Here is a 63,779-nt window from a genome sequence, read left to right as displayed (position 1 = left end):
TGTTTATACTCAGCAAAGACTACCACCAAACTCAAATTACACAACCACAAGGAACCACTCTATCTAGTAATAAAAGAAACGGAGAATCACCTTTCCCGGCAGGAAAAAAGCAGGCAGTCATACCAATATGATCATCCTGACACTTATTAGACACACCGGCACAGGTACCACTACCAAAAGCCGCCGTTGGCTGACCTGCAGGGACTTGATTAGTACCTAAATTCCCTTTAACAGCAGCACCAGACCTTGGTGATGGGGCTACCTGAATAAAAAATACATTCTTTAAAATTCCAACAATCAACAAAGAAAGAGCACATAACAAAAACATAGGCAATTTTACAATATCAAGAAAAAATCAACCTATAACCCTCCACCCAACTAACTGATTAAACTAAAAATAATCTGCGAATATATAACATATGGATAATCCATGTATAATCTGTGTATTATCAGCGTAAAATCTATGAAATTTGCCCGACTATTTGTGTGAAGATCCCAGACCTGATTATCTAAACGCTGTAAAGGGTGTACAGAGTTTGCATTAGATTGCTCCAAACAAACTGAAATCAACACAACCAATCTCCAAAACACCATATTGTACTCAAAAACCCCAGAATTCATAAACAAACCCTTTTGATTTGGGTATCCAAAAATACCAAAAAAGATACCAACTTTCGATGATTTAAAGAGAAAGAGACAAAACCCAGAAAAGGGTTGACGGAGAAAAAGAGTGCAAAGAAGATGACCCCGTCAACTACAACGACTGAAGATACAAAATTCTTCAAACCCAATCAAAATTATTCTTCAGAGAGTAAGAACAAAAATCAAAATTAAGGGTTTATTGAAGATTTTTGTATATGTAGATGAATCTATTAGTCGTCGTCTTCTTCTTCTTCTCTCACATTTCACTCGTCAAGTACTTTACATAGTAAAAAAAAAGCGTGACTTTTCCATGGATTTCAACGTCACACTCATTTCATATGGAAAGTCTTCCCCTGACTTTTCACGCACACCATGCCTCTTCTCCTACGCCATCACCATATGAGCTTTTCCTCACTTCTTCACTCACGTCAGTTGCGGAGATAGAATTTTTACAACAAATTAGAATATAAAGTGATATATAATATATGTAGGACACAAAATAGTAATGAATGTTTCTATTTTAAATTAAATTAAATGGTATATTTATGTATTATATCTTTATTATATATACATAAAAAAAAAAACTAACCTTATATATAGAGAATAATTTTTCAACTTATACAAAGTCAATTCGTAACTAATAAATGTGGACTATTGATGTTATGTTATTAGATTAACGGCTGATGAACAAATCAAAATTTTATAATTAACAATTTATCGATGAAAAAATATATTATTAAATTTTCATATCGAATAAACGGTTAATCTATTAAGAATTAATATTAATGTAGCATAAAGATTTTGGTCTGTTCTTATTGGGTAAGAGATCTCATGAAATATTTTATGGAGAAAAAGACATAAATTAACTGAAGTAATGATGTGACTATTTTTGTTGTGATTTTAATTAAAGAAAGAGAATAATATAACAACAATTTGTGATTGAATGACAAAAGAGACCGTTTTCATATAAGCAAAATGAAATGGAGAAGTTTAGTTTAAATTTACTTTGGTCGTGAGATACATTAAGTATGGAAAAATTCTTTTATATTTAGTTGATACACTGTCCGATAGTTATCTCATAATCGTAATTCATATCAGACAAACAAATATCTTATAATTAGTTGGCTAGCACATTTAAAAGTAGATATCCAATAAGTTAACATTTAAGCATAATTATCCATTCAATCTGTCCGATAAGTAGCCCTAATTGTTACACATGATTTTGATAATTTTGGTTCGAAAGAGAAATATCAAACCCCGAATAGGACAACAAAGATCTCACGTCTCGGCCTTTCTTTTGAAGTTAGCTTTAATTATCTCTATCCTAATTTAGTAATTTACGTGAGTATTTTAGATATTTCTATAGTTATAAATTATTTTATTAAATAAAATTTTTGAGTTAAAGTTGTTACCAAGTATAGAAAGATAACATTTTCTTTAATAAAAAAGAAAAATGTATCACATTAATTAAGACAAAAAAAATAAAATTCTTAGAGTTTAGCTTCTACCTATTTAAACCAAAGATTGTTCAAATTTACCTAGCTTTACCAAAAGGTCTAAAATTTGTCAAATTTACTTTTCTACAACTAATAGTCAAATTTACCACATCAAAATTTGTCAAAATTAGTTTGTTTACAACTAATAGTCAAATTTACCTAGGTCTAAATTTATCAAAATATAATTTACTACAACTATTTTTCAAATTTACGAATGGTCTGGTTGACAAAAATTTAACAAATTTAGATTCACCCCTAAATTTCTTTTCTTCTCATTGCTTATTTATGATTATAATTTTTACGTATTATTTCATTGAATTCATATTATATATTCTTAAATCTTAATATTTTTAATTGATTTGGCTGGAAAAGTTAAAAGAATATTATTATTGGATCTTTTTGTTAATTTTTGAAGGTTTAAGTTGGATTTAACCATTGAAAATTGATGGGATTGATATTAGAATTATGTATCAAATTTGAAATAAAAACGTATTGGTGAAATGTTTTACACCATAATTTATATTGATTAAAATTTCATAGTCAATTCTGATAATTTGTTAGGATTTGTTGTTATGATTTTGGTGTGACAAGGCAAATTTTGCCATTAATTAATTGTCAGAATTTGTGGTCATAATAAGTTTTTATTGTCAATTTAAAATAGTTATTTTCTTAATGCAGTGAATAATAATATTAATATAGATACTTATTATGCAACGAATAATAATAAATATATTGTTATATGAATTGCTTAATTTAGAAATATTTTATCTTTAGATACTTTTTATTGGAACAAAAAAAATAATCATATTTGTAAGATCAAACAAGTCAAATTACTTATAATTTTTTTTGCATTAATGATGAACATATAAAAAAAAAGTTCAAAAAAACAAAAACAAAAAAGACAATTGTAATATTTATAAATCACAAACAAGTTAGTGTTAATGAAAATGAAATTTGAGGACGCTTTTCTGAAAATACTCCTTTAAAAGTTTAAAAAATTCTTTTTCGAAATAGTAAGTAAATAAATTAATGTCTGAATACGTAATTGTATAGTTTTTTGCCCTTCAATTCACATTATTGTCTTAGTTCTTTTATTTATGTAGCTCTTGTATAGATCTTTTCATGTTAGTTACTAATGTTTCTATTTTACGAGCATTATGAAAGTTACATTATGTCTTGCCAAACCAAAATATTGGAGAAATCATATATTTGTTACATGAGCATTTTCTTATCGGCTAAATTAAAAATCGAACCGTTAAGTAGGGATGTGCACCATTTGGATTAAACCAACAAATCAAATCAAACCAAATTGAATCGAATTCTATTTTGAATTGATTTTTTTGGTTTGATTTTGGATTAATAATTTACTTTGTTTGGTTTGATTTTGGATTTAGAAAAATGAAAACCGAAAAACCAAAAAATTTGAATAGTATATATATATATAATTAAGTTGGAGTTAACTGTTTTTGTCTTTTTTAGTTATTGTCTTTCATTATGATTTAGTTTATTTTTTATGTTTGAGCATCTAGAATTGATATATACTTTTAAGTATTGTGTTTTACGTTTTACGTTTTACTTGTGATTTATATTAGAAAGTATATTTAAGAGATTCAATTTTATATATATATATATATATATATTATTTTTATTTTCAAATTGCAAATATAACTTTGATTATGTTTCTAATTATTGACATAATCGAATAATCGAACCGAAAAAAATCAAACTGAAAAGAGAAAAATCAAATCAAACTAGATTTATTTTGATTTGGATTGAGTTACACTTTTTCAAAACCAAAAACCGAAAAACCTAAACCGAATAGTACAAAACCAAATCGAAAAACCGAATGTACACATCCCTACCGTTAAAGACCAAAAATCGATAAAAAATATTTTATTGGTTTAGCATAGCCCACCTTATTCCTTTAAATGTTAGCTGCCAAATCTAGTTGGTAACTCTTTTTTATTGGCCGAGAAATCTGTCCGTGGCGTAGTGATCAATGAAGTGATTGAAAACCCTGAGTTCCTAGATTCAAAACNATGTTTCTAATTATTGACATAATCGAATAACCGAACCGAAAAAAAATCAAACTGAAAAGAGAAAAATCAAATCAAACTAGATTTATTTTGGTTTGGATTGAATTACACTTTTTCAAAATCAAAAACTGAAAAACCTAAACCGAATAGTACAAAACCAAATCGAAAAACCGAATGTACATCCCCACCGTTAAAGACCAAAAATCGATAAAAAATATTTTATTGGTTTAGCATAGCCCACCTTATTCCTTTAAATGTTAGCTGCCAAATCTAGTTGGTAACTCTTTTTTATTGGCCGAGAAATCTGTCCGTGGCGTAGTGATCAATGAAGTGATTGAAAACCCTGAGTTCCTAGATTCAAAACTTAGCAAAAACAAAAACACTAGGTGATTTTTTTCATATGTCCTAACCTTGGTGTACAAAGTTACCTAGTATCTGTTGCTGGTGGGAGGTGACAGACATCCCGTAGAATTAGTTGAGGTGCATAAAACTGGCTCGAGCACCACAATCATAAATTTTTATTAATTCTCAGAAGTTCGAACTCGAGTAAAAAATCTCAATCATTCTACCACAATCCACGTTGTCACCACGTAACTTTTCTCTTACACGTGGCAAAAAATAGTGTTCCAATCATTGTCGTGTGCGGAGACAACGTTACCAACTTTCTATTTCTACTACTACATTAACTACTTAAATACGACGTCGTTTTAACCTTCTTCCTAAAACCCCTAACCCTTAACCATTTTTCCCTAAAAAAACAAATTTCATTTTGTTCCTTCAATCACCAAAAATGATGTTTTTCTTCAATTCAATTCTTCAAATTTTCAGAAATTAGCGTCTCTCTGGTTCAGTTTTTAGGGTTTTTTTTCTTCATTCAGCATCGCCCATGGCTTCTGAAGAAATGGGACTTGTTTCAGCTCGAAGGGTGGAAAATGGGCTCAATCCACAGCTAGTTTTTCATGAAAGCAGTTTCAGCTGCGGCGCACCACCACCACCACAACCTCCGGGTCGGGTCGGGTCTGTTACAGGTGATCCAGGTCCAAAAACTACAAGGGAGCTTACCGGATTCATAGACAAGTATGATAATCATCAACATCATTACTTTCTTAATCAACATCAACCACAAGCTGATGATTTTCGCCGTCAAATGTTCGGTGACGACCGTGGTGATGGTGATTGGACTAGGAAGAGCCATGGCGATGGCGATGGCGATGGTGATGGATCGGAGGATGACGATATGGATGAGGATGAGGATGATGAGGATAATGATGATGAGAATGAAGTGGAGGGGATTGTTACAGTTGAAAATAGTAATCATCATCAGAATAATAGTAGTGATAAAGTTAATAGTAATAGTAGTAGTAAAGTAGTTGGCAGTGATAAAACGAAAAGTGTTTCTACATTTGGTAAGTTTTTGACGATTTTATTGTTTTTCTTGTTTTGGAATTGAGATATTGTTTTTGATTGATTGATTTGTTGAATAAGGTGTGAAGGAAGGGAATGTTGGGCCGTCGGGAAATGAAGGTGGTCTCGATGTGAGAAATGCTGTGACAATTGCTAGTGTTGATGGGGATATGTATTATAATCAGTATTTGCAGGGACCGGAAGGGTCAAATGCAGGGCAGAAGGAAATGGGGTTTGAGAATGGGTGTGGATTTAGTGGAAGAAAGGAAGCTCATTTTTCAAATGAATCAGGAGAGTCTTTGAGAACTATTCTTTCTGATCCAATTACGTAAGTTCCTTGTTTTATAATCTGTTTTGTTTGTTCGCTTGTTCTTCTGGTTTAGCTGCTTGACATGTTAGATTGTAAGTAATGCATAGATTGTGTTTTAGCCCCTAGTCTGTCTTAAAAGACTTAAGTTATTACTGAAAGTTGTTTGCTTTCCCTGAGGTTCTAGTTTTGACTGCTGGAACAAAGAAAATTGCAAGGTGAAGTGACAAACTGGGTAATTGTGCAAAATAGCAGTTTATATGATAGAGGTTCCTTTTAGGTGAATGTATCAAGCTGCAGTAATGTGGAAGCAATTATAAGCAAATCATGTATGACAGCATGTTGTTTTGGGTTAGCAAGCATGATCTTGCATTAGAATAGAAGAGTATAGGTGATTTCTCTACACTTGCTCTAGATTCTGAGTTATACTGTGGTGTGCTATGCCACTTCTTTTCTAGTTCTAGGAACAAGGGAGAAAAGAAAAGGGCATTTATGGGATGAAATGACTTTGTGAATTTTACCTAGATTACCTTTATAAGTTTTTTCCTGAATTTGGGATGGTTGGCATTATACCAATCCACAAAAAAAGAAAAAAAAATAGAAACTGGACTAAAAGGTGTGGTCTAGCGGTCAATGAAGTGGGTCCAAACCTCGGAGACCAGGGTTCAAATCGTAATAAAGACAAAAAAACACTAGGTGATTTCTTTCCATCTGTTTAAGTCAACGTTACCTTATTCATGTGTTGGTGGGAGGTTGTAGGTACCGGTTGAATAGTGGAGTCAGGAGTGGGCACATGCTGACCAGGATACAAATCTTTATAAAAAAAAGACGAAACTGACAAATAGATTTAACATTTCTCCCTCGTTTTATTTTATGCAAACCTGTTTGACTGAGCATGGAGTTTAAGAAACAAAGATATTTGGGACTTGAGGTCTTAAACAAGCTATGGCATTTCTGTGGCTATAAAGTCATGACATTAGGTAAAATAGAAAGTTTAAAGTTAAATCTTCTAACTATTGAAAGGTATTGATATTTTCGGAGCTTACTAAAAAGGAAAATGTGTTGCATACAATAGAACAAAGGAAGTATGTTGTTAGTTTCTACAAGTTTTCATTAAACGAATCTTCCAAATGACCATTGGTCAAAAATATGTGTGCTTCTTGGAAAGCGGCTGATGTATGCTTTTACTTCTTCATTCTTCTAATGGCTGCATAATTTTTTTAAATTTTAAAAAAATATCTAATCTGAGATACCAAGTGTAATGCTTATAGTAGAGGTCAGAATGTTATTATGATTATTTGCTTGTGTAGTTTCTTTCTATACATTATTTGCTGGTGTTGACTCATGCATTATTTTATTCATCTCAACTTATTATCATGTTCTCTTGTAGTCTCTTTCAATTTATTTCCCGTTGTTGATTCATGTATTATTTTAGCTATCTTGTTGCTTGCGGCACACTTGACATCATGCTGCCATTTTTAGGGGAGAGCTTATGGATGATGCGATGATATTGCCTTGTGGACATTCCTTTGGTAGTGGTGGGGTGCAGAACATAATTAGAATGGTATGTCCTCTGGAAGCAGTTTGTTACCAACTTTTGTTGATGCATCTAAACTTCTTGTTAGCTCTTTCGTTTGAGTATTTTGATATTCAATGCCTGCCTAATCAACAAATTCTGTTTCAAGATGTATGAGATTGAGAGACCGACTACTTCATTGGCATAATATGAGAATATGTTCCTGAATTCGGGTTCTGGCTGTGGTTATTATGCTCTTTGATTTAAGCAAGCTTCTTTGGAAAAGCTACTCTCTGCTTTCAGTTTAGGGGAACTGCATTGCATTTGATTACATAGCGATAACCAAAAAAATGTTAATATTTTCATTTGTTGTAGAGATGCAAATATCAAAATCAAATGCAAGTGCGTTTAATTTTAGATTTGACATGGATAGGACCTACTGTTTTGAAACCATACCACCTGCAAAAGCTGTACCCTAATATTGCATGCTTAATCTATCAAATCTTCCGTTTCTCCTGTCAAATAAAAATAGTTACAGTAATCCTCTGTTTGCACTGTCATTTAATGTTTCTGCATAATGAAGTCTTAAGTGTTTATCTTTTTACCTTAGTAGGTACAGTTATTTAATGAAGTCTAAGTGTTTATCTTTTTACCTTAGTAGGTACAGTTACCCTAATATTGCATGCTTAATCTATCAAATCTTCCATTTCTCCTGTCAAATAAAATAGTTACAGTAATCCTCCGTTTGCACTGTCATTTAATGTTTCTGCATAATGAAGTCTAAGTGTTTATCTTTTTACCTTAGTAGGTATAGTTATGACATACTTGATATTTAATGAATGTGTACTTTCACATAAATGCACGAGACCAAAAGTTTGCATTATTTTCTTCTCCCATTTAAGTTGGCAACTAGGTCTTCGAAAGATAATATAAATTTGCACCGACTTTAGTCTGTGTACCTCTGGACTATAGTTCTAAAGTAAGTGTCTTATTAGCCTTTATGGTGTATTTTCAGAAAGTTTGCTATATCTGTTCACAAGCGGTGTCCGAAGACTCTGTGTTACCTAATTTATGTAAGTATACATTCTGTACTTTTGGTAGCTTGAGTATACCATTTCCTCTGATTCTCCTAATACTTGATAATGCTGTCCAGTGAAAGCCAGTACATTTTCAAATGTCTGCTGCTGTATAAGAGATGTTGCTTTGGGGTTTCATAATTCAATTAAAACCAAAATACCGAATCAAACAAAAGGTTTTGGTCTTTTCTTTTTGGTAATTCAGTAATTCGGTTCATTTTATCCAAAAATGACCGAACATATAGAAATACTGAATCTTTATGATTATTGTATAAAATAATTTAATTGTTTATTAGTAGTTGAATTTATATATGTATATATATTATTTGTAAGACCTTATAATTCTATGAATACTTATATATAATAATTCAATTATGCAGTTATTTTATTTCAAAATTATGTTATTTTAGTGGCTCAATTTGAGAAGGTCCAAGTCCAATCAACCCAAAACCGAACCGAAGACAAAAAAATCAAACAAAACTGATTCATTTCGGTTTCAATTCTCTTAAAAAAACAAAAAATCTAACTGAGCTGACCAATGAACACCCCTGTATAGTGCCATTCTCTTAATTTCATTTTCATTCTATGGGTTGCAAGTGTTGCAAGAAAACATTAATTAGATGACTACTTACCAGTTTAATAGGTTATAATGATTTCTTGTGCTGAAAACCTGCTCATTCTTGTAGCTTTGTGCCAGGGATCCTTGAGGATTCCAGGAAGATGAACTCTAATACAGAATTATGATACAAGCACATGTATGGACTATTTTCAAAAGATAACCAATGGGTTTTAGTAGATAAATGAATCGTTAAAACCTATGTGGAAGCACCTTGTCATCTTAAACTCCTAAAACTTGGGGAGACTTCTCTGGTGGTGGCATGGACTCACTATCCAGGAAACATCACCATGGTTTTCACTGGCCCCTATCTAAGAATAATGGTGTAACATGTCCAGATCACAGTACATATAAATGAACTATTGTCAAAACTAGTAAAAATTATTCATTGCCTCGATAACTTTTTCCTCCCTCTTAACTATGTACACGACTTGACCTTTTGCATAAGTTCAAACAATGTTAGGAACCTTTGGCACCATTATGTACCTTGAAACCCAAAGCATCCTCACAAGTCTTCATGCCTGTATCTTGAGACCTAGTTTGTGGAAATCATCTGCTACTGCACGACACTGTTGAGTACACGGCTTGAAGGTTCAGAGCAGGGACTCATTTCATGACCCTCTTTAGGACAACACTTTTACCTTCTTGTGATTTAGACTGGTTTCCTATTTTAGCCTATTATTCTATGTTGATTCCTCTGGCCTTCTATTTCCCACTTCTGTAGACATCTCATCCTAGCAAGCAATTGCAGCTTGCAAGTTGCAATAAATTGACTTGCCGTTCAGACGTCCTTAAGAATCAGTGGATTATTTCACATGCTTCTTAGGTGTTCTTATGAGTGTAAAACATCTCATCACATACCATTCTCAAAAAAAGAAGAAAAAAGAATGGAAACATCTCATGTTTCCACTTTTGGAATATGCACCAAGTCTTCTTTCTCAACAATAGTATAGAAGAGAAATTACTCCTTTATCATGCTTACTCTCACACTACTTTCGCACATTAAGCTGCTTTGTCTATTTCTGAACCACCATTTCTCCAGTGTACATTCTATGTCATCTTTATCATTTTCACTTCTTCAGATGAAGGAAACTCTTCGCTGTTGATTTCCAAACTAGAAGCAGCAAGGTTAAATTCTCATAGCAGACTGAGGATATCTAATTAACAACCCGCATGTTCTTTCACCTGTAGCTACAAATTTTACCCTTTGTTAAGAGCTAGAAGGGCTTCCAAAACTCATTGCATTACTTTGTCAAAAAGTAAATTAACATTAAATCAACTGGATAAATTTCTTCTCTGATCCTCAGGGCTTTGTTCTAGTGATAAGAGCACAACGTCTGATGTGTGGGTTAGATGCACATCATGGGTTTGAGCTCTAATTTTATGATCCTAGTTTTACTCTCTTTTTGAACTTCTAGTCAAACATGTCTGTACTCGAAATAGCATAGATTGATTTTTATGTGCTTCATTGGTCCTTTCTGCATTTTAAAGGTTTTAAATGAGGCTAAGAGTAAGTTTATACAGTCCTACTTATTGTAGGTTTTTCTGATGAATCTATTTGCCTTTCCATATATGTGTAGCTCTTCGATCTGCAATTCAAGCATTCCGCCGAGAAGAGGAGTCACAGCTTAATCGCTCTTTAAAAAGAAGAAAGGAGAGATATGATCAGGTTTGCCACTTCCATATTTCTAAACTATATCACTACCTGAAATGAGGTGGAAAGAATGTTGAACGTTGTTTAATTTAGACTAAAAAGAAAAAGAAAAAGTGTGGAGTATCTATTCTCGTACTCAAAAGATTGACGTTACTCTAAAATTATTTATGGTCTTAGTATCATATCTCTATGCAGGATAGAGGGACCTTTGGTGATTCAGCACTTCCGGATCATCTAAGAGGAAGAGGAGTTCAGTTTCCATTCGCTGTGACAGACAGGGTTATAATAAAGGTTCTTCCAGTTATTTCTGAATTTTAATTACATTTCCTAATTGGTTTTGAATGGGCTATCTAATGAAATTATTAATTAAATAGGGCAACAAAAGGACACCTGAGCGTTTTGTGGGTCGTGAGGCTGTTGTTACAACTCAGTGCTTGAATGGATGGTACATCTCTTACTTTGCAATATTTGCTTTCTTGAATTTCATTACATCTTTTTGACTTTTTAAAGCAATTCAGAGTGATTTTGAAAAATGTCCACTAAAATATCCTTTGTGCTTATGCTCTCAACATCTGAATTCTAAATATCTGTTAAGCCTAAAAGGTTAAAATCTTGATAAATCTAGACTTATTTTGGTTCACTGGAAAAAGTGCAGCACATGATGTATGGGTTATGCACAATTCACAACTTTGAACTTTTCCATGGACAGAAGCCTAGTACTTAAGTGGAGGAGGGCAGAGAGGTGGGCCGGTTATCCGTTGTGTTTTGAACCGTGCGCACCTGGACATCAGGAATTTCTCATCTATAAAAGAAATCTAGACTTATCTAGCAGAGACATCCATTTGGGAAGTTGGAGAGTCTATCTGTGTCAAGCACTCCCTCAGTCACAAAATAACGTAAATCCATCTCAAAATACAAAACTTTGCTCCTTTCAGCACTTCACGTTAAATATAAACTATTACTTGACCACCTTTTCACATTTTATACCATTATTCTTAACTCCTCTGCCAGATTACATATAATTATATACTCAAGCATTTTACAGTTCAATCTCTTGTAGATAAATTATTTTGGGATGGAGGGAGTATGAATTAAACATTTATGCGAAGCACTGGTCACCACAGAAAGTTTAATTAGTATGTTCGTGAGAATGAATGGAGAATTTTATGGGAGGGAAAGTAACAGAGGCAGGAAGAAGTAATTTCCTCGTGTTTGGATAGTTGAGGGAGATGAGAGGGAATACTTTATCATCTAAAGTGGGCAGGAAGCAGAGAGTAAAGAGGGAGTGTATGCATCCTCATAATTGGTGAAAAGGAGGAAGTAAATGTCTTTACGTCCCTTCTAGTTTTGCCAATGGTAGGAGCAAAAGATAACCAATGTTCCTACTATCCTTTGCACTTCATTTACTTCCTTTATCCAAACATTGCGCAGAACTCCTGAAATTTGGTGTTATCTGTAAGCCTCTTTTGTTTTTTATTTGTTTTCTATACATAAATGTCTTGATTCCCCTTTCACATGAAACACACGCCTGCTCTATCATATTGAGACTTGGATACAGTCCTCTTTAATAACTTGCGTAGTCCAAAACATAAAATGAAGTGTCGTATAGAGTAAGTCTCTTTGCCCTGCCCAAGTAATAGTGAAAGGTGGTCATTCTTTGTCTATATTAAACAAAAATCATATTCAAAATATTTTACAACTCTATTCTAGATTTTCTCCTTCTCTACCGGAAAACTTTGGAGCATAGCCTTTTCTGTGGGGAATGTTGAGACTTTAGCCAAGTAAAAATTCCGTGATGACTGTACATGACTCATGTACAGTTTAGGGGAAAGATTTGATCCATATGAAGATTCTGAGTTCATGCACATTACTCAGATAAGTGGTATGCTCTATGAATTTTAAAATACTTTAACACAAGTTAAACATGCAATGCTTAACATATTTTATTGTATTTCATATCCCTGACCTTGAAAATCCATCTCAAAAACTCGCTTACCTTGAAAATGCTTACTTTGTGTTAGTAGTTTATTAAAAAGATTTCTTCAGCTCAAGTTTGGAAATGTTAATCTCAAGTTAGTTGTATTTTGCCAAACCCTTCAAATTTTGACTCAGATTTTTGAACACATTGTCTTCATTGAACCTTGTCAAGAGGCTTCTGAGTTTTGCCTATTGAGCACACTGCTGAATAGCTTATTCAACTCTTTCCTTCTCTCCTTTTTTCTTTGTGGAATATATCTCGATTTGCATCTATATAGTTAATGCCGTAATTTGCTTCTTCTCATCTTGCAGTATTTGATAAAATTCTTCGACTAGCCAAGTAATGACTCTTTATTTGAATGTACAACTTGTGCAGGTATGTTGTAAAGACATTAGATAATGCTGAGAGTGTAAAGTTGCAATACCGCTCCCTAGCCAAGGTTTCAGATAATTTATCAATCCAGCCAATATCAAGTAAGACGGCAGCCAATTGGCTGTAGAGTTCCATTCAACAGAATGATTATGTCTCTCTCGTCCTAACTTATTGCACATACACCATGTTTGATACATATAGTCTAACTAGAACAAGCATTGTGTTTTTTCAGCTGTAATCTAGATCTTGTATCCATTCAACGTAATTCTCAGGCTTAGGTGTTGTATATTGTATAGGTTGTCTTGTAGCACTACAGCGTTGAGATGAGATCCCGAGATATGAACTATACAGAGCCACACTTGATTAAAATAAATGAATTATACAGATTCATTTCTGCTGGACTTTGTATCAACTGGTATCTATTCAGACATACAAAGATGATAAAAATATCTTATCTGCATTACCTTCTGAAGCTCATAATGCTGGGTTCTGCGCATATGATGTGTCAAATGTGCATGTGCATCTAGCCAGGCACACAAAGGTTTGGCCTATCGGTCAATGAAGTTCGTGAAAAATATTATAGATTAGGGTTCAAATTCCAATCGAGGGCAAGATGATTTCTTCCCATATGTTTGATGGACAAAGTTATCAGGTTCTTGTATTGATGAAAGACCAGAAGGTAATAGGTACCTCGTAGATCTTGGACCCTAACTCATTGAGACGTAATTGTTATTGTTGTTGAGACATAAGTGCAATTGACATTAAGTAAAATTGTCACGACCCAAAATCAGAAGTCATCATGGCACCTATGTCTCAACCGATAGGTAGGCCAACCTAATTTCTTTACCAAATGAAAAGTAAGCGACAGTAAATATCAATCTGAGATAAAGAAATAAAAAACATTAAAACCATAACAATATGAATTTTATCACAACCAACAACTTTTAAATTGTTTCAAAGCACTTTCCCTAAAATTCTTAACTCTTACTAAACAAAAATGTGTACAAAATAAATCCATTCCTCTACCAGCTCTAACTCTGCTAGTCTTCAATAAATAACAAGCAGGTCCAGTTTGATCAATTCCTTTCCCCTGTACCATCACACCCCAAGATTTCGTCAACACTTCATCTGCATCTTCTTGTAATATATTGTGATTTTCATTATTTTCTTCATCTCGAAGTTCTTCAACAAAAATCAATCCATCTGGGGTTCTTGTTTTTCCACTTTCCCATTCATTTTTCATCATTGGCCAATTCTCAAACAGAGCTCTCTCTGTTTTGATCCAAAGTGGTGATGATCGTCGCGGTTCTCTATCATCATCATCCTCATCCTCATTCGCGTAAATGTGGACAAGTAATGGTGCTTGTTTCAAATTCTTAACAATGTCAACCATAGACGCATTCATCCAATCATCAAGATTTCTCGATAATATTATTTTTTCCTTTTTTCTATCATCATTTTTCGCGACCCTGTCTAAGGGTCGCGAATTTGATAGAGACAGAGATGAAGCAGAAACAACACCAACATGCTTCATTTGTATCATGGATACTGTTGATCTTCTCTGTATCGTTTCAATTTTATTCAATGTACCTAGAGACACACTCGAATTTATGTGTAACGATGCCATTTTTTTTTTTGGGGAAAATCGTTACTCGTACCGGGGAATTAAATTAAGAATTATTTAATTCCCCGGAATGATTTGATATATTTTTTTTTTGGGTTGTTAGAGGGAATTGAGGAGTGAAATTTGAATAGAAATATTGAGAAATGTGACACGAGCATGGAATAGGTTGAGGGACAAAAGGCACATGTCTTATGTATGACATGTAACATTTGAGACCAATCATATTTTTTGGGGTGCTGAGGTGTGGCACCAATGATATTATGACACGTTTAAGAGCGATAGGCCTTGAAAAAAGAGATTGAGTTTCTCTAGAGCGGATAGAGCAAAGACCAAGATACATATATCACAAAATTTGAGTTGAGACTATGGTTTTTCATGTATATATCTAAGAATGAATTATTTAGGTCTAATATATGGATAAGTACTCTTCATTTAGATGCTCGAACTATGATTTGATTTGTTTCAAATTGAGCATCTGAATACATGATAAATTGTTTTCATTATTAGATGCTTTTGGTTCGATTTTTTTGAATATTATCTGTGTGTTCTCAATTGTCTATTAGTTAATTAAGTCAACATTATTAAACGTGATCTGTATCAACTTTAATTGAAATATGACTGAAGTTTTACGATTTATTAAGATTAATATATATAATTAAATGAGATGATATATTTTAAGCAGTGACATTTGAGAATGTGGCACGAGCATGGAGTGGATAGTTTGAGGAAAGGCACACGTCTTACGTATGACATGTAACACTAAAGACCAATAATATTTCTCTATTTAATAGTAATATCAAAATCTATAAATTTATGTTCTAGTTCTGCTTTCACTATGATCAATGTTATAACAAATGCGTATTTTAACTCTCTCTTTTTTTGTTTTTTCATCTGGTGTGCGATCAATTCGGATTTGCATTGGGTAGGGCCTTATTCGTAGGGTAACACTTAGATTGTTGATTTTTTCATACGCATGACTTGAACTCGAAACCTCTAATTAAGAGAAGAACAACCTCATTCACTGTACTTTGATAGTGTGTAATTTTAACCTTATAGAAGTAAAAATAGCAAGCATGTTACTAGGACAGACATCCTAGCTAGGCCCAAAATTATGGGAAAATTGTATGAAATAACAAACTATTAATTCAAATTAAATGTTATAGCCATATTTTATTTTATTTGTAATTCGCAACAAATATCTCATTTTTTGCCATCTGATTCGATATACAATTAGCCATTTTCGGTATACAATTAGCTATTTTATACATTTATGTATAAAATGTATAAAATGCGTTTGTATTTGTATAAAGCGAGAGAAAAGTGTATATACAAATACAAATACATATATTTTCGTCATATACACTTATAATTATATAAATACAGATCTTATTATATAAATTACAATGTATAAATGAATTTATACAAAACTGAACAATTTGTATAAAATTAGATGTATCTAGCGAATTATACAAATCAAAAGCTTCATAGCAAATATAAAATTTGCTATGGAGCATAATTATGCAAACTATAGCTATAACAGACAAATATAATTTTTATATTTGCTGTAGGTGAAAATTGCTCAATTCTCTAATTGGATAATTTTGCCAATATCTAGTGAGTTCCAACCAAATTCTTGTGAAAATTTGATGAAATGTTTGACTATTTTGACTGGTTAGTAAATATTTTTAAAGTACTTATATTATATACTATATAATATAATAAATAAAATAATGTAAAAGGTGTTCAATGAGACAACATGGCCTAAATTTGGTTGGTAAANACATACAAATATAACTTTTATATTTGCTATATGTGAAAATTGCTCAATTCTCTAATTGGATAATTTTGCCAATATCCAGTGAGTTCCAACCAAATTCTTGTGAAAATTTGATGAAATGTTTGACTATTTTGACTGGTTAGTAAATATTTTTAAAGTACTTATATTATATACTATATAATATAATAAATAAAATAATGTAAAAGGTGTTCAATGAGACAACATGGCCTAAATTTGGTTGGTAAAAGGCGTGGTGGTTATGCAATAACAGACGAATAGTAAAATTTGTTCTCTTTCTCTTTGAACTAAGTAATGGAGTAATAAATACATATATTACTAGTAGGGGTGTGTACATATCGAATTTTAAAATTATTGATTTTATATCTTAATTTTAGAATTTCGCAAAATATAATTTGAATTCTATTAAAAAAAAACGTTCAGATTAGATCAATTTTTCAAAGTTTGATTTCAAATTAATTGTTATGAATAATTCAATTTTTCAGTTTTGAACATATAACTAAATAAAGTTCAAGATGGTAAAATCATGGCATAACATATAACAATACCGACAATGACAACAATGATTTTTTTTTTTTTTTTAAAAAAAGAGTCATCTTGAAATTAACAAAGTCAAACATATATGGCTTATAGGCGAAAGGAGAAAGCATCATGTCTAAGTTAATACCAATAGAAAAAAAAAATACTTTTAACTGATTCTGTTTGAGCCTCAAATGAACTTGAATTTAGTACTTAGTATTGAATATATGGTTTTTTTTTTGTTATTTTTCACTTGGAGCACGCATTGAAGCTTCAGTTAAATCCGAATTGCGCATGTAGGCCCATTCAAGAGTTCCTAACAAAATTTTCTTCATAATCAGAGTTGAATTCGAGATCTCTAGATAAGAATGAAATCGTTTTATCACTACACCACAACCCACGTTAATAACCTATGATTAATGTCTAGTAAGTAGAGTATATCTGCCTTATTAATTAGATTAGGCATATAGATAATGCGTTTATGTCTAAATGATAGAAAAGAAAAAAAATAGATTCGGTGTGACAGAATGATAAGTACTTTTTTTTATTTTTAATTAAAAAATTTCGTATTTAAATTCTAAGCCGTCCGTATATCATGTTCATATTTATTATTCTTATCCCACCAACAAAACGACGTATTTTTTTTACAAAATTGACACCTTACTTTCCAAATACTCGTGTCAAGCCTACCTTTTTTAAAGAAAAAAATGTCTACTCATACCTAACAGCTCCCAATTGCTGGAAGGTAGATTGAGTGGTAGCTAAAAATTCTACAATTAATTTTATTTTCATTTATATATATAATATAAATTTATATATATTCCACATAAACTTAAACAAACAACAAACTTACTTTCAATCATTTTTTTTAAGTCCACTTTCAAACTCTCTAAGTTTTCTCAATCAAGTTCAAGAGTAAGCTAATTTTTTTTTCTTGAATTTTTATTTTATTTCTTTTGTATTTATTTTAATTGCTTATTTTTTAAATGTAAAAAGAGATTCTTGATTAATTTCTTATCCAAAATGTTTTTTTTTTGTGTAGTGGTAAAGAATGAAGTGATGGTGGATGAAATTCCTTTTCCTTCTCAATTCATGGTGAATAATAAGCCTTTACCTTTGATGGGCCATGGTAAAAAAAAAAAACTTTTTACCACTTCTTCTTGATTTTTATCTCTTCATATCTATATGCTGGGTTATAGTAAAATAAATATCGGTGTATAGAGACGTATTTAGAATTTTAACTTTATGTGTTTTGAATCTAATAAAAACAATTTATTAAATATTGGAAATATTATTCTAGTAAGACAGATTTAAAATTAGAAGTTTATGATTTTTTCGATAGTTTCAAGTTACTATACGAATTACGATAATAGTTTGGTTCACGTTCAAATATACATGTATTCGCTATATTGGATGATAATTCATAAATATTAAGCAAATTTCTTAAAATAAATATAAAAGTTTAGGCTGTTTAGCCAAAGTTACTGAATTTTATCCTAGTTGATGAATGATTAAAATATCATATAATTTTTTTAAAATTTTTTTCCCTTTGGGGTGGTTAGTTGAAGATGATTCTATAAAACCCAAAATTATCTAGAGGATCTATCTTTATGTAAATATTACTAAATTTTCAACATATTAAATTTTTGAAAAGTCAATTCGGATTTAATTTATGTATGCTGACAATAACAAAACGTTTAACTCCAAATTGTTTTTTTTTCCAGGAATAACAGACATAGAGATACATTTTCTCCAAATTAAATTCACAGCAATTGGAGTTTACTTGGATCCAGAAATTGTGACTCATTTGCAACAATGGAAGGGAAAAACAGGGGAAGAACTAACTGAAAATGATGAATTCTTTGAGGCTATTGTTAATGGTAACTAAAATCTTCACTAATGACTACCTACACCGCTCTGACTTTCCAAAAATTGTCATATTCATGTCAGATCTTCTAAATATGCATTACTTTCAAAGGATCTGACACGAATCATCAATACTTTTGAAGAGTCTGAACAACATAGATGATTAGGCATTCTTGTTTCTATAAAGTTGTTTACTTCAAATGTAGATAATAGTCCAAAACACGTTTTTGCCAGCTTTCTATCTGAACTATATGTTGGGTTATGAAGGTGAATAGGGCGTCATGTGGAAGCTTACAATTGCAAATCATATGGTAGATAAATCAGATGACAAATAAAGTTATACTAAAACATAATATTATTAATATGGTATGACCAATCGGCCTACATATGAAAAACTAATAAAAAGAAAATATTAAAACTGTTGAGGGAAAATCTCCCCATAAACTAAACTCTTTATTGACTACATTGTGGATGTTCTTGTTATTTTTGTGTTAGAAGTAACAAACCTATATTTATAGAGTTCTAAAACCTTTTCTTACTAGAAAATGACTAGCTACTCCAAAACCTTTTCCTAAAAGAAAAGAATAAACCAAATATGAAAGAATATTATATTTTCCTTTCAGAAAAAATTAAAGCATTTATGGTAATACTTTGACTTTACTTTTAGGAAAAAATAAACTTCAAATAAGGTAAGAAAATCGGAACAAAACCCTAACACTATAAAGTGTACACTTTTCATACATGAATTATCACTAACTATTTATCAAAACATACTTCAACTATCAGTTGTTTTCTTTTCATACCTGAACGATGGTGATGTTTCATGTTGAAAAAGTGAACAACTGATAGTTCTGATAGAAAACTCAGACAAACGTGATACTTCAGTTTTTTCTTAAGAAAAGAGACTATTCATCTAGCTTCAATGTTATACATTTGCAGCTCCAGTTGACAAGTTCTTGAGAATAGTAGTGATTAAAGAGATCAAAGGTTCACAGTATGGTGTGCAGCTAGAGAGTGCCATACGCGATCGCTTAGCAGAAGTCGATAAATATGAAGAAGATGAGGAAGAAGCACTCGAAAAAATCGTTGAATTTTTCCAGTCTAAGTATTTCAAGAAAGATTCAGTAATAACATATTATTTCCCAGCTACCTCTGGGAGTGCAAAGGTAGGTACTAACACTTCTTTTCGCGAAAGATTTTGAAGTTATGATCATCGAGTCATTTTCTGATGTTTGGTTACGATGTTTTGAACAGATATCGTGCACGATAGAAGGTAAGGAAGACTTGGAAATTGAAGTTGAAAATGCAAATGTTGTAGAGATGATGAAGAAATGGTACTTAGGTGGAGCTAGGGGAGTGTCACCTACAACTATTTCATCTTTGGCTAACAACATTTGTGTTGAATTGTCTAAATAAAAGACATAATGTTTGTGTTTGTTGTTTTGATTTTTGTTGTTTTGGTCATGTTGGCTATTGTATTTGGCCTATGGAGATCTTTTGTTTCAAAATTTGTGTTTGAAATTAATAAATTAGAAGTTCATTTTAGCTTGTTTGCAATATCTTTTATCGTGTTTTCCTTTTTAGTCTCTAGAAATTGTTTAAGGCAAGGGGGTGTGTGTGTGTTGGTAATAACTTGGTATTCTTAGGGCTAGTTTAGACATGATTTCAAATCATGTTTTGAAAACAGTTTTCGGAAACAACTTTTCTATCTCCATGAGGTAGTGGTAATGTTCGCATATATTCTACCCTCTCCAAACTTCACTTGTGAGATTTTACTCGGTATGTTGTTGTTGTTGTTTTGAAATCGGTGATTTGAATTTGAAATTTTGTTTGAACATACAATTTGAATTTCTTCAGTTGTATTTTTTTCTAAAAAACATAAAACCTTACAAGTTGTGAAAACTATCAGAATTTTCTCAATTCTAATACTTATCTTATCAAATGAGTAAACTGTGGTTCATAAACAAGATACTGAAATATTCTAAGACGCTGCATTGATTAGTCGCATATCTCCATGTTCCTTTTATAAATAAACGGTTTGCGATTACAAATTTTCAAATGCACATCACTTTATAAAAGATTGTCAACAATAGTTTTAACTAGTTGTACTTTAATATAATCTTTTTAAATGGTACATACAACCTCTTCATCCATGCATGTGCCTTTTTTTTCTTTTTCTTTTTTTACCTAATTTAAATGTTGAGTCTTCTTTTACTAAATATAAATTTATGAATCAAATTTTACATTTAAAAAAAAAATAAATTACAATTTGAAATTTCAAATCCTACTTTTTGAAGGATTTAGTATTTGAAATTATCATCTCAAATCACTTCTCTAAATATTATTTTTATCTTAATTTCAAATCGCATGCCCAAACACCTACTAAATTTGTCCATTTTAAGTTGCAATTAGGACATTTTTTAAAGAATTGTTTGATAGGACATGTGGCATAATTTCACAATCATAAATCTTGACATAAGATTTGTGAAGCCAAACAAATCACATTATTAGGTATTATGGGCACACACATGAAGCATTGATAAATCATAAATATATTTTAATTATGTGATCTTATACAAAATAATTATATACCATGTGTGAGGGATATTTGAGAGATATGTATATATGATCATATATGCCAACTAAAATTAATAATTAATATGATATCAAATATAAAGATCTTGCATGTGTACAGAACATTTGAAAGATGCATAGTATCTAAAATTAATTAAAGAAAAAAAACTTTGACAAGTTTTTGCACATAAATCTCAGTTTCTTTAGGTAAAAACGACAAAGTTGAAATTATATATGTCAGGAGAAAATAATATTTTGCAGTGTAATTAACACGATAAAGTTTTTGAATTTAAGTTAATACTTAAATAGTATATTAATATAGTAAAAATGTTATAATCGAGAGGCTATGAATAGATTAGACCATTCACTCGAATGAGTAATAATACTCGTAATGATTAACTTTATAAAGATTCTATTGAATTTCAATCATTCATAAAACTGGTAAGCATAATTTCCAAACTTAAGAAGTCAACTGAATGAGTACTAATACTCATAATGATTAACTTTATAAAGATTATATTGAATTCCAACCGCTCATAGAACTAGTCAACATAATTTCCAGTTGATCAAGAAGTTGGGAACGTTCCCTCGGCCTCTGACTTGCCTCTAGTTACTGAAAGTGAATTCATTTTCAATTATCATATATATAATTCCAAAATCAAAACAATTCAAATGATCGCCGTGATAATTATTTTTAGTCGAAAGGAATTTTTTTCTTCTACTCTTACCCTCTCCTCCTGTCGTATATCCGCTCAACTCTTATATTTAAATCTTTTCATTTATTGGACATGAATGAACCCGAACAGACTTTCGGCCCTATGGGTAACCAATTAAAAATATTTACACTACCTGCTCTTTGAACTCGAGAGGAACGCCATGTTCTCTAAAACCTAAAATAGATACTCTTAAAAAAATACAATGTTTAATTTAAACATATAATCATGATTAGTGGATAATTAATTGGTATTTTTTTTTCTAATTAATTAATAAAAAGTTAGATATGAGTCATATGATTAGCAGTATTATTGGATCTGATTCCTTCCTACCTAACTAGCATAATTTTATCAAATGAAACAGAGAAATTATTATTTATACAAAAGGAATATAATATATGAAATTGCCATGAATAATTTTCACCTTATTCTGGAATTTTTTCCAATATAGAATTATTATAATTTTTTAAAATTTGAAAAACTACAAAATACTATTTTCACTAATTTTTATTTTAAATCACTAATAAAAATTCAAATACACTTTAAATTTGTATTCATATAATTATGTTCAAATATAATTTTGATTCTTAAATATTATTTTCAGCTTAAAAATATATTAATTTTTTTAAATTTCACAATTTTTATATCGAAACGTCCATTAAATATTTGAGAAATGCATGTGCTTTTAGGATCTTATATAATTAATATACATCAACTGGTGGTTCAATTAGAACAACTGTGCGCATGTGCATGTTTGATCGTCGTTTTATGACCATGTAAAATGTATTTTATATATAAATATTAGTAAATGATTAATAAAATTTAAATAATAAAAGGGGAAGAATCAATTAAATAAAGTAATAATAAAAGTTAAAAGACAAAAAAAATTGGTTAATTCTAGTGGTGTTCTCATTTAGAAAATTGTGCTATATTTATATGAGTTTAGGTTTTAAGTATTGATCGACGGTATAAAAAATAGAGTAAATTTTAGGTTTAGCAAACATAAAAAATTATATTAGCGCTCTATAGTTATAGTTTTGCTATTTGCGTTCGATAGCAAACATATATAGTTTGCTATGGGGCATCTCATTGTATAAATTGCAGGCAGACAACTCATTTGTATAAAAAGCGCATCGATTGTATATGTATATCAGTTGAATAATTGTATATATGTAACTATTATGTATATGAATCAATGATTGTGTTTGTATATCTGCATAAAATTTGAATTTGTATACAATTGAATCGAATTAAAACATTTGTATATCAAATCTCTCTTTCTCTCGCTTTATACAACACAAATTATACATTGTGCTTTATATAATTTGTGTTTGTATAAAGCGAGAAAGAGAGAAAGACAAAAGAGAATTGGACAGAGAAAGATTTGTATCGTATAATTATAAGTGTATAAGACGAAAGAGATATGTATTTGTGTTTGTATATACAATTTTATCTCTCTTTATACAAACACAAACACAATTTATACATTTGTGTTTGTATGAAGTGAGGGAGGCGAGGGAGAGTAGCGAGCGAGATCACGGAAGTGGCGAGCGAGATTTTTGGAGAGAGAGACGAATGACAAGGTGTTTGCTACGGATTAGAATTAAATGAAACTGTGGTTATAACATTTATTTTGAATCAATAATTTGCTAGCTATTTTATACTCACAATTTTCCCTAAAAAGTATTTGCACATTAATCAAATTATTTAAAAGTTCATTACATATAATTTAATTTGATGGTATTAGCTTATAACTTCTAAACGGTTAAATTACACTAATAATATATTAAAAAATTACTAATTCCTTTATCTTAAAATATTTGTCATAATTCGTTTGACTTTCAAATTAATCAAATTAGTTTTCGAGAAATGAAAAGTATCATATATTTTAAGACGGGAAAATATATATTATCAGTGTATATAACTTAAATTGTGCGCTTAGCTTCTCCATACCCCTCAACTATATATATTTATTAGCTAGCTGCTGCCACTTAATTAATTAGTACTACTCTCTAATCCTTTCTATATCATTAACTTAATTACTTTGAGAACTTGTTCATTATCAATAATAATGGCTGCTTATTATCCTCTTTCAACATTTTCCATTTTTTCTCTTCTTGTCATCTTCATAAGCTTGTGCTTCAATGAGAGTTTTGGTGATAATGGAGGCTGGCAAAGTGCTCATGCTACTCTTTATGGAGGGGGTGATGCATCTGGTACAATGGGTATGTCTTTTTTTCTTTTTTACTTTTTTCACGCGATGTTCGGTATCTGCATTGGAGTCTAACTATATATTTCAAATTTGCGCCGCATAAAGCTCCATTCATGGGCAAACACTCTATACCAAGAATTTTTACATATTCAGAGTTTGAACTCAAAACCTTTGATTAATGGAGGAGCAATCCATCCACACCACAACCTTTGCTTTAAACATTAATTGTCTTATTTTATGATGGATTATAATTTTTAGTCCTTCAACGAAATGCTTAGTTTCCCTAATTAATTACTACATCAACGAATTTTTTGTCTCAATTTATGTGATATTTTTTTTTTTGTCAATTTCAACAAAAAAAATGACACAATTTTATGTTTAGTAATGCTGGATTATACATATTTTCATTCTTTCTTAAAGCTTTTGCTAAGTCAAATAACATCACATAAATTGAAACGGATGATGAAGTATTTATTATGCAACAAAGATTGTGAGTGGAGCGGTAAATACACCTCATGTTTGAATCCTTAAAATGGAATCACTTTTGATAGGAAGTGGTATACCTCCAAAGTAGATCTTTTTTTTTAAATCTCTCAACCAAACTAATTAGACGAGAGGGGTTGCTCGGATGGTAAGCACCCCTCACTTCCAACCCGAAGGTTGCGAGTTCGAGTCACCAAGGGAGCAAAAGGGTGGGAGCTCCTAGGGAGGGTAAAAAAAAAAAGTACTCCTAATTACTAATTTGCAACAACATTATCGTAGAATGGTAATTACTTCTCCATTTCTAATTAAAGATATTGCATTCAAGTTTTAAAAATAGAGTCGTCTTTGATAAGAAGCGTGTTTTACTTATCAAGTGAGATTTCCCAATCCGAATCAGGGTCAAGTCGGACCTAAAGTATGCCGATGATCTATCAGAATTAGTCTCCCTACCTCTCAAAAAATAGAAATAACTTCTGCATACACTCCACTAGCCTCCTCCGATCCTACTTATGGAAACACTGAATATGTTATTGTTATGGTGGAGAACTAGTGACTCAATACTCTATAACGTCTTTGTAAATAGTACTAATGATTCAAAAAAAATATGCAGGGGGTGCTTGTGGTTATGGTAATTTAAACAGCCAAGGTTATGGTACAAACACTGCAGCATTAAGTACATCCTTATTCAACAATGGATTGACATGTGGTGCTTGCTACCAACTCAAATGCAACAATAATGATGCCAAATTGTGTCTTCCAGGAACAACAATTACTGTCACAGCAACAAATTTTTGTCCACCAAATCCCTCATTACCTAACAACAATGGTGGTTGGTGCAATCCTCCTTTGCAACATTTTGATTTGGCACAACCTGCCTTCTTGAAAATTGCACAATATAAGGCTGGTATTGTCCCAATATCTTTCCAAAGGTAAACTTTGTTTTCCGACATAGTTTGCATTTGACGGTATTTGACTGAGCACGATTTAACTTGAATATATCGAAAGTAATATCAGTTATGTTATTAAACTTACGGAAAAATGTTTAAAATGTGTTTAAACTATGTGAAACTAAATAAAAATGTCCTCAGTTAGTCGTTTGGTCTAAGAATATCTATATAATAACTTAATTGATGAAAATGTGTTTTTTTCCCTAATAAATATCTTATTTGTTTTCTTTTTAAAACATATTTTAGTCTGAATAATAATGTAAACTTTCATATCAAGGGAATTCCAACAAATCGTACGAGTAATGGTAAAATAAAATTAACAAGATTAAATAGTTATGGAATACAAAAATGTTATATTCTTGTTGAGATATAAACTATATATGATAGAGAAAATAACGCCATCCTATGATGAAAATTGAAGTGACAACTATTTCTCCATTCTTATGTTTTGAATAAAAATCCTAAGAATATCATTTTGGGTAGGAACTAGGAAACGCTTCTCTAATGCTTAGCATTCTGGCACGACTTTGAATTAGTTGAATTTTCAAAAGGCATCAAACACCAAATGAAAAATCAAAAGAATATCGTATAGAATAAGAAACACTCCCTCAATGCTTAGCATTCTGGAGCGACTTTGAATTTATTAAATCTCAAGAGTATCAAACAACAGATGAAAAACCAAAAAAATATCGCATATAGAATGGGAGAGAAGTAATACAAATGAAAGACACTTCTTGTTCAAGATAGTACATATAAATATCACTAACTCGAACTTGATTGAATTCATATACTATACAAGATGTATATGTTATAAGTAATTTCAATTTATTGATATGTGAATTTTTTTTTTTTCATAGGGTACCTTGCATGAAGAAGGGAGGAATAAGGTTTACAATAAATGGCCACTCTTATTATAACTTAGTTTTAGTGACTAATGTTGGTGGTGCTGGTGATGTTCATTCAGTTTCCATTAAAGGTTCTAAAAATGGATGGCAATTAATGTCAAGAAATTGGGGCCAAAATTGGCAAAGCAATGCATATCTCAATGGACAAAGTCTTTCATTTCAAGTGACAACAAGTGATGGAAGAACTATCACAAGCAACAATGCTGCCCCATCTAATTGGCAATTTGGACAAACTTTTGAAGGGGCTCAATTTTAGTTTTTCATCGTCGAAATATCGTCTACTGATCATTTTTCAGTCTCATGTAGTTTTAAATTTTACAGGTGAAACTTCATGGTAATATTATAAATCTAAAGTTTTACCTGTAGAATTCAAAACTTACGTGATCATTGTTATTTTCATTATTAGAAAAAAGTGGTTATTTGTGAATTTTATCCTATTTCACCACTTAAAAAAAGGCCATGAGAAAAAGAGAAGGCATAAAGTATAATACATACTAATAGTGTACAAAATTGTATTGCTCCTATTATAAATAAATACCAATAGTGAGTGTGGTTTAGTAACCTAAAAAATTAGAGAAATAATCTATTGTACTTCTACTAGATTACAAGTTGCATTTTAAAAAATTGTTTTGTATCGACTCTCTATGTGATTTACAAATTGTATACGTAAATTATTAATTTCGTCTTTAAATTATTGACAGTCTTAAAAATATCTTTTATTTCACCAGTTAAATTTAGATACACCTCTGATCTGCCACATGACATAACAAGTGATCTTAATCTCTTGTAGAAACATGAAATTCTTAATAAAAAGTCGAGAGAAATATTAAAATCTCCCTAAATTTGATGAAAGTTTAAAGGCATATTTCACTCATGTTGCATGAATGAGAGTGTATTTAAGTTCAGTTAATCAAGTAAATAGATGTTTTTAAGGCTGTTAATACTAGGAAAATGAGATTAATAATTCGCGGCAAGTTCATTTTACGTAAAAGAGAAAGCTCAGAGCTTGTGTTAGAACTACAAATACAAATATATCATTGCAATGCTTGTGATGAGATTGTTCAATTTCACATAGTTTAACGATATTTCGGATACGTATTTTTCTTCAAATATTTTCACACTATCGACTCCAAAGTCAAAAGTGACAATCAAGTAGACAAATGAGGCCTCCTTCTGCAACTTATCACAAACTCTGTTCAACGCTCTTACGATATCTTCCTTCCCTTAATACCCCTCGAAACTTCCAAAGCTCACACTTTCAGTCCTCCAAAAACTTCTACACACTGAACCCTACTACTGCCATTCACACTTTCATCAGGCCCATTTCCGTCATTTCTATTAGTCCTCCGCAGTTGATCGCCGGCGTTTCAACCATGGCCAGCGGCGAAGAAAATTCAGTTACGTTTCACTTAACTCCGTCGAGCTTGTTGAAGATTCAGAAAGGTGATATTACTCGCTGGTCCATAGATGGATCCTCTGACGCTATTGTAAGTATTATGTATCTCTGCCTTTATAAATGCGTTTGAATTTTAGCTGAATCATTTCTAATTGGAATTTTTCAATGTGTATTACGGTATGTTGCTGCACTTGTTTTGTATTTTGCTATTTTGCTGTCCTATTTTCTCACAGTTCTGCTGCGGATACTGTTATGAACCCATGTGTACTGTCTGATTCAAAACCAAATGAGTATCTTATTGATATTCAACCAAAGTGCAAACTGAGGTGGCTTTTGTTTGATAAACTGGTGGATTTAGTTTTTCAAAATTTTGTTTGTTTGTTTGTAGAGTTTTATTCTAAAAAATGAACTTCCTTTGTTTCAAGTTATGTGAATGAAATGCTTTTGAAACTTGCAGTCTTAAACATTACATAACATTTATGTGGCTACAAGACTATTGAATCTTGTCGTCTTAGATATATCATAACCAGAGGTGGAGCCAGGATTTTTAGTTTTTGGGTTCTGGAATACAATTTTTCTTGCTTATTGGGTTTTGAATAGATTATTTATTCATATTAAATGAGCTTTTAATGCAAATGAAGGATTTGAACCTAAGCTACTGGGTTCTTCAGAACCTGTAACCACAGTGCTGGCTCCGACCTTGTTCATAACATTTGTGTAATTATAAAAGCTTGTCAGTGTATTTAATATGGGAATTAAACTATTGAAAGCTTGTTAGAGATGGATTCTTTCATACCGATAGGAAAACTCTCTAAGGAGTAACATTTCAACTGTTCAAATAAAATCTTGGTGGAAGTAGTCTCCCTGACTAAATTATAACCCTTGAGAACAATGGTGATCTCTAGGATGGGTGTTGTTGTTATAAGGCCAACAGTAAAAAGGAGGCAGTGGGTTTGTTAGGTTGTTAGCTCATATCATTAGGGATCAGTTACTACCACCTACTGAAGCTTTAGCTTATAAATCTGTTTGTCAAAATATATCCTATGTACATTTTGTATGGCTGTGATGAGGAACTATGCTTTTCCTCTTTCTACCTCTGTCTTTTTCTCATTTGACTGTAAGTTCTCGCCAATATTTCTTGATCTTGATAACCTAGAGCAGAATAAATACAGAGAATTCATATAGTCAATTCAACAAATTTGGGTTTGAGTGATTAATTAGACACTGGACTGGCTCTATGTTAAAAAAACAAGACTGAATTTCTAACAGCTTTGAATCTTTTGTTGGATTCAGTTTTATAATTTAAATGTCGAAGCTGGAATGGTCTCACTTGTTCTGGTACCAGCTGTCATTTTGAGGCATCAAGAAGATGCATAACAAACATTTGCAAGAAAAAGGAAAGTGTCTGCTCATGTACAAAAGCTAGGCTACAACTAAGGAGCAAACACGATCCAAAGGAGTTCACAGCTAGATATGGGGCTCCAATTGAGCGTCACCAGCGGTCATCATTGTATTTCTACGTGCCATGTGCTTGTGTCTGGCTTTGAAATGAAATCAAATGCTGCTACGTTGCCCAAGAACCTTTTTGCTCTTGAAATGAGAATTTTGCTTTGAAGTATACAATATGTTACGATGTTTAAGTCTTCAACCACATTCTTATATGTTTTGTTTCTTAGAGAAATTTAATCATTCATTGAGGAAAAGTTGAAGATCAGATAATGAAACAAAGCTGGTTGGTTATTTCAACAGCTTACCTAACTGAATAATAATAACTTTAACTTTGTACTCAGCTTGACTTCAGATTTACTTGTTTGTAAATTTCAGAAGTACTTTGGATTCATTTGTGAACTATAAACAACGTCAAGCACAATAAAAGAGGAACGCAGAACCCCTATGTATTTTCAAGAAATAAAATGTCCAACAGACCTTCTCTATTAAGGCTGATAATATTTTCAGTTCTGTTATGATCCTTCTTTGGGGTGTATGATATATTTGATTCTGTCTATCCTTCTTGATATTGTGGTGTTTGATTGTGGCCTTCATATTTGCACCATTTTTATACAGGTCAACCCTGCGAATGAGAGAATGTTGGGTGGTGGTGGTGCTGATGGAGGTAATTCTCTAATTTACTGCTGAAGTTCTGCTTATTTCCATGATCTATGTAGTCTAATTACAATTTTGCCCATTTCTAGCCATACATCGAGCTGCTGGTCCAGAATTACGAGATGCATGCTATAAAGTACGAGAGGTGCATCCTGGAGTTCGCTGCCCAACAGGAGAAGCAAGGATTACCCCGTATGTGCTCAGTCTTTGACTTCAATAATGCATTAGAACGATATGTTTTTGTAGTATGTTGTCACTAAACTTACATTGTGGTGGGAAAATATTGCAGAGGTTTCAGATTGCCAGCTTCTCATGTAATCCACACTGTTGGACCAGTATATGATACTAACCCAAATCCTAAAGCCTCTTTGACAAATGCATATAGGTTTGTGAATGATTGTTTAATATTACTCGTAAGTTGGTTTTGTTGTCATACCTTATTTGATTCTCTTTTCTGTCAATTATACTGCAGAAATAGCCTGCGTGTGGCAAAAGAGAACAACATTCAGTATATTGCTTTTCCTGCCATATCATGTGGGGTCTTTGGGTGAGTTCACATGGATTAGCCATGCATTTCATGTTTCTAGGAACTTGAGCTTATTAAGCTATGCTTTTGATGGCTACTTCTCCAAGCTAAATAATCCACCAGCTATTGAGGATGAAATAAGAATATGTTGGGGCTACTACAGAATAAGTTTGTTGCGTTATCTGACATTTAAGTACCTAGATAATGCTTGTCTAATTTTTCTTTTTATGTTCTGTAGGGGACTGACTAAAGTGAAAACTGTTGCTATAGCGAACTTACATTAAAAAATGAATTCAACTGTTATGTTATTATCACAGCTTACAAATTCTGTCTTCTGAATCTTTCTTTTTTCATTTCTCCACTTAAAATCAGCCAACCCTTATTTTTCTTGGCACAAATTGTCATAAAAATTGCAGTTTCAATTCTGTTTTCCTTTTGTTTCATTGTACGTCATGCACTAATAAATTTCTATATCCTGGTGATTTACGTCGACTGTTGAATGAGAAAATTCGTTTAATAGTCCTCAGTTTGAGCATATCAAAGAACTAACCTTTTTAATAGGACTATGTTACAGCTTTCTTAGGCTACCGGACTTCCATTTCATGAGTACTACCTGTGCTAACTTGTTTGCATGTTAGTCAGCTAGGAAATAAGATTTGCAGTATGATCACCTTTTAGGAGCAATATAAAATCTTACCTGCTATGGACGGTTGCCCCTGCTTAATCTTCATTTTTTTGTACTTACCAGATATCCTTATGATGAAGCTGCCACTGTCGCTATATCTACTGTCAAAGAATTTGGCAGTGACCTCAAAGAGGTATTATTATTATCTGCTTATGATTTTGGTTGCTCAGAACTTGATTGCAATATAGGTCACATAATCGTTGACTATAAAATACTTCATAGTGTTCTTATCTTATGTTGGTGAAATTGTCTGCCTGAAGCAGAAATATTGATAATGGTAGATGTGGCTCCACAGTTGCTGAAAGTATGTTGGCATCTTGTTTCTAGTTCTCTTTTATTTTTCCTTTTTGCTGATAAATATAGATAGAAAATTACTTGCATCTAGATAGTACCCAAGAAAGTGATGTATATAATGAATTGTTAAGGCTCAAGCTCTTCATGGAACAGCCAAAGCATCTTCACTGCCATACAGTATTCTTACAGAAAAATATAAAGAAGTGTGAGAAAACACTCCTAATATTTTGGAGTTAATTTGTCCATGATTCATCACTCTGAATCTCTTTTATTTTCTATACAAAGTACAAAAGGCGCATGGGGATAACACTCTCTTTTAGCCCATACATGAAATTTTTTCTAGTTCTGGAATGAAGATGACTATATTTGCCCAATCTATTTTGTATCCAAACAATGAGAACAGAAAAAACCAACAATAAGCCACTACCTTGAAATGCTACCTGAAATAAACCTGTGGTTTTTGCCAACGAAAAACTGGCTAGTGAAAAAGCCCCCCTTGGTGTCTATTGGCATGTTTCTCTGGAGGATTGAAGTTGTTAAAATTCATGGAATCCTATTCTGTATGCTATTTACTGCATAATGCTCTGATTAAGATGAACAATTTAATAACTAATTGAAGCATAATGTTCATAGTGTTACCATTTAAATGTCATGTGGTATGAGTTGTCTCCGGCAACTTCAACGCTATTATTTCCCTTGTACTAGACTTGACAACTAGCAATATAAAAGAGCCTTATCTAGTTTTTTTTTTTTGAAACAGAGCCATATCTAATTGTTGAAACACTGCAATTGCTTGAATAACTACTCTGGTCGTTCTTTCTTAGTACTAATACTTTGATCATGACATCTCTTCAAAAAAATTGTCTGAAATCACCTGATACCATTTTTAGATGAACTAGCTGAGGGACTTCTTGAGTTTCACTGGTAGGTGAAACGAATTCTTGGTGGGTTGGATATTAAGAGTATCTCTTAGTTTGAAGTCAAGATGTTTTCATTAGGAGATCTCCTTTATACTTTTTCTTCTTTTCATTTCTGGCACACATTTTTGTTGTTGTTGAGAAAGGTAACAATGTCATATATCATCACAATGGTTGTGCATAAACCATAGTATTACATTTCAATAGAAACAAAATATTCTCCTTGCTCTTCTTTTAAGGATTCTATGATATTTTATGAGAGATTCAGCATCATCTAGGAGGTGATCTTTGCACCAAAAAATAAAATAAAGACCGACAGTTCATCTTGACTTTCTCGACAGAGTTGTGGGTTCCTTCAAAGCATCTTGTGTTTCTCTCCTTCCACACAATCCACCATACTCAAGCAGGTATTATTTGCCACCATTTCTTCTGTCTAGCAGTACGTACAGTGTCATTCCAGCATGCCAACTGCTCTCTATTCTTTGGCATAGCCCACCTGATTTGTTTAAATGTTAGTTGCCAATTCTGGCTGGTAACTCTTTTTCTTATGACCAAGAATCCGTTTGGAGTCAACCCCTTGGACCAACTGTAGCCTATAAAACTGGGGCATGATGGGCGCGCCCCTTTATCCTTCTCCTAAATACCAAAGCTAATTCGCTTGGCGAAGGGCTCAAACCGTGACATAAGACATAAGTTTCTGAACCTTTCCCAATTGAGCTAACCCCTCGGTGTTGGAAGAGATGATTTAGAACACAGCTGCAACCCTATTCCTCAATAAATTTTATAGTGTTAAGCATGCTTCTTAGCTACTAGCCAAGAAAAACATGCCATCTTGTAAGGTATTTTGACTTGCCATATTTCCTTCCAGTGTCATTTGAACCCACTGTGACTGAGTATTGCATTCTAATGTGATACGTCTCCCACCTGCAAATGATTTTTAATGCTATTCAAATTTAAACTGATAAGCTCGTTTCGTACTTTTCTTTAAATGTAACGGTGTTATTAAAACCATATTTATTCTAAAATAGAATGTATATCTTTGCTTTGAGCATCAGTACATTTTTCTTTGGCTGTTAGGCTGAGTGCTGACTACAATTGTGTCCTCTTACATTTGTCATAATTGCAGGTACACTTTGTGCTGTTTTCAGATGAAATTTATGATGCATGGGTGACAGCAGCGAATGAACAGTTGAATTAATTACGAGTATCTGGAAGATGAAGGTTGCGGCGATGGACATCGGTGAAGTATAACGACATACTCAGATATTCAAATGTCAAAATATATGATTCTGCTGAATAAATATTGGAAAAATCAAGCCACACATCTATTTAAGAATTAATATAACATTTTAATTACAAGTATTAATAAATTATTTTTAATTTATAAGTTAATTAATTACATTTTATTTACTATTATTCTTTTTATAATTATATTATTATAATTAATAGGTGAGAATCAATGGTAATTATCTATTACACATTTTTAATATTTAAATCAAACATATTCTATTTTATAACATTTGGAATGATAAGTTTATGAATAGTAAGAGTCCATTTACGATTAAAAGTCTAATGTATTTTCAAATTTAAATACTTTTGATTTTCTTTCCTTAAGTATTATTATTATTTAATATTTAAATTTAATGTATTTTATTTTATTTTTATAATATTCAAAAATGATAAATTTATGAAATAGTAAGAGTTTATTAAGAATTCTTTTACTTATAAGTTTCTATTTTTAAGCTAACTTCTTTTATTTAAATTTGAATTCAAACATCATATCAATTTTTTTAAATGTGGATCTTTTTATTATTCTTCCTTATCCTTGATTTTAAATACTATAATATCTTTTTATAAGCTATATATTTAAATTGATAGAAATATTTAAAAGATTTCCACCCCCAAACAACGTTATCTCTTAATCCTCATTTTTCTTATTTTACTATTATTTTCTGTACTACTATTATTACTTAATAACTCTTGATAAATTTTATTTTTTTCTAATATTAAATTTAAATATGTTGTTCACTATATATATATATATATATATATATCTTTATTTACATTTATTTATTTCCTACGTTTTACTTTCTCTTCCTTCTTTATCTTCATTTTTTTTCCTTTCTTTAGATTGCTATTTTTTATTTCATACCGTTAATAAATAATTTGAATTGTATGAATTCTTGTATGAGTAATGATTTGTATGAATAATGATTTAAATTATATGTTTTCTATTTTTCAAAATTATATATCTGCTAAATTGTATGAATTTGGTATGAATTATGATTTTAAAAATAAATTGACCTACTCTATGGTTTTGGTTTAAAAAATAAATGAACCTATTGTATGATTTTACTATGAATTTTGATTTTGTATTAATCATTGTAAAAGATGGTTCATGCCGATTTTATATCATTTATATATCGATTGTTTTGGTATGAATTTTGTTTTGAATTAATCATTGTAAAAAAATGGTTCATACCGATTATATCAATTATATAGACCCATTTGAATCCACAATTCATACAAAATATAATAAAACAATATATAGTCATTATTTTGCAACCATGGTTCATACAAAAATTATCACTTGAATATCATGTATTTATATTTAAGTTTCATACCAACCTAATACAAATATCATACAAATCATCTCACTTTTAATACATATTATAAACACAATAGTCACCAATTATTCATACCAATATCATGCCAAATAGAATACCAAATTAATTCCAACATATAAATATTTATTATAATTTCTTATTTAAACAGTATACCAAATTCACACTATATTCAAATCAGAATTCATACCATAAAACATTATAGAATAAAGTATACACATTTCATACACTTTTTTTGTGGCACACATTTCATAAATATATCCCTATAACATTATTACTATTTCATACAATGTCATTTATCAAGAAAACAATGCACTCAAATCATTCAAATATAATTCCAAAATCGCACACACTCATTGTATAAACAATATACAAATTTCAAATAAATTTAATGTATTTTTTTTTTTAACCAGATACCTTAAATTAAAAAAATTCATACTAAATTTATTCCAGTATACAAAAAATTTATACTAACATTTATTCAAGTTTCACAAAAATTATTATGTAATATGAAGAAACGAATGTTCATACAAAGAAAACATCACAATTCAAATCTATTATACACAAGCAAAATCAGAAAATTTCATTTTCAGTTTCATTGTTCTTATTTTTAAAAAAAATGTTTCAGTAGTATAAAAATACAAATAATAAATCGCAATGAATACTAACCATAATGATTCCATCTACCACCATGTTTTATTAATATCGATAAGAAGCCATCCATTACAACAAAATGAAGATTATTGAACCAAAACTATTTGGAACTAGTGATGAATGATGCCAATTATAGAAAAAAAATCGAGGAGAGAGAAAAGTTTGAACAAAAGAAGAAAATTTGATTTTTGAATTACTTTTAAAGTAAAAAAAAGAAAACAAATATTCCTATTTTGTTTTGAATCTCCTAAATTTATGGCAATTAGTAATTATCATTGATGTATTCAAATTAATTACTACAACTATTTCCATTTTTTACTTTTCATTATTTTTAAAAAATATTTTTTATTATTATTTAATTTTTTTTTTAATAAACTGTTATAACCTGAAATTTTTTATAGTTGAGACTTGAAAGTTTTATTATACTGTCATAACTTGAAATTATTAGTCTTATATATGTCATTTATAAAATTTTCACATAAATATTTAGTATGTAATTGATACTTTACTACCNATCTAATCACACAAATTGGTTTTGTTCAGTGACATAAAATACACCATCATATACAATATTAATAGGTTTAGATTGCAGACTAAAATCCATTCATGATTTATTACACATACCTGACGTGTCCCATCGTTCGTTGTGTTGAATTAGAATCGAAACACTATTGGTATTCATAATTGTACAATCTTTTCAAAATAGGGAGGTAGAGAGTTTTGTTTTGATTAAAAAACCTTTTTTTTTTTTTAATTTGAGAGAATTGTGTAACCAATTTGAGTAAATCATGGAATGTAAAAGATTGGGAGAAAATTAGGGAGGTTGAGAATATCGTGGCTCATTAATACCACGATTTCTGTTTTTTTTTAAATTTATTTTTTAATTAATATTATTTCCTATTTTTGAAAAAAAATTATTGCTATGTTGGTGAAAATTAAAACTATTGTTATGTAGTGATAATTAATGTACTATATTTGTATAGTTCAGTTTTTAGCCCTTAATAATCGCACTTGTGAAATTTGTGCATATAAAGTTACACTTCCATTCATTTTTTTACCCTTTACAAGTAAATTAAAGTAATAATAACTAAAATATAGTTGGATAGACTTGCATATCAATATGGATATGCTATATAAAGAAAATTTAACATAAAAAGCTTTTGACATTTATATTAGAACTCTCACATTAGATCAATTTGATAAAATGTTCTATGTAATAAATGAAGAATATAGATTATCCCCATGTTTTCTGTAGCTGTGCATCATAACAGTAGTTTGTTTAAGTACGATCAAATCTCTTTATAACAGCCATCCTCTATAAATATATTTCACTACAACAAGTATGCTTAAGTACGATAATTATGTTGTTACCAAAAGAGATGTACAATAATCAAGTGTGGCTATCACAAAAGGTCATGAAATAATTCACTAGCATAATTTGTGTCTCTAACATAATTACTAAGTTAGCATGTTCATACAATGATTAACATGCATTAATAAAACATATATATGTGTTAGTTCACCTCTAAGAAAAAAATTAAACATTTTCTTCTCTACTTCTTCTTCAATAAGAAAAAAAAAATGCCTGGTAGAAAGAAAATAAATTCCAGTTTATTGTTATTCATAATATTGTTCATATGGTTGGTATTTGTTGGAAAATTTGTAATAGGCTGGGCCAGCCCAATAACAAGTGGTGGAATAAAGCCCAAGAAAGTTGTTGATCAGAGATTTAATGGAATATTTTCAAAGGATAATGATAATATCAAGGCTAATGAGGATTATGGTGGAGATGATAATGGTTTTGATAATTTCTATAGACAACATGAAGATATTCCAAGCCCTGGTGTAGGTAATTAAAACAAAAAAAAATTGTACGATGGTGTTAGGATCAGTTTACGCGTATCGTAACTAATTCTATCATGCTCTGAAAATACATTTTATCATGAGAGCACATACTATACTTAATGTTTTTGTTTTGTTTTATTTCTTTTCCACATAATGTGTATTGGTAAGTTTGGGAATTTTCACATTTGGTGCTTTTGTACCGGATGTTCTCAAGATATTGTCTTCGATTATTGCAACCGTAAACATTTGTCATTTCGATTGTTTTGTTCTTAAACATTTCCATTACTTTGTATTTCGTAAGTAAACTGATAAGGGTGGAGGTTGCCGACTAGAGGATAGTGAGGAGATAATCAGTATAAAATATCATTTATGAAATTGATTTTCTCTATACTCATTTAAAAAGTCATTTTTCTGATTTTTAAGATCCTCGATTTTCTAAAACATCAACCAAAATGAAAAAAATAGTCTTTCATACCTAACACACCCCTAAATGAAACTTAAAATGTTAATTAATTGTCTAGATATCCTTTCTCCCTTAAGCTACCCATGTATAACAATTTTCTTTTGCTTTCCCCCCTCTTCTAATGTTTTAGTGGTTAGCCATAACTACATGATATATCACCACAATTACACAAAGCAGCAAAATTATTAATTAGCTTAAAGAGATGCTTGTCAAGGGGATTATCTTTTTAACCATACTTTTTTTGTCATTGAGAAAATGTCTTCCACTAAGTAATCAAAGAACAAATCCTCATTTTGACTTTTATATTATCTTAGTGGGTTACCATGAAGCCATTTCATATATATATATATATATATAAGTTTTACATTTTGCTATATAAAAGCAAAGGTCCTTAACTATACAAAACAAGTCTTGGTTCTTCCTTTCAAGTATAGAATTGGTTGCAAAAACAAAAATGGGAAGCTTTGGGAAATTGGGGCCTTGGCCTCTACTTGCATTTACTTTGGCAATTTGCTTAGTAGCCAGCACTGCTGTTGCTGATTATTCTTATGGTTACACTTCTCCCTCTNACTTTTTTTGTCATTAAGAAAATGTCTTCCACTAAGTAATCAAAGAACAAGTCCTCATTTTGACTTTTATATTATCTTAGTGGGCTACCATGAAGCCATTTCATATTTATATATATATATCTATATATATATATATATATATATAAGTTTTACATTTTGCTATATAAAAGCAGAGGTCCTTGACTATACAAAACAAGTCTTGGTTCTTCCTTTCAAGTATAGAATTGGTTGCAAAAACAAAAATGGGAAGCTTTGGGAAATTGGGGCCTTGGCCTCTACTTGCATTTACTTTGGCAATTTGCTTAGTAGCCAGCACTGCTGTTGCTGATTATTCTTATGGTTACACTTCTCCCTCTCCTTCAAAGTACTACAAGTCCCCTTCTCCGTCAAAACATCAAGTGCCCTCTTCTTACTACAAGAAACCAATAAAACCTGTTGAACATTATCCATCACACTACTACAAGTCGCCTACTCCATCAAAGTACCATAGCCATTCATATAAACATTCTCCATCCCACTATTACAAGTCGCCTGCTCCTTCAAAGTATCATAGCCATGTAACGGTCACTTATAAACATTCTCCATCACACTATTACAAATCACCTGCTCCTTCAAAGCACAACTACAAGTCTCCATCGCCAATTAAGTATTACAAGTCTCATGTTCCTTCAGTACCATACTACAAACCATCTCCATCTTACTACAAATCTTCTCCACCTCCACCACCAAAATACATTGAGAAATCACCAACTTACTATAAGTCACCTCCTCCAGCGTACTACAAACCATCTCCATCTTACAAATCTCCTCCTCCTCCACCAAAGTACGTCAAGAAATCACCAACATACTATAAATCACCTCCTCCTCCACCATACTACAAACCATCTCCATCTTACAAATCCCCTCCACCTCCACCAAAGTACATCGAGAAGTCACCAACATACTATAAATCACCTCCCCCACCATACTACAAACCATCTCCATCTTACTACAAATCTTCGCCACCTCCACCAAAGTACGTCGAGAAGTCACCAGTTTACTACAAGTCACCCCCTCCACCATACTACAAGCCATCTCCATCTTACTACAAATCCCCGCCACTTCCACCAAAGTACGTCGAGAAATCACCAACTTACTACAAGTCACCCCCTCCACCATACTACAAGTCATCTCCATCTTACTACAAATCCCCACCACCTCCACCAAAGTATGTTGAGAAATCTCCAGTTTACTACAAGTCACCCCCTCCACCATACTACAAGCCATCTCCATCTTACTACAAATCCTCTCCACCTCCACCAAAGTACGTCGAGAAATCACCAGCATACTACAAGTCACCCCCTCCACCATACTACAAGCCATCTCCGTCTTACTACAAATCCCCTCCACCTCCACCAAAATATATTGAGAAGTCACCAGCCAATTACAAGTCATCCCCTCCACCGTACTACAAGTCATCTCCATCTTACTACAAATCCCCTCCACCTCCACCAAAGTATGTCGAGAAATCACCAACCTACTACAAGTCACCCCCTCCACCATACTACAAGCCATCTCCGTCTTACTACAAATCCCCTCCACCTCCACCAAAATATATTGAGAAGTCACCAGCCAATTACAAGTCACCCCCTCCACCGTACTACAAGTCATCTCCTTCTTACTACAAATCCCCTCCACCTCCACCAAAGTACGTCGAGAAATCACCAACCTACTACAAGTCACCCCCTCCACCATACTACAAGTCGTCTCCATCATACTACAAATCCCCTCCACCTCCACCAAAGTACATTGAGAAGTCACCAACTTACTACAAGTCACCCCCTCCACCATACTACAAGTCGTCTCCATCATACTACAAATCCCCTCCACCTCCACCAAAGTACATTGAGAAGTCACCCCCTCCACCGTACTACAAGCCATCTCTATCTTATTACAAATCCCCTCCACCTCCACCAAAGTACATCGAGAAGTCATCAGTCTACTACAAGTCACCTCCTCCACCATACTACAAGCCATCTCCATCTTATTACAAATCCCCGTCACCTCCACCAAAGTACATCGAGAAGTCACCAGTCTACTACAAGTCACCCGCTCCAACGTACTACAGTTCACCACCACCACCAACAAACTACTACAAGCAAACACCCACGTATACCTCACCTCCTCCACCAGCAAAGTACCAACAATCTCCTACCTATAGTTCACCTCCACCCCCACCAACCTACTACTGATTTTAAAATCACCGTGCCTTGATAATTTTCATTATTCCCTTTGCTTTTAACTTCTTTGCATCGTCCTGTTCGAAGCTTTTTCATTTATTTTTCTACTTCAGTTCTAAATTATATGTATTCTTGCAGAAATCATCAAGTATTAATTGGTGTTTTTATTTTTATTTTATCATTTAAGTAAGATTCTTGGGATCTCTATTGATTCAACTCATTGTATCAAGATTTTTTTTAATGTAATTTATCAAGAAATCTACTTCAATTTGTCTACTTCAATATTATTTGTGCCAAAATACTTAATTCTTTCTTTGCCTACAAAACATATAACTAGTGGGAAGAGTGACCGAAAATCAGAATAGATTTTTTGATCTCTCATTCTAAATATAAAAAAAAAGGGATTACTCATACAAACATTGTTCAACCAAAAGATAAGGTTGCTTGAGATTGTTTAGTCGTGTCTATGTCGACTTTTAGATACGCAGTTTGTAGGTGTGAATCCATGACGTAAAAAGGTGTTAAAAGAGGACATAATAGACTAAAATCACATGGAAGAAAGTTATCTCGTAAAACCTACAACCCCTTAAATTAAGTGCAAATCTTGTAAACACTAGGGCAGAATGGAAGAAAAAAGATATACATATGGAATATTAATTAGATTGGGACCAACCTGTATTTTTTAGGAACCTTTTATTCATGTGAAAGATTTATATGTAAGTGGAGAATATAGAGAACTTCAGGCACTTTTATTTTTTTATTTTTTTCATTTTGTTTTGTATTGAGATTTAAAGTTGCAATATGATTAGTTAGGATTCATACAGCCAATCCGAAAATGCTTGAAATTGTGATGTGTATGTAGTTTTTGTTATTGTAAAGAAAAAAGTTAAGCACATCTTATTTCCTAACAAAAGGATAATAATCAACACACATCTGGAAATATGTTACAAGTCACCTGCTCCTTCGAAATACAACAAGCCACGAACACAAATAAAATATTACAAATCACCAGTTTACCAGAGCAAAGGAACTCGAAAATTTAGTAAAACAAGTTGTCTCTATTAAGCTTAGACGGATGGCCTAAAACAGGCTGATACATAGTAAATCGACAATTACAACAAGAACCAAACGAACAAGTTGAACGTTAAATACTGATACTTAAGTGAGATCAACTTACAGAGTAAACGTCACGAGATCAGAAGCTCTTTTTAGTGTCATCTACTAACGATTAGCTGGCTGCTCGCCTTGCCAAGCCCAAACAATTTCCTCCAGAGCAGGTCTTATAACTTGTTTCAGCATCTTTTGGTACTCTACCTTATCACCATATGACTTTTTCAGCTCAACCAAGTGGAAGGACGGAGTAATTTCATATATTTCAGTATCGATGGACAAAGTCCCGTATCTACCCTCACCCGATCCCTCTAATCTCATAGATCCAGCTTCTTTCTTCATTACTTCCAGCTTTAGATTCCTCCCAACTTCCTCAAGTTTGGATATGATAGAAGAGGCAGGCTTCGTTGAAATGAATTGCAAGTCTTCCTTCTGATCCTTTGTTATGAATAAACCGGACAAGTCAAATCCACTTGAAAGAGAGATTATATCAAATGCATTTAGATTTGACGGTTTTAGCAACTCTAGCTTTGACACAGAGGGAGAGATACTGTTATGTGTACAATCTTGAATAGTAGCGTTGGCGTCTAGGCTAAACTTTTCCTTTTCTTCTACTTTGGCTACCGCGTTTCTAGACTCCAAACCTTTCTTGAACCATGAGCTTTCCTTTATCTTTGCTATGGAAATCCTTGTACGAGGGTTTGGATCAAGGATTTTAGAAAGTAATTTCCGCACTTCTGGTGGGAACCAATTAGGACATTTGAACTCAGCCTGCTTTATCTTCCTATAAATCTCCATAAGATTTGAGTCTTGGAATGGAAGATAACCGGCTAGCAAAACAAATAAGATCACCCCACAAGACCAGATATCAGCTTTGGCGCCATCATATCCTTTTCGAGTGATCACCTCAGGTGCAACGTAAGCTGGGGTTCCACATGTTGTGTGGAGTAAGCCATCCTGCCTCTTAGACTCAGCCAAGGCGCTTAATCCAAAGTCTGATACCTTAAGATTTCCATTCTCATCTAGAAGCACATTTTCTGGTTTCAGATCACGGTGATAAACATCTCGACTGTGGCAACATTCAACAGCGCTAATCAATTGCTGAAAGTACTTCCTAGCTAATTTTTCCTTGAGCCTCCCCTTTGTCAACTTTTTGAAAAGCTCACCGCCTTTGGCATGTTCAATGACTAAATAAATCTTAGATTTAGTTGCCATGACCTCGTATAGCTGTAGAACATTTGGATGTTCAACTAGTGCCATAACAGATATCTCTCTCTTCGTCTGTTCAATCAGTCCGGCCTTAAGAACCTTCTCTTTGTCAATTACCTTAATGGCTACACTCTGTCCCGTTTCAAGATTCCTTCCGTAATAAACCTTAGCAAAGTTGCCTTGACCTAATAATCTCCCCAAATCATATTTTTGCATCAGTACATTTCCTTTTTTCTCCATTTGAATCAACAATTCTTGTAACCACTAAACTTACTTTCTCCTGCTGTTATGATACTCGGTTTTTTAACAGGCAGGAGAGGCCTTGTTGCAGAGCTCACCCGGCTCCAACAAGACTCTGCTTCAGCATGTCGGGATGTTTAAGGGTTGTGGATTCACTGTTCATTATCTGGCACGAGAAGTTAAGTGTATTTTGAGCTGCATAATTGAGATCACTACGGATGAAACAGACTAATTCCAATGCACATGGAAATTCAGAAGCCTCCAATAGGTAATCGTTGTTGTACAATCCCATCCTTCTGCATCCCAATTATATTGCTTTCATAAATGTCACAAGCACTGAACGTCAACAGAAAAAAGGGAGAGAGTCAAGAAGTATCAATATAAGCTTAACAATTATTGCCTAAATGAAAAAATCGATGACTATGAAAAATGATTTGCAAATCGAAAGTAAAAGATATAAAGGAAAAGGGGTAAAGCAAAAGAAAAGTATATCAAGATGAATATTGCATTTTAACTTACGACACACTCTACCTCAAGAATATAACAACAACGAAAATGGTTCCAGGTTTATGATTCTTTTTCACTCAAAAACAATGAAAATCAAACTACAGGGGCATCATGTTCCATCACATTGGACAAATTTAATTCATCAAGGACAGAAATGTAGCTAGTATAGTCGTTTCATAATCCGATCTTCAACAAAGTTCAAATTATCCTGGACTGGCATACTAATTATTAACATGTATACGTCAAGCAAGGAAAAGAAAAAGAAATTTAATCACCCTATTTATCTATCACCAAACAAAAACAAAAGATGCAGAAACTAGATACATACAATACGAGCTAATGAAACATAAAAAATACTTTTCAGATCATATTGTGAATTGTCACAGGCACATTCAGACAAAGAAATGTTTCCTGGAAACACCCTACCTCCAAGGGCGGAGCTATCGGTAGGGTTCAGACAAATCCATTAACTTTTGCTTAAACTCAATAATATTTGTATTAGGAGCTATGGGCTCGGTGGTANTATACGTCAAGCAAGGAAAAGAAAAAGAAATTTAATCAGCCTTTTTAACTCTCACCAAACAAAACAAAAGATGCAGAAACTCGATACATACAATACGAGCTAATGAAACATAAAAAATGCTTTTCAGATCATATTGTGAATTGTCACAGGCACATTCAGACAAAGAAATGTTTCTTGGAAACACCCTACCTCCAAGGGCGGAGCTATCGGTAGGGTTCAGACAAATCCATTAACTTTTGCTTAAACTCAATAATATTTGTATTAGGAGCTATGGGCTCGGTGGTAAGTTTAGAGTTCATAAACTTCAAATTCTGGATTTGTCTCTACCGACCTCAAAGATAGACCCTTGTCACCCCATCCACACACACAACACCCCAGAGAAAGGCAAAGGGCAGCCCAGTGCTCTAAGCTCCCACTATGCACGGGGTCCAAGAAAGGGTCAAACTACAAAGGTCTATTGTACACAAATTTACCCTATAATTCTACAAGAGGCTATATTTCCACAGCTCAAATCGTAACCTCCCGATCACATGGCAATAATTTTACTGGCTACGCCAAGCCTCCCCTTCACCCTAGAGAAAAAACATTACTAGAAAACTCAATAATACATGATTAAAAAAAAAATCTCCTCCATCCAACAGCCAACATTGATGCATCCATGCAAATATACCCAAGAAAAATATTCAATAAAAATACAAACACCTTAACAATCCTTAAACATTCATGACAATAACCAACACCAAAATTCACAAGAAATATATGCAAAATGGACCAAAACTAACATGCAAATTACCATGGGGATCTAATCAATAAACTAACATATTCGACAGAACTCAATAATTACGAAAGAAAAATCACTTGATAATATATACCCCTCTACCTCAATTTATGTGACACTTTTCATTTTCCGAGAATCAAACCGTTTAAGTTTTGATCGGAAATTTGGGCAAATAATCTTCAAATTTTTTTAAATAAAATTCATATATTTGTAAACTACATAAAACTACTATAAATTACAAGAATTCACAATTCAAAATAATTAAAAGATATATGATAAATTTACGATCAAAGATAGAGAATCTCGAAATTCAAAAAGTACCACATAAACTATTCCAAATTGTATTCATATCCAAACATAGCTCCAATATACAAATATCATTTTCAACTTTTTTTTCCAAATACATACATATTTTTGTCCTGGTCTGAACAGCGATAACTTTAAATTTTGAATTCATTAACCGAAGCAAGAAAAAATACCTGTTGGCCAAATAAAGGCACTGTTCCGGATGAATCCGAAGCAGAGAAACAGAGAGAAAAAGGTTGAGATTTATAATCTGATTTTTCTTTTTGGGTGCAGAAAAAAAGGTGTTTTAAATACAGGCAAAAAGTATTTGTTTGGTGAGAGAGAAATTTTTGTATAAATTTGGTAAAGTTTCTAACAATCGACCAAACACAGACCTAATTGTGTGTGACACGTGGTAGGTGCCTTGGGAAATGAGCTGATATGTTTTCATGAAACAAAAAAAAAAATGGGAATCAAAAGAGCATCTAGGAGTAGTTTATTCCTTTTGGACTACTGAGAGACAAAACAAAAGAAAAAACAATATTATAATTAGCGCAACAATAGAGAGTGATAAGTATTTTTTCATCTTTAATTAAGAGATATTGGATTCGACTTTCATTGGATATAGAGTTATCTTCGTTAGGGAGTGATTTACTCCTCGGATTTCCCGTTCATCGTATCGACCGACTCAGACCCTATACCTGTCCCCGATGAAAGTCAGGATGAACCCCCCTCCCATCCCCACCAATGTAGGATTTTCTTGGATATGAAGTCGCCTTTTATAGGGAGCACTGTACCTCCTCCAATGTGGAATTTTCTGGCGCGAATTTAAATATTGTCGGGCTCTAATATGAATACCGAACACCAAGTGGGAAATCAAGAAAATATAGTATAATTAGTACAGTTTTACGATTTATTCTTATCATTAGAAGATAGAAATATTGTTTTTAATAGGCATTCAGTATAAAAAGGTCAAGTATGTAAAGTAAATACTATAATGAAGAATCAGAAGAAGAAAATAGTAGCAACAATAAATTATATGACAATTACTGAAGCGATTGTTGGATATTTTGTAATATATATAGAGGTCTTAATATTGAACAAACACATTTGTTCATGAAAAAATATGACCTTTATGAAAAGTCACCTATTCATGAAATAACGTGACTCTGATGAAGAGTTATCTCTTAATTTCTATAAATATAAAGACTCTCTAAAAGTAGTCTAAGAAAATCTGCATGTATAAACTATGGGCTTTGTTGTATTCTTAAATAAAATTGTTTGTATTTACCCCAATATATAAATACACGTCTCAAAATTAAACCACCTCCTTCTTCAATTTATACTTCCTATTATTTTTTCTAACAAAAGAAACAACAAGTAATAGTAAAATCAAAAAATTTTAATAACAATAGTGAAAAGGAAACTACCTTAACTATTTACTAACATTCTATCTTATTCTTCGATCTCTGTATATTTCTATCTAGACAAATAATGCAATCCTTGAGGGTGTTGTTTGAAAAGTTTAGTAAGGTCATAGTTTAGTTTGACTATAACATGTGTGCTTCTGGTCATATATATTTCGTAATAAAGAGTGAGAAATTGAATCGGACATAATAAATGTTTAGAATATTGTAATCACTTGTGATGATATTGATGAGATTGCAAGATTGTAATCATGTCCCTGATTTGAAAGAAAAAACTGAAATGTTAGAATTTGGAAGGCCCGCAATTAACCCATGATAGAAGATTAATATAATATATATATATATATATATATATTATTACCTTAAAAGTATGAACTCCTAACTTGAATGTTAAATTACTATAATATTCCTTACTTAAAACACTATCTATATGTATTTGAGTAACATATGTTCTTTTGAAAGGTTGTGACTTTTTCGATGAGTTGTGACTTTTCTGATCATAAGTTGTGACTTTTTTCAGAGGGTTGCGATTTTTCGATGAGTTGTGACTTTTCTATAGAGTTGTGCGTTTTTCAATAAGCTATGCTTTTCCAAAGTGTTGTGACCTCTCCGACAGGTTATGGCTTTTCAAAAAAGACACAAAAACACTTCTTCATACTACCTTCTTTTTTTTACTATAAATAGAGGGACTTCCTCTCATTTTTCAACCACAACTTTTTTTAATCTTCTACTCTTCTTCTTCTTGCATTTTAAAAATTTTCGTTTGATTTGTCGTTGATTAGTTTGAAGTTTAGCGGAATGATGTACCATTATTCTGATGAAGTAAATCATTTTATCCTAAGAGGATATATTTTATAACCTCGAGTACTTAAGGTAAATAATTTTTCGATGATATAATAATTTTTTTTTGCTTAATATATATAGTAGTATGTAATGTTCCAATACATGAAGTTAACATGATGTAGTATAAATTAATTTGTTTTTTTAACAATCTCTCTTGTGATGCATATATATGCTTCTGAATATCTTTTTCTAAAATTATTTAAATTCTCAAGAGTCAGAGAATTGTCACGATTTATTTTGTTGATGCTCAAGATATAACAATGACTTTATTTATCAATGCTACTAATGTGATTTCGATTGCAACGAAATTTGCTTCAAAATAGTTATTACTATATAAACATTTCCCTTTTGTTTTACTTATTTACTATTTCTTAATATTTAAATATTTTAGACGATGAAAAATTCATTTGACTTGTAATAATGCCACTTGAAGTTTGTATTAGTTTAAATTTTAATATTTATTTTATAGATAATATTTATGAGATAAATATTTTTATTAATGCAAATGCATATATCTATTTTAAATTAATTTTTATGATATATATATATATATATATTTATATATTTGGGTAGGTATTTGTATTTAAATTAAAATATTATATATGTCACAAATGTATTATCAAGTTAACAAGGTCTTCTAACTTCAAAATATATTATTTAAAAATGTTCTGAGTTCTTTTAAAAAAAAAACTCACAATAAATATAAAATAAGTGAATATATATGAATCATTTAAAATTTATCATTTACAAAATAAATTTTATATTCAGTAATCAGTAATATGGAATAAACATTTTCGTTTTATCCCTGCACTAAATTAAAATCTAATAACTATATAAAAAAATAGTAACAATAATTAAAATTCCTATTCATCTATGTAAGTATAAATTTTTAAAGAAATTCAGATATTGCACTTTAATTCTTTTATCATAACATTATAAATTAACTTAATTATTACTAATTATTGCAAACATTATTCACACTCATTTACAATCTTTAGTTATAATATTATGAATTCACATAGTTATTACATTAATTATATCTATCTTTCATACTTTTGACCAATAAATTTTCATATTACCGCTCCTATATATCTAATAACACTGTATTGTTATTTATCCATGGATGAATCATGCTTGGTTAAATAAATTGAAAATCGTTTAAAAGGATATGAACTATATCTTTGTTGGGTGTGAGGTAAACATGTGATTATATATGATTTCACAGATAGAATATATTCTTTAATTTTTAGTTTTAGTTTTTTCAGTTAAAAAAAAAAAGGAAACCTTTCTCAGTCAATTATGAATAGTCAAATAACTATCTTTGATTTATGTGTATAGTCAATCGTGAAGTCAAATATGAGAGCCAACAAGAAGAACGCCATATGTTATGTTATAACTTATAAAATTAAAATTATTATACAAAAAATAGTTCTAAAAAATAAAATGTAATTCTCTTCACATGTTCATATGACATCTAAACAATTAAATGTGGAATGCACGTGCAAAGCACAAGTGGTTAGATGACAAGAAAAATACATAACAAATATCGTCTATAAGGTAATATTAGTGAGATACGACTAATTACATGATTGGACATCTTCAAATTGAAATAAAAATATATATTGTTGCATTTAACTAATGAATTTTTTCATTGACTATATTCATAGGTTTGCGTGAATACGAGATATATATAACGATCCACATTGAATATTCAAAAAAGAATCCGCAATATTATTTTGTGCAAAGTTAATTATTCAAATCTTCGCTTAAATAATCAATACTATCTACTATAACATATATTTTCTAAATTGGTAATCACGTGCAACACACATATCAAAAAATTATATATATATATATATATATATATATTGATTCAAATTATTACTTCAAAAATTTTAAATTAATTTTTTTTATATTTTAAACTTAATGTAGTTTCCTTAATCACTTTCCTATTATCTTCCATTGCCATGTTAAAATTGGGACCCAAAGAAACTTGAAATGTAATCTATGCATAGTCTATATCTGATTACCAATATTATTTTCATCCTCATTTATGTAATATTTTTTGATTATCAAGAATTAATTTGATTAATATTAAAAAATAAATTGAGTCAAATCAATCGAATACTATAAAATTAACATTCAAATATAAAACTAAAAATATTATTTATAAATTACAATTTTTCTCATTTCAATATTCGGACAAAAACAAATTGTCTAAGTTTTCCAAGGCAGGCAAAGTTGGCTTAAGTTTAGTTGTCTATTAAGTAATTTTTTGTTCGAAAACATGGACCACTAATTACTTTAATTTGTTTTTTTTTTATGCAAGTCAATTTTGTATGGCGCTGAAGAAGAAGACATCAATTACGGTATTATGAGCACATACAACTAAATTTAATTTGTTGAGTTTGAAAAAAATTGAAAAATAAATTACTAAAAAAATTATTGATGTAATTAGACATTAATCAAACCTTGAAAGATTGTATAATTAGGAAAAGGCTTTTTTTTCCCCTTTTTTGTGGTTAAATAGAAAGTTGTCGAGATATGAACTAAAAAAAGGATGTCAAAATTTTACATATAGATTGTGTTGTTCCGTTGTTGCATAATGTCATGCATTCTTAATTTAATGATAAACTTACAAAAAAAATTAAGGCACGGGTAGAAAAAGTGGGGTAAAAGATAAAATAAAATTGTTCATTAATAAATAAAGACAAAATAAGAAAAAAATATTAAAGTAACGACTCGAACACACCAAACTAATCATTACACATAATGAGTTTTTTTGTTAGATTTAAATAATATAAGACAATAAAATTTAAGTAACAATATTGTATTGTGTTGTATCGTGTTGTAATGTGTTATGTTGTATTATTTAATGAATACAACATTTTGATATGTTGTATGGTTACCCTCCTTACATAATTTCACATACAATAATTTGAATAATAATCCTAAAAAAAAGTAGTTTATTGATAGAGCTATTATAAAAAAGGTAGGGTAAAGAATAAATATTGAATTATTAAATAATAAGTAAAGATAAAATGAGAAAAACTATATTAAGATAATGACGTGATCACACCAAATCGACCGTTACATAAAATAAGACTTTTCGTCATTACCTAAGGATAGATTTAAACGATTCGATATAGAAATATTTAACTAATAATACAATACAATACAACGGATAACAACGATCAAATTTAAAGACACTGAAAATAGCCAATTCTGTGTGACTTGCCTCCACATAACCAAATTCCTTTTCAGTCCTCNTATAAAAAAGGTTAGGTAAAGAATAAATATTGAACTATTAAATGATAAGTAAAGATAAAATGAGAAAAACTATATTAAGATAATGACGTGATCACATTAAATCGACCGTTACATAAAATAAGACTTTTTGTCATTACCTAAGGATAGATTTAAACGATTCGATATAGAAATATTTAACTAATAACACAATACAATACAACGGATAACAACGATAAAATTTAAAGACACTGAAAATAGCCAATTCTGTGTGACTTGCCTCCACATAACCAAATTCCTTTTCAGTCCTCGAAATACTTCTCCGGCAGTCCCATATCGCGCGATAAAAAAATCTGTAGCTAAACAGTAAAATTTTGTCACAAATTTCGTGATAAATTAGCTACCAAAATTTCTATTTATACACAATAGTTATAACTAATTTTTAATTTCATTTTACCTTTTTTGGTTAGTGTATTATTCTATTATTATAAGTGGGCTAGCTTTTGGGTATATATAAGAATGGTAGAATTTGAAAGAAAAAAATAGTAGTTTTTTTTAATTTTGAAATAGTGTTTGAACATAAATATTAATTTGCGCTATTTTTGAACTTTGTGAGTGATTTAGAAGTGAAATTGAGAAAATATTTTCTTTTTGCAGTTTTACTAATTTCTAAAAATTTCAGAATCCAACTTCAAGTAGAATTCTAAAATATAATAATGTCCAAACAATTTTTTGAAATAATATTCCGAAAAAAAGTGAAGACTCTCAATAGTGTCAAAGCTCCATTTATATAGGGTGGGGTGGCTTTGGAGTAAATCTTACTAAAAATATTTGATCATGAAAGATTGAAATCTATAGAGAATTATTCAAAGTGTGAAGTGAATATATTTCACGTAATATAAGTGTATTCTCAAAATTCAACAAGTTCTTGTACTATAAATCCGGAGCACATAAACTAATTAAGATTCAGAGAATATTTTCTCTATCTTCCATCCATCACAAGAAGAGAATATATAGTCAAGAAAAATTATTAGCATGAAATATTAAGATTAAAGAATATTTGTTGTTGTGATAATCAAAGCAATTAACGGCTTAATAAAATAAGGTATAATTAAGGAAAATAAAGAATCTATTTCAATGTCAACATTAATAACTATTACGAAGACGTTATTTTTCAGACTCTTGAAATATTCAATGGTGATTAATATTTATTTATCATAGCTAGTAAAAGATAAAGAATGTGTTGTAATATTTATTAATCATGATTAGTAAAGATTAAAGAATAAATATAAAATGGAAAAAAGGTCAAAAATGTCTTTAAACTACGTAAAATAAATAAAAATGTCCTCTGTATGGTTTGGTCCAAAAGTATCCTTGCCATCAATAGTTTGATCCAAAATGCCCTCATGGTTATTTAAAGAGTAAAAAATGCTCATTTTCGAAATAAATATATCATTTATTTTCTTTCTAACACATTCTTTTTCTAATAATATTTTTTAAAATTAGCAAATGTTTATCCTACTTCAATTCAGAATAAAATAAAATATAAAAATATTTCATATTTTATTGTAATTATTTTTTATCGTTATATAAATAAAAATTAATGATGAGTATACTATGATATTATATATATGACAAAGAGTACATGAAGTTATTTTATTTTAATTGATAAAGTGAGATTTAGAAGAAAAAAATTATTTCCTACATTTTCATTTGTTGAAGTAATTTTAAAAGAAAGAAAACAAGAATAGGATTCTTTAATAATATTTTAATTAGGAAGAAGATATGTTTTTTTTTTAAAACATAATATATTTATTCGGAAAAGAGCATTTTGACCCATTTAGTAACTATAGAGGCATTTTTGGACCAAAATATTAACTGCAAGAGCATTTTTTAACCGAATATTGACAACATGCTGTTTTTTAGCCAAACTATAAATAGAGGACATTTTTTTTCATTTCACACCGATTAAAGATATTTTTGACATTTTCCCCTTTTATATTAGTTTTTTATCCTTTATTAGCCATGGTTAGCAAATATCATAACATATTATTTATCCTTTACTAGCAATGATTAATAAATATCAATCATCTTTGAATATTTCTAAAGTCTGAATAAATGTCTTTATAATAGAGATTTAATATTGTTGTTGAATATTTTTAATGACTAGTCATCTTGGCACGGAAACAAATTTTGTATTGTCCTTTATATCCTATTTTACTGCTTTGATTATCACAACAACAAATATTCTTTAGTCTTAATATTTCATGATGATAATTTGAGTTCTTTGACCTAATATTCTCCTTCCTTCTGCTGGATATCAATTAAAATAATTTGTGCGCCGAATTTACAGTAGAAGGAATTGTTGAATTCTGAAAATAATCTATATCAGATAAAATATTCTTATGGACGATTATCTTTATATATTTTATGTTGTAAAAAAATTTCTATAAATTTCGTGATCAAGTATTTTTCGTAAGATTTACCTCCCACCAGCCACCCCACCCATACCACCCAAGGCTTTTCACTAAAGATTCAATATTTATTTTATAAACATACAAAAAAAAAACTAGAAAATAACTTTTTAGACTTGGATAAATTCCCTTCCACCCCTAATACTCACATAAACTTAATTTATAAGTCTATTAGCAAGAAGACAATCATGTCAAATAGCTATTTAAAATGGAAAAGTGTTATAGCAAAACCATGAAATTCACCAATGAGATTATTCTTTTATTTCTTTAATCAGATATTTTGAGTTAAAACTTTAAATATATAAAAAAAATCTTAAAAAATGCTTCTTTCTTAACTTGGTCGTATATAATAATGAGAATCCAGATTATTCAGTATTTCAATATAAATATCTGACATCAAATAAGAAGATCAAGACAAAATGAAATTCCAATATTTGATAAATACCTTCAAGTTCATTATCATCGATGTCATGTGTTCTTCACAAAGTAGTACTCCCTACAACATCAAAATTAATATCAATACCAAGAAACAAAACATATAATTAAAACACATGGATTTTATTCAAGAATAATAAATTAATAGGAGATACCATTTGCCTATTAATTGCTTAGCTCTCAATTAAAGAGTGAGAATATTGGGTACAATTAACTAATTAGTTTGTTCTTATATAATATATGCATTCTATTTAGTTAACTTGATGGTAGGTAGACACGTGGAGCTCAATAATGCAAATTAGGGGTGTACAAAATTGAACCAAAAATCGAACCAAAACGCAAATCGAGTCAAATTGAGAAAAAAAACTCAACTAGTGGTTGGTTTGACTTGGTTTGGTATTGAAAAAAAAAAGCCCGACTATATTTGGGTTGGTTTGGTTTTAACTAAAAAAAACCAACCCGAGATCAAACCAACCCGACATTATATATAAAATTTTAAAATTTTATTTTATACATAAAAATATTTACTTTGATATAATTTTAAAATATTTCTTATACTTTTTCATAGTTTTTATCTTTTAATATATTATTTCAAGTTTTAAACTTAGAATTTTGAATGGTTCAATAAAGATTATAGTCCACACATGTTGGTAATTATAATAAAGTTTAAATCAAAATCAAATTAATACTAATGCAAAAAGAAAATCAATTCAACACTAGCACTCTGTTTGGATCATTGTTACCCATTGTTTCATAATGTACAGTAATGTATTGTACTATATTGTATTGTACTATATGGTAGATACAATGTTTGGCTAGACTGTATTGTTTGTTGTTGTTTGATAACATTTTTATTGTTTGGTTTGACTGTATCGTACTATATTGTAATTTATAAATTTACTAAAATATCCTTAATTATTCTAGGGTAGGAGGTTTGACTAGAATTAAATAATATAGGGTAAAGGGTAAAAAAATATTATGAAATATTATGCCATGATATAATTGGAAAAAGAAATTAAGTAACAATGAGAACACACCAAATCGGTTGTTCCATAAAATTGGGGTTTCCATTGTTATGTAACAACGAAATTTAACAATACAATACAAACAATACATTTTAAGTAACAATCAAAACAAACATTGTAGGTATGGTAACGATACAATACAATACAATGGGTAATAATGATCCAAACATAGAGTAAGAATGACAATAATATTGAATATTTATTCTTTGATTTTACATTGATTTAGACAATTCAAATACATAATCTAATTTTAATTTCCTTTAATATTTAGTCATGTAACTAATACTTATTAAACTTATTTTAGCATGATTTCGTACTTTTAAATTATGATCATTTTCATTATGACTTGTTAATTTGGAATATTTGTTTTACGCGATTTCATTATTATTATTTTTTTGTTGGATATTTTATTGTCATTACTCATATCATATTTTGTGTTATTTTCTTAAGAAACACCTTAGATAGTTGTATTTTGGTAGGACTAAAGAAATATTTGAAATACAAGTAAATTATATGTCTGTATGAATACTTTATCGAAAAAACCCAAAAATCCGAAAAACCCCGAAGTTGAAAAACCCGAGTTTATTGGTTTGGTTTGGTTTATAGATTTAAAGATCCGACACAAATGATTTAGTTTGATATTTGAAAAACCCGAACCAACCCGATCATGTACACCCCTAATACAAATAATAAGTGACTTTTCGAAAATGGCCAAAAAATCAGAATGGATCAAAAATAATTTTTGGATATTGTACGTACATATAATAAATTGACTCGTAAATGGATGAGAGGGGAGGACAATAATGATATTGGTCAATTCACTACTAAAAAAATAGTATGAATTTTCCATCTACGTCTTATCAAAAATTGGCTCATTGTTAGAAAAATATTTCGACAAAAGTCCTATTTATGAAACTATCGATAAAGGAAAGAAGGGGTTTAAGAAAGAGAGAAATGATTCACAGTAAAAGGAGTAATCATGTATTGGTTTATCAGAACTAATGACTTTTGTTGAAATCGCAATATTTTTTTGTTTATGTTTCGAACACATTAAAATAAGAATTCACTTATAAGCTTTGAAAAATATTTTTTAAAAGACCAAATACACCCTAAGTAAGTCTAATATATGATAATCTAAAAAATAATAAAATAGCTTACTTTACATACTAAATTATACTCCCTCCGTTCCATTTTATGTGAGGTACTTTGATTCAGCACGAAGTTTAAGAAAGGAATGAAGACTTTTAAAACTTGTGGTCTAAAATGAATGATAGAAATTTGTGTGGTTGTAAATCATTTCATTAAGGGTAAAATGGATATTTTATAGTTAAATTGTTACTTTATATAGAAATGTGTCATTTTTTTTGGAACTGACTAAAAAAGAAAGTAAGTCATATAAATCGGGACAGAGAGAGTATAAATTGACGTGAGAGTGAAGGTTTTGTGCAAGATTTGGTTTCTCTTTTAGCAAGATTTAGGTCTAATAATTTGATAGTACGAAGAAGTCTTATTGGACCTATATAGTTGAGGAGATATTGAAAATGACATAAGTTTATATATATATATATATATATATATATATAATTTGTATATTTGGCTAGCGACTGTTATTATAACGATTGATCGGCTAAATGTGTAATTTGTGCTCTTATATTAAATTACACATTAATTATGTATATTATATGATGTATACTCTCCTAGTCCTAATTTACGTGGCTTATGGGGATGGCAAAATCAACCTATAAAATTAAGATCTGCCCGATCCGTTTAGATTTCAACATATTAAGAATCCACACATTTCATTAATTAAGTTTATTTTGATATACTTAGTTCACCTCATTTTAAACTGGTTGATATGTAACTCAGATGGACTCATTAGAAATTTTATCTAAATAGTTTTAATAAAGACATTGTTTATATGTGTAACGACCCATTTGGTCGTTTTGAGTACTAGAGCTTTTTATTTCATAGAATACTCTTTCCGAAAGATTGTAATTGGATATTTTGGACTATTTGTAACTACATTTATAGAATTAATTGGATAGTTTTTAATAATTAATTTAGTTGGTGGTTAATGAACTAAGTCCATAATAATTTATTTAATTAAATTAATATATGGGCCATGGATATGAATATATAAATTAGAGGGTTTAGTATTTATTTAATTATTAGTTGAGAATACTTAATTAAAAGAGGAGACAAGAGGAGTTACTATTTACCTGCGGCGGTGAAGAAGAAGCAGCAAATCAGGTAAAGAATCAACCTTGGTATATTTTATATGTATGAGAGAGCATATATATATATTGTAGGATTAATTATTTAATAATGGGAATGATCATTAGAAGTATAGTATAAGACAGATTTTACAAATACATGGTGGTATCATGTTATATAATTGTATGGTTATAAGAGTATTATGTTGTAAATTATTAGTGTAGTTTGAAGAGTACTATATGTGATCAGTGGCTTTCTTCAGTGGTAGGATTTGTACGTACTGACTGATTTCAGAGGTAGTGCCACTGGTTTCGTAACCAGTTGCCTCAACTTTAATTATTATTATATTATATTATATTATAAAGTGGAAGTGTGCATATGTATAGTATTTGATGTTAGATGAATGCTGAGAGAAAAGTTAATCAGGCCACAACATTAATCATGTAAAGAATTGGAGTATTAAAGTGTAGGTGTATATATAGGTGGAGGTGTTCAGTGCCACTGGTGGCTTGAACATTTAAACATTAAAATGTTTTTATCTTATTATGATGTATTGACAAAGATAATTAAATATNATATTTCTTATACTTTTTCATAGTTTTTATCTTTTAATAAATTATTTCAAGTTTTAAACTTAGAATTTTGAGTGGTTCAATAAAGATTATAGTCCACACATGTTGGTAATTATAATAAAGCTTAAATCAAAATCAAATTAATACTAATGCAAAAAGAAAATCAATTCAACACTAACACTCTGTTTGGATCATTGTTACCCATTGTTTCATAATGTACTGTAATGTATTGTACTATATTGTACTGTACTATATGGTAGATACAATGTTTGGCTAGACTGTATTGTTTGTTGTTGTTTAATAACATTTTTATTGTTTGGTTTGACTGTATCATACTGTATTGTAGTTTATAAATTTACTAAAATATCCTTAATTATTCTAGGGTAGGAGGTTTGACTAGAATTAAATAATATAAGGTAAAGGGTAAAATAGTATTTTGAAATATTATGTAAAGATATAATTGGAAAAAGAAATTAAGTAACAATGAGAACACACCAAATCGGTTGTTCCATAAAATTGGGGTTTTCATTGTTATGTAACAACGAAACTTAACAATACAATAAAATACAATACATTTTAAGTAACAATCAAAACAAACATTGTAGGTATGGTAACGATACAATACAATACAATGGGTAATAATGATCCAAACATAGAGTAAGAATGACAATACTATTGAATATTTATTCTGTGGTTTTACATTGATTTAGACAATTCAAATACATAATCTAATTTTAATTTCCTTTAATATTTAGTCATGTAACTAATACTTATTAAACTTATTTTAGCATGATTTCGTACTTTTAAATTATGATCATTTTCATTATGACTTGTTAATTTGCAATATTTGTTTTACGCGATTTCATTATTATTATTATTTTTTTGTTGGATATTTTAGTGTCATTACTCATATCATATTTTGTGTTATTTTCTTAAGAAACACCTTAGATAGTTGTATTTTGGTAGGACTAAAGAAATATTTGAAGTACAAGTAAATTATATGTTTGTATGAATACTTTATCGAAAAAACCCAAAAATCCGAAAAACCCCGAGGTTGAAAAACCTGAGTTTATTGGTTTGGTTTGGTTTATAGATTTAAAGATCCGACACAAATGATTTAGTTTGATATTTGAAAAACTCGAACCAACCCGATCATGTACACCCTTAATACAAATAATAAGTGACTTTTTGAAAATGGCCAAAAAATCAGAATGGATCAAAAATAATTTTTGGATATTGTACGTGCATATAATAAATTGACTTGTAAATGGATGAGAGGGGAGGACAATAATGATATTGGTCAATTCACTACTAAAAAAATAGTATGAGTTTTCCATCTACGTCTTATCAAAAATTGGCTCATTGTTAGAAAAATATTTCGACAAAAGTCCTATTTATGAAACTATCGATAAAGGAAAGAAGGGGTTTAAGAAAGAGAGAAATGATTCACAGTAAAAGGAGTAATCATGTATTGGTTTATCAGAACTAATGACTTTTGTTGAAATCGCAATATTTTTTTGTTTATGTTTCGAACACATTAAAATAAGAATTCACTTATAAGCTTTGAAAAATATTTTTTAAAAGACCAAATACACCCTAAGTAAGTCTAATATATGATAATCTAAAAAATAATTAAATAGCTTACTTTACATACTAAATTATACTCCCTCCGTCCCATTTTATGTGAAGTACTTTGACTCAGCACAAAGTTTAAAAAAGGAAGGAAGACTTTTAAAACTTGTGGTCTAAAATGAATGATAGAAATTTGTGTGACCGTAAATCATTTCATTAAGGGTAAAATGAACATTTTATAGTTAAATTGTTATTTTATATAGAAATTTGTCATTTTTATTTAGACTGACTAAAAAAGAAAGTAAGTCATATAAATTGGGACAGAGGGAGTATAAATTGACGTGAGAGTGAAGGTTTTGTGCAAGATTTGGTTTCTCTTTTAGCAAGATTTAGGTCGAATAATTTGATAGTACGAAGAAGTCTTATTGGACCTATATAGTTGAGGAGATATTGAAAATGACATAAGTTTTTATATATATATAATTTGTGTATTTGGCTAGCGACTGTTATTATTACGATTGATCGGCTAAATGTGTAATTTGTGCTCTTATATAAAATTACACATTAATTATGTATATTATATGATGTATACTCTCCTAGTCCTAATTTACGTGGCTTATGGGGATGGGAAAATCAACTTATAAAATTAAGATTTGCCCGATCCGTTTAGATTTCAACATATTAAGAATCCACACATTTCATTAATTAAGTTTATTTTGATTTACTTAGTTCACCTCATTTTAAAACTGGCTGATATGTAATTCAGATGGACTCATTAGAAATTTTATCTAAATAGTTTTAATAAAGACATTGTTTATATGTGTAACGGCCCATTTGGTCATTTTGAGTGCTAGAGCTTTTTATTTCATAGAATACTCTTTCCGAAAGATTGTAAATGGATATTTTGGACTATTTGTAACTACATTTATAAAATTAATTGGATAGTTTTTAATAATTAATTTAGTTGGTGGTTAATGAATTAAGTCCATAATAATTTATTTAATTAAATTACCATATGGGCCATGGATAGGAATATATAAATTAGAGGGTTTAGTATTTATTTAATTATTAGTTGAGAATACTTAATTAAAAGAGGAGACAAGAGGAGTTACTCTTTACCTGCGGCGGTGAAGAAGAAGCAGCAAATTAGGTAAAGAATCAACCTTGGTATATTTTATATGTATGAGAGAACATATATATATATAGATTGTAGGATTAATTATTTAATAATGGGAATGATCATTAGAAGTATAGTATAAGACAGATTTTACAAATACATGGTGGTATCATGTTATATAATTGTATGGTTATAAGAGTATTATATTATAAATTTTCTTCAGTGGTAGGATTTGTACGTACTGGTTCAGAGGTAGTGCCACTGGTTTCGTAACCAGTTGCCTCAACTTTAATTATTATTATATTATAAAGTGGAAGTGTGCATATGTATAGTATTTGATGTTAGATGAATGCTGAGAGAAAAGTTAATCAGGCCACAACATTAATCATGTAAAGAATTGGAGTATTAAAGTGTAGGTGTATATATAGGTGGAGGTGTTCATTGCCACTGGTGGCTTGAACTTTTAAACATTAAAATGTTTTTATCTTATTATGATGTATTGACAAAGATAATTAAATATTAGGTGTCTCGTATTATTTAAACTTCATTAAAGTTATACTAATTGGAAGAATTTAGAAAACTCTTAGGCTTGAACTTTAGGAAATTGATTATAGTTTTGGGTGTTTATATACTCGTTAATTTACAAATTATATAGATTGGAAAGGTTCGGAGGCATTGAGAAAAGGAAAAGTAGCTTGCTTGACTTCGGCTCTTTCGTGGAAGTAGGTTATAATGGTTTATTCTATTTGATAGATATACTTTTAATAGTGATTGATATGGATTGAATGATATTATGAAGTTCTCTATGTACTTGATGGTGTGATTGTGTAACTTGGTTGTGTGGTTTGTGATTGGTCTGAAATCTTGAGACTGTGGAATTTATAATCTTGAACCCTCTCTATTGAAGTGATGCCTTGAATAAAGAAGGTTTGATGAAATATTGTTAATTAATTGAAAAGTGGTGATAATAAATGATATATTAATGATATTATTGGATCGGAGTGTCACGTTTTGACACGGTATTCTTGGATCGGAGTGTCACTTTCTGACACAATATTATTGGATCGGAGTGTCACGTTCCGACACGGTATAATTGGATCGGAGTGTCACATTTTGACACGATAGCATTAAAGGAAAAAGATATTGAATTAAATTAATGTACTATATCTCAAAGAACCCATTTCCCAAATAAGCGTGGTGTGGAGGCATGAGTCCCTATATGTGTGATGGATATTGTGATTGATTGTGTAATGGCTTCCGTTGTCACTTGTTCATGATGTTTGTTGCTTGTCACCTGCCAAGTGTCATAGTTGATTTTATACTATTATTCATTGCATATTAGTTTCTATTTTGGGTTGGCCGATGATACCTACTAAGTACGTGTTCCTTGTACTGACCCCTATTTGTGTTTTCTTCGTTTTTCTTTTGTGGAGTGCAACAAGTGTACCACTGACTTCGACTCGCCCTCAGCTCTAGCCCGTCTCTAGAACATCAGATTTCAGGGTGAGCTATTCCTTCTAACTCATGCTGGATTCTCTCAGTCATGGTTGGATGTCCTTAAATTTCAGACATGGACCATCTTATTTACTTATTATGGTGTCTTTAATACTCTTAGACTTGATATTTTGAGAACAAATAACCTTGATGTGATGACTTTCAGGTTTTTGAGATAATGGATAATAGACTTTAAAGGTTGATTTGATTGGTGCATTTAACAAGTTTTGAGCTTCCGCATTTTATTGTTTTTCGTGGTTAAATTATTAATATATGTTGGGGTTTGAATTTCTTGGCTCGCCCACTTAGGAGGTTAAGTGTGGGTGCCACTCACGACTCGTTTTATGTTGTGACAAACTTGGTATCAGAGCCTTAGGTTCGTTGATCTCATTACACAAGGACATGTCTAATAGAGTCTTGCGGAACGGTATGGGTACACTTTTACTTTTCTTCGAGAGGCTATAGGACTTTAGGAAAACTCTATTCATACTTTCTTCCGTGCTATTACTGGAATCCAATTGGTATCTAGGTGATACAAATTGGTATCTCATCTTCTTCACTCTATTTCAAACATGGTTAGTACTAGAGCAGAAGAAGTGGAAACACAAACACTAAAAAGAGATAATGCGTCCTTGAATATAGGCATATTTTCCCAATTGACTATAAGGCCTGTAATGACTAGTGGCCAACATGAGTTTTTTTTTTTAAATTAAGTTCTTAAAGTTGAAACTTCTTTCTTCACGGGCTTAATATGAAGATGTCTATTATCTCCTTGCTGATTGTTATGGTCTACTTCGTAAGATAAATATAGTATAGAGGCTTGTTGTTGAGTTTGTGACATACAAGTTTCGGGGAGACGCCAAAATATTGTGGCGGTCTCATGTTGATTGTCGACCAATAAGGGAATTACCTATGACTGGGGAAGTATATTCTCTGGATTTTGAGGGATATGAGGTAAATGGGGTGCAACAAGATGACTTTGCCAAGGTGACAACATTCAAGAAGTTCATCAGGGACGACTAGATAATGAATACCATTACTTTAGAAAATACAGTTAATAAAGTTATCATAACATATATGGGTTGCTTAGCGAATAGTGAAATTATGTTGAATCAATTGAGGGCATAATCTCTATTACGATTTCATAGGTTGAGTGTATATCAAAGAGGGTCACGATACAATTACTACAATAATATTGATGCTTACTGGGTTTAAGTTATGAAGTGTGTTATCTTTGTTATCGACCTGATCTAAGAATAAATTTGATAATGTTTTGAATTTATTCAATGGATAGAAATGTGTTAGCTATTGGTGTGCGATCTTCTCGATAAGTATGATGTGTGATGGATCTAACAGACTTTCACGATGTGGTTCTAGTGTTATATGGAAATGAATACATTGATTGTCAAGTGGGAATACTAACTACTTAAGGAGTTATCAGTTGTATGACATGTTCAGATAATAAGATTTAGTGTTACATTCATATTTGAGAAACCAACTAGTTTGTTACTACAGATGCTTAGGTTAAGCATTATTTTAAGGAGGTTTTTAGTGGTAGATCGTTGGTACAGTATTAATGCATTAGGTAGTGAAGTCTATATTGAGGGCTCTAGGACTAGTGATTTTATCTTAAGCTCCAAATAAGTGGATTGATACCGGAATGACAAAATTATGGATA

General features: G+C 30.8%; 8 protein-coding genes across 10 annotated transcripts in view; 5 read left to right on the top strand and 3 right to left on the bottom strand.

The window, feature by feature from the left end:
* LOC125867538 (uncharacterized) overlaps positions 1 to 1,060 on the bottom strand; it is a 3,093-nt gene extending 2,033 nt beyond the window's left edge. Inside the window, exons 1-2 of the mRNA XM_049548078.1 lie at positions 502 to 1,060; positions 91 to 262 (exon numbers count right to left, since the gene is read on the bottom strand). Of these exons, the coding sequence (XP_049404035.1) occupies positions 91 to 262; positions 502 to 621 (292 nt within the window). The 5' untranslated portion in view covers positions 622 to 1,060. The remainder of the gene's footprint in view (positions 1 to 90; positions 263 to 501) is intronic.
* Positions 1,061 to 4,923: 3,863 nt separating this feature from the next.
* On the top strand, positions 4,924 to 13,515 carry LOC125868332 (U-box domain-containing protein 62). The gene is made up of 8 exons (XM_049548986.1): positions 4,924 to 5,580; positions 5,660 to 5,906; positions 7,368 to 7,449; positions 8,417 to 8,474; positions 10,674 to 10,762; positions 10,943 to 11,038; positions 11,122 to 11,192; positions 13,101 to 13,515. Exons 1-8 carry the CDS (start codon positions 5,061 to 5,063, stop codon positions 13,222 to 13,224), a joined length of 1,287 nt encoding a protein of 428 aa, XP_049404943.1. The 5' UTR covers positions 4,924 to 5,060; the 3' UTR covers positions 13,225 to 13,515.
* Positions 13,516 to 14,016: 501 nt separating this feature from the next.
* On the bottom strand, positions 14,017 to 14,823 carry LOC125867993 (uncharacterized). The gene has a single exon (XM_049548586.1). The coding sequence runs from the start codon at positions 14,722 to 14,724 to the stop codon at positions 14,026 to 14,028; it is 699 nt and encodes a 232-aa protein (XP_049404543.1). The 5' UTR covers positions 14,725 to 14,823; the 3' UTR covers positions 14,017 to 14,025.
* A 2,198-nt stretch (positions 14,824 to 17,021) lies between these two features.
* LOC125869032 (chalcone isomerase-like protein 2) lies at positions 17,022 to 20,446 on the top strand. 2 transcript variants are annotated; one of them, XM_049549589.1, is made up of 5 exons: positions 17,022 to 17,039; positions 18,085 to 18,164; positions 18,760 to 18,915; positions 19,841 to 20,067; positions 20,156 to 20,446. In XM_049549589.1, the coding sequence occupies exons 1-5, from the start codon at positions 17,032 to 17,034 to the stop codon at positions 20,315 to 20,317; spliced, it is 633 nt and encodes a 210-aa protein (XP_049405546.1). In that variant the 5' UTR covers positions 17,022 to 17,031; the 3' UTR covers positions 20,318 to 20,446. The 2 variants fall into 2 exon arrangements, with proteins under 2 accessions (XP_049405546.1, XP_049405545.1); XM_049549588.1 differs by lacking the exon at positions 17,022 to 17,039 and adding an exon at positions 17,845 to 17,950 and having other exon boundaries at positions 18,078 to 18,164.
* Positions 20,447 to 24,259: 3,813 nt separating this feature from the next.
* LOC125867608 (expansin-A8-like) lies at positions 24,260 to 27,329 on the top strand. Its single transcript, XM_049548161.1, has 3 exons — positions 24,260 to 24,413; positions 25,494 to 25,812; positions 26,688 to 27,329. Exons 1-3 carry the CDS (start codon positions 24,260 to 24,262, stop codon positions 26,989 to 26,991), a joined length of 777 nt encoding a protein of 258 aa, XP_049404118.1. The 3' UTR covers positions 26,992 to 27,329.
* Positions 27,330 to 27,836: 507 nt separating this feature from the next.
* Positions 27,837 to 34,052, top strand: LOC125869154 (uncharacterized). Of its 2 annotated transcripts, XM_049549715.1 has the most exons (8): positions 27,837 to 28,222; positions 30,196 to 30,244; positions 30,324 to 30,426; positions 30,524 to 30,619; positions 30,707 to 30,781; positions 31,509 to 31,578; positions 32,998 to 33,063; positions 33,783 to 34,052. In XM_049549715.1, the coding sequence occupies exons 1-8, from the start codon at positions 27,896 to 27,898 to the stop codon at positions 33,852 to 33,854; spliced, it is 858 nt and encodes a 285-aa protein (XP_049405672.1). In that variant the 5' UTR covers positions 27,837 to 27,895; the 3' UTR covers positions 33,855 to 34,052. The 2 variants fall into 2 exon arrangements, with proteins under 2 accessions (XP_049405672.1, XP_049405673.1); XM_049549716.1 differs by lacking the exon at positions 32,998 to 33,063 and having other exon boundaries at positions 28,096 to 28,222.
* A 4,966-nt stretch (positions 34,053 to 39,018) lies between these two features.
* On the top strand, positions 39,019 to 41,298 carry LOC125867803 (extensin-2-like). Its single transcript, XM_049548381.1, has one exon. The coding sequence runs from the start codon at positions 39,054 to 39,056 to the stop codon at positions 41,040 to 41,042; it is 1,989 nt and encodes a 662-aa protein (XP_049404338.1). The 5' UTR covers positions 39,019 to 39,053; the 3' UTR covers positions 41,043 to 41,298.
* Positions 41,299 to 42,068: 770 nt separating this feature from the next.
* Positions 42,069 to 46,095, bottom strand: LOC125867060 (CBL-interacting protein kinase 18-like). The gene is made up of 2 exons (XM_049547478.1): positions 45,877 to 46,095; positions 42,069 to 43,925 (listed from the first exon to the last, which is right to left on the bottom strand). Exon 2 carries the CDS (start codon positions 43,587 to 43,589, stop codon positions 42,252 to 42,254), a length of 1,338 nt encoding a protein of 445 aa, XP_049403435.1. The 5' UTR covers positions 43,590 to 43,925; positions 45,877 to 46,095; the 3' UTR covers positions 42,069 to 42,251.
* Between the last annotated feature and the right edge of the window lie 17,684 nt (positions 46,096 to 63,779).

This window comes from Solanum stenotomum, chromosome 6 (genome assembly GCF_019186545.1).
Source record: "Solanum stenotomum isolate F172 chromosome 6, ASM1918654v1, whole genome shotgun sequence".
NCBI classification, from domain to species: Eukaryota; Viridiplantae; Streptophyta; class Magnoliopsida; order Solanales; family Solanaceae; genus Solanum; species Solanum stenotomum.
Note: the sequence above shows the minus strand (reverse complement) of the source record. Positions and strands in the feature narration are given on the sequence as shown.

Coding starts and splice junctions, on each gene's coding strand:
- LOC125867060 (XM_049547478.1), bottom strand. CDS start 43,589: ATGGAGAAAAAAGGAAATGTACTGATGCAAAAATATGATTTGGGGAGA.
- LOC125867803 (XM_049548381.1), top strand. CDS start 39,054: ATGGGAAGCTTTGGGAAATTGGGGCCTTGGCCTCTACTTGCATTTACT.
- LOC125867608 (XM_049548161.1), top strand. CDS start 24,260: ATGGCTGCTTATTATCCTCTTTCAACATTTTCCATTTTTTCTCTTCTT. Junction 24,414..25,493: donor TGATGCATCTGGTACAATGG/GTATGTCTTTTT, acceptor AAAAATATGCAG/GGGGTGCTTGTGGTTATGGT. Junction 25,813..26,687: donor GTCCCAATATCTTTCCAAAG/GTAAACTTTGTT, acceptor TTTTTTTCATAG/GGTACCTTGCATGAAGAAGG.
- LOC125867993 (XM_049548586.1), bottom strand. CDS start 14,724: ATGGCATCGTTACACATAAATTCGAGTGTGTCTCTAGGTACATTGAAT.
- LOC125868332 (XM_049548986.1), top strand. CDS start 5,061: ATGGCTTCTGAAGAAATGGGACTTGTTTCAGCTCGAAGGGTGGAAAAT. Junction 5,907..7,367: donor ATTCTTTCTGATCCAATTAC/GTAAGTTCCTTG, acceptor TGCCATTTTTAG/GGGAGAGCTTATGGATGATG. Junction 11,193..13,100: donor ACTCAGTGCTTGAATGGATG/GTACATCTCTTA, acceptor CAACTTGTGCAG/GTATGTTGTAAAGACATTAG.
- LOC125869154 (XM_049549715.1), top strand. CDS start 27,896: ATGAGGCCTCCTTCTGCAACTTATCACAAACTCTGTTCAACGCTCTTA. Junction 30,782..31,508: donor ATATCATGTGGGGTCTTTGG/GTGAGTTCACAT, acceptor TGTACTTACCAG/ATATCCTTATGATGAAGCTG. Junction 31,579..32,997: donor TTGGCAGTGACCTCAAAGAG/GTATTATTATTA, acceptor CTTTCTCGACAG/AGTTGTGGGTTCCTTCAAAG.
- LOC125869032 (XM_049549589.1), top strand. Junction 18,165..18,759: donor TTTACCTTTGATGGGCCATG/GTAAAAAAAAAA, acceptor TTTTTTTTCCAG/GAATAACAGACATAGAGATA. Junction 18,916..19,840: donor CTTTGAGGCTATTGTTAATG/GTAACTAAAATC, acceptor ATACATTTGCAG/CTCCAGTTGACAAGTTCTTG.